A 71,105-nucleotide genomic window follows, 5' to 3' on the forward strand; every position below is an offset into this window, starting at 1 on the left:
TGGCCAAGCCACCAAGCCCTTGGCTCATATAATAAAACAAAACCTGTTAAAGCTCCGTGCTACTCGAAAAGGACAAAAAGAAAAATGTATATAGAACAGGGCCCAGGCTGACCTCAGTTCCCACGGGAGATAGCAACATGTTCCCAAGCAAAGCAGCAGGCATTGGCCACAGGAGACAGCCTGAGCTTGGAAGGCTGTAGGGGAGGCCCTGGCTCCTGCTCTATCTACCTGTGTGTCTTGGATTCCAAATATCTGCTATAGAAATTCCAAATATCACTCAATCTCAGAACCTCCATGTCTCCATGTCTGAGTCTTAAAAACTGGGTTAAAGACACCTTCCTTGGTATAAGAATTGAGGAAAAAATGACTGTAGATTTGTAAAGAGTAGGGTTTTCATGGAAATCGTTACTTTGCAGGGGCATTTCTGCAACATGCCAGCCTCACAATACACACTAACAGAAGTTTCTACATTATCCTCAGAGGTTACCCCAGGACATTTTGCATCACTGAGCACTGTGAGAAATTTTCTCACCCTGTGTTTTATTCAGTGATGTTGAGAACTGAGTTTTTGTGTCTCCCCCAAATTCCTATGTTTAAGCCCTAAAGCCCTAGCCTGTAGTGGTGATTGTATTTGGAGGAGACTTGGGGAGGTAATTAGGGTGAGACGAGGTCTGAGTGCAGGCCCTCACAATGGGATTAGAGCTTTTATAAAAAGAGATACCACACCTTTCTCTCTCCACCACGTGAGGACCCAGTGAGAAGGTGGCTGTCTGCAAGCCAGCAAGAGAGCCCTCATCAAACCCAACCGTGCTGGAACCTGGTCTCACACTCCCACCTTCCAGAACTATGAGAAAATAAATTTCTGTCACCCAGTTTGTGGGATTTTGTTATGGCAGCCTGAAAAGAATAATCTGAGTAAAAACCTATTTGTTATTCTTACTCATTAAGAATTCATTGACTTTCTTATAACGTTCAAATGCGATGAAAAACATTAAGAAAAAAATAATTCTCTTTAAAGAATATCTAGGAGAGAAAAACAAAGCAGTTATTTTATATTTTATAGCTGAGCTGTCTAATATGGTAGCCAACTACCACATGTGGCTACTGAGCACTTGAAATGTGGCCAGTCCTAATCGAGATGTGCTGCACATGCAAATTACACAATGGGTTCCAGACTTACAACAAAAACATAATATAAAACTCATAATTTTTATATTGATTACATGTTAAAATACTGATGTTTTGGATCCATTAAGTTAAATAGCACATACGATTGAACTTAATGTTATCTGGTTTTCTCTTTTTCAATGTGGCTATGAGAAAATACATGACACATTTGGCTCATATTTGTGGCTTGCCTTCTATTTCTATTGGACAGCACTGGTCTAGAGTCTGAAGCAGTAGACAAAGCATGGGCTTTTGAGTCAAGAAGCTCTGCATTCCCATCCAAACTCTGTCATGACCAGCTTTGTCAACACGGGCAAATGACTTCACCTCTGTGACCCTCAGCTTTCCTGTAAATGAAATGGGGAAAAGAACGTATTTCACAGTGTCACAATGAAGACTACCAGTGGTGGTGGAATCAAGTATGTAGAAAGCCTCGCAGGAGTTTGCTACCTAGTAAAAACTCAATAAATGTTTGTTTCCAATCCCCTAGTTAGTAGGAAGAGAAAACCATGCTGTCAATGCTCTCCTAATCAGCACCAGCTGCAAGGCTAGTGGCTTTGTAAAGATGGAGCTCTGAGCAGCACAGACAGTGAGAAGAAGTCAAGGAACACCGAGAAAGTTGTCAATATTATTCTGTGAAAAGTTTACTTTTGGGGGAACATCTTTTCAATGTACCTGCTTGTATTTCTTTAAGGCTTCCTCTGCAATATGGTTTATGTCCTTAATCAGTAGGGAATTGTGATGGGTCAATAATGATGCAATGCTGTGTGTTTTGTAAACAAGTCCCAGCTGCACAGAGCTTATTCCACTCCCATCCTTCCCATCGCTCACATATACCTTGGAAGCTCCTCGTGGATCTTCACACCTCCCAGTTCACAAGCATCATTATGCCTGGCAACAACCCCAGGAACTGCATGTGATGTCATGATCACAGAGATTTGTTGGAGTTGATTGGTCTATTCAGTGCCAGTCTTCTAAGTAAAATTGAGATAAAATACAATCGGAAGAAGTTGAATATGAAGAGAAGACTAGTGTCTTGACTTAGTAGCCCAGATATTCATATTAAAGACCTGGGAGTAGTCACTGAGTGCAAACTGGGTCTGAGAGCATGGTGGGCTGTGGCTGTCCACACCGCTCAAGGCTAGAGCGTGATGGAGGCACAGGGTATCCACAGCATGGGTACCAGTAGCTCCCATGGGGTGCTGGGGATTGGACTGAAGACTCGTGTAGTTTTCCACCTACATTCTATGGGGGAAAGGGACTCATCCTAGGAAGAGTGAGCAGGTAGGATCCAGGTCACATGGAAACAAGTGAAGGAAGAGAAGTGTTTAATCTGGAAAGAAGACAGACAGTTGGGACATCTAAACATTGCACTCATTGCATGCAAAGAAAGTTCTCACCTCACTCCTTTGGGTGGAAGAATGGACAGTGGGTGGGCTCTCTGGGAGACAGATAGGTTGTTCCCATAAGAAAGAGGATAATTATTTACCTAGGTCATTCTTTATTCCTAAAAAGATTCAAAGTAAGTGAAAAGAACAAAGTGATCCACAAATGCAACAGATTGTTTTGCTAGGCTGTGATCTGTGACTCTAGTAGTGGCCAAGTAGTTGTCACCTGTGCTCCAGCACGGAAGTCTTTGTTGAGGGTGGACCTCCAAACCTGGGCATGGAAGTGCAGCCACAATTCTTGTATGACAACACTGGGACCTTCCCATGAAGCTTAGCTACACAGGCAAGTCTGTGAGGTTGCAAAGTTGGTTTGGAACTTTCCTTTCTCCTGAAAAATGTGTCCACCTCTAGTAAAGTTCACTTTCCAGCCCTTGACTAAACCCTGGTGACCACAGGCTCCTGGCCTCACCATCAGGCATGTGGACTCCTAGACCAGCCCTCTCTCCAGTGCTCACATACAAAGGAAAATTAAAGCCAACAGCAGAATATGCAGCAACTAAAGTGGAGGGATGAAGCAGGAGGCAGGTTGGAAGAAGAGTCTGATGCCCCCAGGGGGCTCCCAGTCTGGGGAGCAGGCATCCTTCCCAAAGCAGCTTGTGCCTATCCCTGGCAGAGATGCTGTTGCTTTTGCCAGCTCTGCCTAAGCCCTGGACTAAGTAATCCCCCCAGGATAGGGTCTGTTTGGGCAGGGCAGGAGGTGTTTTTAGTGTTGTTCAGTTGCAGTTGCCTTTGGGGAATGGGAAAAAGTGAGTCAGACACCATCCTTTGAATCTGGGAGCCCCTGCTGAACTTTGAAGAGACAAACTTTGAAGAGACAGGAAGGAACCCTCATTAGTCACTGTTTCTGTGGGGCCACACTGGGGAACAAAGGCTGCTCACGTGTGTTGGCGTGACAGGCTTTCCATGGGCCGTGACCAGCATGCTCAGGGGCAACAGCTTCCAGTGGAATTGTTTAAGCCTAAGGAAGCACCCCCAGCCCAGAATGCTCTTCAAGGCCCTTGCAGACCACTGCTGCCCATAGCCCTCACTGAGAGAGGAGCACAGAGGGGAAGTGGAGAGGGGAGGAGGAGGCTAGTAATAGAGCTCATAGTCAAATTCAGACCAATCTGCTGGTCTTGGACAAGGAGTTTCGTGAGCAGAGAACTCATGCTGCTCTTCCTGGGCACATGGAAATTGGAATCCTAAGGTTGGCCTCTCCCTTAGGAAACCAAAAACTTAAACGTGTACATACTCCACTCTGAGAATGACCCTAAGGAATTGATCCTGGGTTTTCAAAAAATACAGGAAAATGATGACTTCAGTATTATTCATAACAGCCAAAGCTTACAATAGACTAGTTAACCAAAAATAGAGGACTGGCCAATTAACCTACTGCATGTCCTCAGCCACAATCTGTAGGAAAAATGTGTAAGCACACGGGAATATGTTTATGCATCCAGTAAAAAATATAAAATCAATATATGAAAGAGTACAATTCCATTCACAATAACAAAGACATGAAATCAACCTAAATGCTTATCAACAGTGGACTAAATAAAGAAAATGTGGTACACGTGCACCATAAAATACTATGCAGCCATAAAAAAAGCACAAGATCATATCCTTTACAGCAACATGGATGCAGCTGGAGGCCATTATCCTAAGTGAATTAACACAGGAACAGAAAACAAAATACCACACGTTCTCACTTATAAATAGAAGCTAAACATTGAGTACATGTGGACACAAAGTTGGAAACAACAGACACAGAGGCCTACTTGAGGGTGGAGGTTGGGAGAGGGGTGAGGATCAAAAAACTACTTACCAGGTACTATGCTCACTAGCTGGGTAATGAAATTATTTGTACAGCAACCCCCAGCAACATGTAATTTACCCACGTAACAAACCTGCACATGTACCCCCTCAACCTAAAATAAAAGTTGAAAAAGAGAAAAGAGTGTGTAATTGTATAGTCACAGCTATGTAAAAGGACAAAAACATCCACAGGAAAAGTCAAGAATGGAACAGCATCAAAATGGGAGTTAACTTTGTGTGATGGAAAAGAGAATTATATTTTCTTTTCTATTTGGCATTTCCCAAACTGTCACCGATGAATGGATGTGTTTGATCATTACTTTTTTGCTTTACAAAATAACTTCGGGCGGAAACCAAGTCAACAGCCCTTCCATGAGTCTGTATGTGGCTCATGGGAGGTCACAGAAGAAGCCTCTCCCTGCAAAGGCTCACATGTTGATGGGACTCAATGGAATTTAAAGACTTATAATCCACAGAAAGTTGCCTGGGGGTGGAGGTGCTGGCTCCACAATGCAGCTGTTGGTCAGAGCTTCATCTTGCCCTGCCCATAGGAGTCCTCACAAAGCCCCAGAGAAATCTGGCCATTCTCCAGGGGACAGAGCATCCTCCATGATGCTGCATAGGAGGCGATGTCTATCCTTGGGGTGTCCCATGACAAAGCTCATGGATTGAGGACCCAGAGAGTTGACTGTGTGTTCTCAGCCCCAGGTGGTCAGCATTGAAGGAGCATCACTGACCAGAAGAGGAGGCAGATGGTCACCCGGTCAGGTGTCAGGTCTCCTTGTGTCCTCTCCCTCTCACCTCCATCTCTTCTCTCATTGACCGTCACAAGATAAATGATTTTCTCACTCTTCCCAAGAGTCCAGCCCCATGACAGAGAAACACAATTGCCACATGTGTCCCATTTTCTGATCACAGAGACACTGGCAATCCTGTGTCAGGATGATGAGATGATTTGCACCTGGCAGGACTTGGCACACATCTCATCTCTGTGTTTCTCCATCACCACTACTATTTTTCTGCTATTCCCACCAAAGGAAGATGTTTTTGACCATGGGTATGCTTCCAGACCCCACCGACTTGTGCCAAAACAGTGTCATGGTCCCAGAAAGAATGTCTGTCTCTTAAGGGATTAAAAGCCATCAGCAAAGTAATTAGCTGCAGAATCTTCCACTGGGCCAACCTGAAGACAGATATATGAGCTCAGTGTTCCAAACACATCTGAAGACTTGGAAAGCATACCAGAGATCACAGGAGCTGTGCACATGAGGAGTGTGCTTGCTGTTTATTTGCCCTTCTTACAGATGAGAAAACTAAGCTCAGAGAGGGAGGAAGTGGCTGGCCCAAATTCCTGGCAGAACCAGGACAATATCTAAGATGCATCATACCATTGGAACACTTGTGACATAAAGCTCACGTCTCACATTCATGCAGCTAAGCAGAAAAATGACCCAGGGAACATGCATATTTGGAACCTCATGTATCACTTCTTCTGGATGGCAAGGTCTTTTTGGAATCTCTTGACTCTCAAGATTTCAAGGAACTCCTGTTCTCTACCTGAAAGCTCTGTTATCAGTTGCCACCCAGTGGGCAACCCACCCACCCCCACACCATGATACATGAAGGAAAGGGCTCCTTGCTCCCTCTCTCCTGCCCCCATGGTGCTCAGACCTATGGGCTCCTGCTTGTGCATGGAAAAAAGCCCAGCTTTGCCGGAAATCTCTTGATGGCCCCCAGCGTTCAGATAGTAGGTCTGAAATCTGCTTCCACCCCTGAGCAACAGGACAGAGCAGTGGGAGAGACTTTGCTTAGGAAAAATTCTCACTGGACTCTCCCTACTTCAGACACTCACTTGGATCCTATTGCCAAAATTGCCACGTATAAGAAATCTCTCCATGATAGTGTTGAGACTGCCAGTTTGTGCATTTCCTTAGGGAAAGAAAAATAGTATAGAGTGAACACCTACTATATGCCTTGTGGAACTGGGTAGAAGCAGTATGAACACCTCCATTTTACTACCGAGGAAACTGAGGCTCACAAAGGGTGAGCGACTTGCTCAAACTCACCTAGGAAGTATGCAGTGGAGCCGGGATCCAAGCTAGGTGTGTTTGCCTTCTCATCTTGTCCTGTCTCCTCCACACCTGGCTGTGGTCCTGAGTTCATTTCACCATAGTGCCATTAACCCCCACATTAAGGAGAAGAAAATGGAGGCCCAGCAAGATAGCATGGTGTCGTCTTCAAGCAAATATAGCACATAAAAGTGGCATTGTGTCCACTTATTCCTCAAAATTCCAGTAAAATGGCTAAATGGAATTAAAATCCATAAATCTATAAAGGAGAAAAGAAAAAGAGAGATGGCAGTGGATAAGAGGTATCAAAATTTGGAGAAGTTAGAAAGGTGAAAGCTAAGCCTACAGCAAGGAAGACAGTAAGAAGCCTGTGATCTGGCTCAGTAACACCTTGTACTCCAGTAACACCTCTGGAATTGGAGGTTCCAGGAACGATAAAGGTGGGAATGAGATGTGGAGCTAAAAAGAGAGGTTTTGTGGAACTCTGAACAAGAAAGAATGCATTCTCCCATCCTCTCCATACCCAGCAGAGCCAGGCGAGTTTCTTCCCAGAGCCCTCAGAACACTCACAGTATCCATCCCTGGGAACCTGGAGAGAAGATGCTCTGGATTCAGGAATGTGAGTAACTGCTAAGGACTTGTGTAAGTGCCTTACTCCAAAAGGGATGAAGCGAACTTCCAGATGAGCCTTCACATCCTCCGCCCTTTCCCTCCTCCACTCCCTCAAGCCTGGCAACTACATTGCCCCTCCCCTGAGAGGAGATAGAAGCTCCAGAACTGTCCAGGAGAAAATGAACTGACATTTGGGGTCCCTCAATGGATGACCAGGTCCCTCATAATCACACTACTGGGAAGGCTCTCAGTAAACCAGCCCCAGCCCTCACTCACACACATGCCTGGGACTCAAAGTGTCCAATCAGCTTTTTGTGCCTTGGTCTGAATTTTAGTTTTATATTTTATTTTGTTTGAATTTCAAATAGACAGGTTTGAATTCATTAAACTTCTCAGCTCAGCACACACTCTTACCATTGGCCCATGCGAGGTTCTCTATTGTTTTAGTCTGTTTCCCCTTTATCCTCAAGCCACAATACTGTCTCCCCATAAGCAGTCATTATGATGTACTTAATACAATTTCTTAAAATATATATTGTTGTATTGTACATGTGTGAATTTCTAATTTACATATATGGTATTGAGATATTTCATTCTGTTTCTTACCTTCTTCGCTCAATGCTAAGTGCACTCTTTGTGGTGTATGGTTCTATGGACTTTGACAAAGGCATAGAGTCAAGTGTTTACGACTGAGTAGCATGCAGAACATTCCATCCCCCTAAACACTCTCTGTTGAGGCCCTCTTGTGGTCAAACCTTCTTCCCTCCCCCAGCTCCTGGCAACTATTGATGTTTCCCATTCTATAATTTTGCTTTTTTTAGAATGTCACATCGGCGGCATCTTTTGGGTCTAACTTCTTTTACTTAGATACATGTATTTGAAATGTATCCTTATTGTTATTAAGTAAGTAGTTTATTCCTTTCTATTTCTGAGTTTTATTCCACCGTATGGCTGTACCACAGTTCGTTGATCCATTTACCTGTTAAAGGGTATCTTCATTATTCCCAGCTTTTGTTCATTATGAGTAACACCATGACAAGCAATTGCAAGTTTTTGTGTGGAAGGAAGTTTTCAGTTCACTTGAGTAAATACCTAGGTGTGGGAATGCTGTGTCATCAGGCAAGTGGAGTTTTATAAGAAACACCAAAGTGTTTTCCAAAGTGTCTATACCGTCTTGCATTCCTATCAATTACTGAGAATTCCTATTGCTCCACATCTTAACCAACATGTGATATTGTCAGTAATTTTTTTTCAATTTTAGACATTCTGATAGAGGAAGAGTGCTGTCTCATTGTGATTTTAATTTGCATTTCCTTAATGACTAATTCTGTTGAGCATTTTATCATATGCTATTGGCCATCTCTGTAACTTCATCGGTAAATCATCTGATCAGATCTTTTGCTAGTTTTTAATTGGGTTGATTTTTTTTTATTGTTGACTTTTAAGAGTTTTTAATATTTTCTCAACACAAATTATGAGATACTCAATTGACAAATATTTTCTCCCAATCTCTTATTTTCTATCTCCTATTTTTCTTCTAGAAGTTTTTTTCTAGAAAGTTTATATTTTTGGTTTTACCTGTAAGTCAATGATGCCTTTTAAGTTTATTTTTGTTATATACATGATGAGAATGAGGTGTGGATCAAAGATTTGTTGTGCATATGGATGTACAATTGCTCCATCATCCTTTGCTCAAAATACTATCATTTCTTCACTGAATTGTCTTAGTACCATTTTCAAAATCAGTTGGCTATGTATATGTGAGTCCATTTCTGGGCTCTTTACTTTGTTCCATAGTCTATTTGTCTATCTTGACACAAATACTGCATTGTTTTGATTACTGCAGTTCTGTAAGTTTTGAAATTGGTAAATGTTAGTTTTCCAAACTTGTTCTTTTTCAGGGTTTTGGTTATTCCAGGTCCTTTCGATTTCCATATGAATTTTAGAATTGTTTATCAGTCTTACAAAAAATCCTTTTAGATTTTTATTGGCATAGCATTGAATCTGTAAATCAATTTGAGGAAAATTAACATCTTAATATTAAGTTTTCTGATCTGTGAATACAGTGTTCCTCACCATTTGTTTAGATCTTTAATTTCTCTCAACAATGACCTAGAATCGTCAGTATCCTAGTCTTTCTTTATCAGGTGTGTCCCTAGATGTTTCACATTTTTTGATCCTATTATAAATGGGGCTGTTTTCCAATTTTAATTTCTGATTTTTTGATTTGGTAGACATACAATTTTTTATGTTAAGCTTGTTTTGCACAACTTTGTTACACTCGTATGTCAGTTCTAAGGATTTTAAATTTATTTTTAGTTGACAAATATTATATATATTTATGATGTGCAACATGTTGCTTTGAAATATGTATACATTGTGGAATGGCTAAGTGAGCTAATTAACATACGCCTTATTTCACATACTTATCTTTTTGTGATGAGACACTTAAAATCTACTCTGTGCAATTTTCAAGATTTTCAAAATTTTCAAAATTTACTGTGTGCAAATTTCATTGATTATGTACTATTAACTATAATCATCATGTTGTACAGTAAGATCTCTTGATCTTATTCCTCCTATCTAACCCTACTAGCTTTTTAATAGATGCTCTTCTTTTTCAAAGTGTGCTAGTTATTCGTACACTTTAATTCTTCCATATAATTTTATAGCCATTTTGTTAAGTTCACTTAAAAAAACCTTCCAGAATTTTAATTGGAGTTGCATTGGATTCATAGATTAAATTTGAGAGAACTAAAATGAATACAATGTTAATTCTTTCCATATATGAATCAGTTCTTATCTTAGACATTTTAATGAGGCATTCATGTTGTCACCAAGAAGGCTGTGATGGTTAACTTGATATGTTAACTTGACTTGGCTAAGGGGTGTCCAGACAGCTGGTAAAGTATCATTGCTGAGTGTTTCTGTGAGGGTAATTCCAGAAAAGATCCACATTTGAATGGAGGAACTGAGTAAAGCAGATGGCCCTTCCCAGTGTGGGTGGGCATCATCCAATCCCTCAAGGTCCTGATTAGAATAAACAGGCAGAGGAAGGGAGAGCCATTCTCTCTGTTTGAGTTGGTACATCCATATTCTCCTGCCTTCAGACTTTGGTGGTCCTGGTTCTCGGCTTTTGGGCTCAATCTGGGACTTAGATCAATAGCACCCTGAACCTCAAGCCTGATTTACGCCAGTGTCTTTCCTGGGTCTCTAGCTTGCAGATGGCAGATCATGGGACTTTTTGGCCTCTATAAATGTGTGAGCCAATTCTCATAATAAATCTATTCTGTTATGTATATCTGTATATAGCCTATTGGTTCAGTTCCTCTGGAGAACCCTGACTAATACAAAAGAATTTCTATTATTTGTTAGCATAATTCCTGGGTCCTTCACTGTGAATGACATCTGATCTTCTACTATTTTTCTAGTTAGATATCATTTCTATAAGCTTTCTGGCTTTTGGGAAATGTATCTAGCCACATTACTGAACTTTCTTGTGACTTCTCATAGATTTTGTCTTGTTTGTTTTGTTTCATTCTTGGGTTCCTAGTGACTGTCTCTTCAATGTGAATGAATGGCAAAGGATCCTTGGGCATTTGAGGAAAGTCTGCAGCATGACAGACAGATGCCAAATAAAACAGAGGTGATGGAGGAGGCAACAGAAGCAAAAGAAGACCTCCAATAGGCTTGCATTAAGATTCTCGGAGAGGCCAGAGAAAAAAATTGCATAAAAGAAGAACAAGAAGGTATAAGAATTAAACTGGCAATAAAAAAGAATTATTAGAAATAAAAATATATAATAACTAAAATATTTTAAACAACAAAGACATTTGGAGATAAAAGTTTTAAAAATTTGCCAGAAACTAGAACTGCAACAAAAAAAGATTGGCATTTTTTCGTATATTTGCTGACCACATGTATGTCTTCTTTTGAGAAGTGTCTGTTCATATCCTTTGCCCATTTTTAAACGAGATTCTTTGTTTTTTGCTTATTGAATTGTTGAAGTTTCTTATAGATTCTGGATATTTGACCTTTGTTGGATGTGTTGTTTGTGAGTATTTTCTCCCCTTCTATAGGTTGTCTGCTTACTCTGTTGATAGTTTATTTTTCTGTGCAGAAGCTGTTTAATTTAATTAGGTCCCACTTGTTAATTTTTGTTTTTGTTGCAATTTCTATTTTTTCCTTTTTCTTTTCTTTTTTCTTTTTTTTTCTTTTTTTTTTTTTTTTTTTTTTTTTTTTTTTTTTTTGATGGAATTTCGCTCTTGTCACCTAGGCTGGAGTGCAGTGGTACCATCTCAGCTCATTGCAACCTCTACCTCCTGGGTTCAAGTGATTCTTCTGCTTCAGCCTCCCAAGTTGCTGGGATTACAGCACCTGCCATCATGCCTGGCTAATTTTTTGTATTTTTAGTAGAGATAGGGTTTTGCCATGTTGGACTGGCTGGTCTCTAACTCCTGACCTCAGGTCATCCACCTGCCTCGGCCTCCCAAAGTGCTGGGATTACAGAAGTGAGCCACTGTGCCAGGCCTTTTTGCAATTTCTTCTGGAGACTTAGTAATAAATTATTTGCCAAGGGCAGTATCGAGAATGGTATTTCCTAGATTTTCTTCTAAGATTCTTATAGTTTGGAATCTTACATTTACATCTTTAACCCATTTTGAGCTAATTTTTGTATACAGTGAAAGGCAGGGGTTCAGTTTTATTCTTCTGCATGTGACATAGGGAGTCCTTTCCCCATTGCTTGTTATTATAGACTTTGTCAAAGATCAGATGGTTGTAGGTGTGTAGCTTTATTTCTCGGCTCTCTATTCTATTCCATTGGTTTTTGTGTCTGCTTTTGTAGTAATGCCATGCTGTTTTGGTTACTATATCCTTGTGATATAGTTTGAAGTTGGATAGTTTGATGCTTCTGGCTTCGTTCTTTTTGCTTAGGATTGCTTTGGCTATTTGGGCCCTTTTTTGGTTCCGTATGAATTTTATAATAGTTTTTTTCTAATTATTTGAAGCAACATTGGTACTTTGATAGGAATAACAATGAATCTGTAGATTGGCTTCAGGCAGTATAGCCATTTTAACAATATTGATTCTTCTGATCCATGAGCATGGGATATTTTTCCATTTGTTTGTATCATCTATGATTTCTTCCAGCTGTGTTTTGTAGTTCGCCTTATAGAGATCTTTCACCTCCTTGGTTAAATGTATTCCTAGGGTGTGTGTGTGTGTGTGTGTGTATTGTAAATAGGATTGCTTTCTTCATTTGGCTCTCAACTTGAACATTATTGGTGTACAGAAATACTACTGATGTTTGCACATTGATTTTGATTCCTGAGACTTTACTGAAGTGGTTTATTAGACTAGGAGCCTTATGGCAGAGTCGTTAGAGTTTTCTAGGTCTAGAATCACATCATCAGCAAAGAGAGATAATTTGATGTCTTATTTTCCTATTTGAATACCTTCTATTTCTTTCTCTTCCCTGATTGTTCTGGCTAGGACTCCCATTACTATGGTAAATAGGAGAGGTGAGAATGAGCATCCTTGTATTGTTCTAGTTTTTAAGTGCAAGGCTTCCAGCTTTTGCCCATTCAGTGTGATGTTGGCTGTGGGTTTGTCATAGGCAGCTCTTAATGTTTTGAGAAATAAAAACCACAATAAAATACCATCTCACCACAGTCAGAATGGCTATTACTAAAAAGTCAATAAATAACAGATGTTGGATAGGTTGTAGAGAAAGGGAATGCTTATACACTGTGGGTGGGGATTCAAATTAGTTCAGCTACTATGGAAATTAGTTTGGAGATTTTTCAAAGTACTTAAAACAGAACGACCATTTGACCCAGTAATCACATTACCAGGTGCATATCAAAAGGAAAATAAATTGTTCTACCAAAAAGCATATGCACTTGTATATTCATCACAGCACTATTTACAATAGCAAAGACATGGAATCAATCTATACACTGTGGAATACTATGCAACCATTAAAAATAATTTCCTCTGCAGCAACATGGATGCAGCTGGTGGTCAATATCTTAAGCAAGTTAACACAGAAACAGGAAAGCAAGCACCATACGTTCTCATTTATAAATGGGAGATAAACATTGAGTACACATGGACAAAAAGATTAGAACAATAGCCTCTGGGAACTACAAGAAGTGGAAGGGTAAAAGTGGAGTTAGGGTGGGAAAACTACCTATCAGGTATGACTGTCACTACCTTGATAATGGGATCATTCATACCCCAAACCTCAGCAACACACAATTTACCCATGTAACAAACCTTCATATGTACCCCCTGGATGTAAAATAAATGTTGAACAAATAAATAAATATTTAAAGAGAGAGAGAGATTAGAAACAGGGGAAGTAATTAGAAAATTTCTTAGATTGGAAGGACATGTGTTTCTACACAGAAAGAGTCTACACAGTGTCCAGCACAATGTATAGCAGAAACACCCATGAAGGTGCATCAGCATGAAGATTGAGAATACAGGGAATCAAAAGAAGATCCTAAAACTTCCAGAGGGAAAAACTGGAGAAGAAAGGTTACACAGAAAGAAATAGAAATAAAGGACATTGAACTTCTCAGTAGGCATTCTGGAAGCTAGGCTAGTTCCAGAGTGTAACAGTGATCCATGCCTTGAGGGAAAAGCCCAAGAAGAAATGTATCAAACTCGGATGTTAAGGACGGTCAGAGAGGAGACAAGATTCCCAAAGCATAGCTAGGCGGGACAGCAACGGATGGAGTCCAGGCCTGCCTAAACATTGCTAAGATGGAAATTACCTTTTGCAGGGGAAGATTTGACTTGGGAGAATGGCACTGGATAAGATAAATGTGGACAATGGATGCACCCCAGAAGACTGGAACTTACTAAACTCCACATCTTTATTTAAGTGGGATTTCCCAGGACAAAAGTCTACAGAAAGATACTAGGAAAGGAAAAACAACAACAAAAGAATAGGAAAGAAGTTTTGCCGAACAGACCCAATAAACAACATTTACTTTCTTTCCTTCAGCTATCACCGGATCTCTGCTTTAGATTTTGACAACAGTAACCTCAATGTGGCTTTCACTAAATACAAAAAGCTGAAAACATTGCTTTGCCTGCATTAACTGCCCTAATAGCTGAGGATTTGCCTCTGTTTTCTAAATTCAATGGGTCCCAGAATGGTGCTATAATTAGAAGTTCAGAGTTTGGTAGACCCTTGGGATTAGGTTGTACTGTTCCCTTCTGTCTCACTTTAGAGTCTTCCATGGGGAGAAGCTAAATTGCTCACCAGGGATGCCAGGTGCATGAATAAAGGGGAGTTGATCCTGGGGAGCAGTGGCCTCATGGCAGCAGCTGGACAGTCCTCTGGCTGCTGACTCCTCCTTCAGGACAGACTTGCCTCAGTTGACCACAGGCTAAACCAAGAGGAGTTCAGAGACGAAATGAACAACCCAGAGCTCTCATCCTTGCAAATGCATTGGAAAGAGCAGCTATAGCCTCGTGTCTCCTCAGTCTCCCCAGGGCGCAGGAGGGCTTCCTGACTGGTGATTCTGGGATGGGCACTGAGGACAGCAACAAGCCTCTTCTCTCTGGATGAGCTTGCCCTTGTGCCTTGTCACCTCCTCCTGCCCCACTGCCCTTCATGTGAGCAATCAGGACACAGGACCCTCATGGACAGTGGTGGTAAGTCCCCAAGCCTCAGCAGCTTCACTGTCATTGCAGGCTCACTATGTAATCTTCCTCAAATGGGAGATTAGGGATCCAGTAGCTCCCACTTTGTTCTTCTGCCATCTTAGAGGGCTCAGGAGGTGGGAAATGTGGAGGACCTCACACCCTACACACTGCCTTGGACAGGAAGTAATAATTGACTTCTGCTCATATTTTCATTGGCAAGAGCTAGCCACACGGCCTCCACCAATTGCAAGGAAGGCTGGAAAATACAGAAGAAGGGTACAGACACTTGGCAGGAGAGCGTCAGCCATCCCTACCACCCTCTGACTGCACAAGACAAGCTCCACTGTCCTTGCCTTGGGTTCTCCAGCTTTCCATGGCTTCCACCCAGAGCCCTATGACCTACCTGGGCCCCACCCGGATGCCCCTCCCGCATCTACTCCTCCTCTCTGAGCCCTCCTCATTAGTTGCCCATATCCATCCTTCTCTGAAGCCCCAAGATCCTGCTATAGGTCAGGTCCCTGACACTTCCTGCCTGGGACACTGTGACAGCCTCCTTCCTCAACCCCTGCCTCGGCTCCTCGCTTCCCTGGTTCCCCTGCCTGAGTCCCCACTGAGTTCTCTCTAAACATAAGCCTGACTGTGTTCCTCTCAGACTTTTAACTCTTGTGACTCTCAACAACCCAAGGCTACAAGGTTGAGTCCAAACTCCACAGAGTCTTCTCAAGCCCCACTCCTGCCTCTTCGGCATCCCTCTCATGACAGTCCAGGAGTTATCCCTACAGAGCTTCCAGCAATTCCCAACACATTTATGCATTTCCTAATTCCAGGACTTGGAATCCTCTTCCCTGCTGCCTGCCTGGTGAACATCCTCTGCTTGCAGGAAGCAGGACTATCTCTCCCTCTGTGAGGGTGCCCATCATGAAGCTGACCACAGAATTAATCATCCAGATCAGGGCACTTCTGAGAATGACAGAGGTCACTAGGTGTGAGTGGGGATGGTCCCAAGCAAACCCTGTCCATGAGCACCCAGGCAGAGCTGATCTCTCTAGGCTGTGTGCAGCCGACTATGTCCCCACCTCCCCTAATGATTACCTGGCTCACACGACTGTGAGCCCTGCAAGTGCTGCAGTGCCAATTAAAGAGAAATGCAGACTCCTCACCAAAGACAAGAGGACCCAGGCCTGGCCCTGCCACCTCCTGCGTCTCCCTGGCTCTGGTCTGCAGCCTGCACCATGAACATCCCAAACTCACTGCTAAGTGGTCCCCTCGCCTGCCCTTTGATGGTTGGCAACTAAGCTTCATCGGGTCTCTGCAGGCCTTTCCTCCCCAGGTGAACCCAACCACCTGCCACTGTCACATCCTCCCAGCTGGCCCTGCCTCCTGTCTTTCCTGGAGCCACCCTGCCAGAAACCATCTTGTGACTGACTACATTGTCTACTTAGGGTTTATTGTCACCTTGCCCACTGGAATACAAACTGCACAGAGAGAGGGGTAGGGGGGTGGCTGGTCCTGCAGCTTGTCCTCTGAGTTTCCAGGATCTGGAGCTGGCCCTGGCAGAGTTGGAGGAGCACTCCCAGAACTCCCCCAGGCTGGGAGGCCTCCCTGCCCCACTTCCTCCACCTCTTGGTCCTGGCTCAGCCCTGCCCTTTCATGAACAAATGGAAATGAATACCTCAGGAGGGGCAAGGCTTAGCCAGAATGACCTGGACCCCTGTTCTGTGACTGGGCCTCGGAGCACGGTCCCCAGGGTGACCCCGCCAGTCTCTGCTCTCAGGCAGGCCCGGCCAGGAACACAGACGCCACAGCCACATGCACGCCTTGTCAGACGCAGATCCTCCCGGCTGCACCATAAAACCCTAACTAGGCACATAAAAGCTGCCTGCCAGCCTGCCAGGTGCCTCTGTAGGCTCCAGAGAGGCGCTGACGGGCCCCCAAGGTGGCGAGGGTCCAGGAAACAATGGCACCACAGCTGCACAGGGACCCGGACACCTGGCTCCTGGACATAAGAGGTGTCTCAGCGAGGCTGTGGGTGGTCCGCTTAAAAAACACCAGCCAGCTGCCCCGTCACTCTGAGGGGTAGGAGACCTAGCATCATGGAGGGTGATTTAAAGAATGATGTTTAAACCTCAAGATGCACTGTCAAGGCACATGTTACACAGGCACTATGCTTGTGGAGTCAAAGGTCATTCAAGGTCATGCAGCCACAGCCGGCTTCTCCTCCACCCTTTGCTGTCTGGTCAGGACAGCCACTCTCCCTGTCTGCTGCCTTCCATAGACCTCCTCCAGGTCTGGAGAGAACCTCCTTCAGGTCTGTCTGAAGCCAGGTACCACCCCCGTGAGAACAAAGGGCTGTCGCCTCCTGAATCCAGCTCCAGCTAGGGTGGCAGCTTGAGGAGGCGGAAGATGACCGGACTCCAAGCTTTGTCTCATGCACCACCTTGTTCAGTGCCCAGCCTCAGCAAGGACCGAGCCCTATGCCTCTGCCCATGACAGTCCCTGGGCCTCTGAGCTGCCTGTAAGGCCACTCTGCTCCAGCAGCTAGCAGACGCCGCTGCCTCCTCCTCTCCAGGGTCCTGACGCCGTCATCCTGCTGTCTGTGATTGCCTGAATGCCTCCGAAGTCCAGGGGTATCCTGACCTCCCACTTTAGCCAGACACTTGCAGTTCCTGGGAAGCTCATGGCTGCTCCCCTCTCTGCCTGCATTTCTTTGAGCCCTGCCTGCAAAGCCTGTCCTTCTTTGCCTGTGCTGCTTCCTTCCCAGCTCAGTCACCACCTCCAGGAAGCCTTTTGGGCCTCTCCACTCAGGCCCCGTTAGGGTCCCCCAGTGAGAGCCCTGCCATTGCTGCCACCTCCCACCCGCCCCTCTGTCCTCACCTTGTGCCCTGACCTTACTCTCAGTCCCCAGAAGCTGCCACCCCCTGACCAGCTTTGGACACCCCTGCTCTTAGTTTCTGCAAACCCAGAACTACCTGCCCCAGTGCTCAGCTCATGGAAGTTCCTCAGGAAGCATCTCCACATGGATGTTGAAGAGAAAAAAAAAATCTCCAAGTCCCACAGGGTGCAGTGGGAGTCCAAAATCGGGACTCCAAAAGGCCTGTGAGCCTGGCTTGGGGAGGCAGGGCTGGCGTCTCCCTAGTTGCACCCAAGGGGCATTCCAGCACCTGCTCCAGCCTTCTGTCATCAGCAGGTGACACAAAGCTCATCCTTCCCGCCAGACATAATCTGACAGAGTGGTTACTCAAGATGGGGGAATAGCCTTGCTGCTCAGCAGGTCTTATGGAGTCCTGGGGTTAGGCCAGGGTTCTGGGGTGCAGAGATGACAGCAGAGCCACCTGGGGGGAGGCCTCCTCTGCCACACCATGTAGGGGTCACCCGCCCACCCATTCCGTGGAGCCCCACAGCATCTCACACTTCCTAACACCCCAAACAGAAGCCCTTCCAGCCATCAGAAAGAATGCATAGAAGCTGACGGGTTCAGAGAAGGAGCATGGCTGAGGAGCCCAGGTTATTCTTAATTATTTTCATGCCCCAGGTGAGTCATAAGCCAGCCATTCAAGCCCATGTGCCTCACAGGGTGGGCCAAAAGAAATCCCACCCAAACCAAATAGTTAGCTGTAACAACATACAATAATAACAATTAAATGCAATAACTTAAGCTATGCAGGAAGAAACTATAACTGAATATTTAACCTAGGGAGAGAGATGTCACAAGGCTTAGAAATATCAATGACATGAAGAAGAATTATACTTGCCTTTATAAAAGTGTAAAACTTGATACATAAAAAATAAGCTTAGTAATATCACTATTTTGGGGATAGCAGTTTTAAATATGTACAAAAGCTCTGCAAATATTTGTACTCTTTGAGCAAATAATTTCACTTCTGCAAATCTGTTCTTTGGTACTATTTAGCAAATTATTTGCAAAAGCCAAAATAATTATAAATATGAAAAAAGGTATTTAGGCACAAAGATGTTCTTTTTGATATTGTTTATAATATGAGAAAACTGGAATAAACAGCAAGGGAAGATTGGTTAACTGAACCATGGCAAAGCTAACGAATGAAATACACAGTCAATTGGCTGAACGTAGTGGCTCATACTTGCAGTCCCAGCACTTTGGGAGGCTGAGACTGGCAGATCACTTGAGGCTAGGAGTTCAAGTCCAGGTTGGTCAACATGGTGAAACCCTGTCTCTACTAAAACTACAAAACAAAACAAAAAAAAGTTAACCAGGCGTGGTGGTGCACACCTCTGTATTCCCAACAAATTGGGAGGCTGAAGCATGAGCATTGCTTGAACCCAGAAGGTGGAGATTTGCAGTGAACTAAGATTGTGCCACTGCACTCCAGCCTGGGCAACAGAGTGAGACTGTGTCTCCAAAAAAAAAAAAAAGAAAGAAAAAAGAAAGAAAGAAATATACAGTCAGTTAAAATATGTTTTAATATAGATTTAGAGGGTACAAATCCAGTTTTCTTACATGGATAAATTACATAGTCTGGGCTTTTACTATAACCATCACCCAAATAGTATATACTAAACCTTTTATGTAATCTCTCACCCCTCCCACCTTCCCACCCTTCCAAGTCTCTAATGCCTATTATTCCACACTCTGTGGTGTATGTTTTTGAAAGTTTATTTGTGATATTAAACAAATGCTTATGTTCTAACACTTAGTGACAAAAAGAAAATCCACATCTATTGACTACAGACAGATCAACTGTATGAAAAATAAGACATTCACAGAGAAAGGATGGAAGAGACTTGAACCACCTGGTAATGGTAAGTCTGGGTGGTACAAAAATAGAGAATTCTTTCTATCGCTGCTTTGGAGATGTTCCATGTATTGTCCAATGAGTTGTATGCACATTTATAATAAGAAAGCATCTATTCAGCCCCCTGCGAGTTGGTATTTTTGCCTGACAGCTCTGATGTGGGGGTGCAGGTGCTAATATAGCATCATGGGTGAGGCTTTCTTGGGGTCCCTGGTCACAGAGGGCACCCCTGAAAGTGGGGACAGACACCAAAAGCTGTACTGTGTACCAAAATGGGCAGAAGGAAACAGCAAGCCCCGCAGAGGAATGCATATTGAGAAGCACTCTGTCTGATGAGTTTTACCTAAAGTAGAAATATGTAATAAACACTATAGTGCTAGACTGGGTAACAACAAATGCTCACAAGGAGGAAAATCAGGGGAAATCTAATAGAATTCCAACTGCTTCATTTAGGGCTGAAATCATCTCATGCAATGTGTTCATTTGGTTAATTTGAACCTGAAGCAAGGACATCACTGGGCAAAGTGGCACTAGAAGAATCCATTCCAAGTCTAGTTGGCTTTGGAGGGCATTGGCTTTAACTGTCAGGCTGGCCCTGACAGCAGGAACGGTGCAGAGGCTCAGGAGCTCCCGTTCCGTGGAGCCAGCAGCAGCTGCAGCGTGACACGGGCACTGTGGACACAGGAGGAGAGGAGGTCTCCCCGACAAGTCCTTCCCAGAAAGCAGAAGACTCTGGTGGCAGCCCCTCACTACCTCCCTCCTGGGAATCTCCCCAGCCCATCTTCCAAGCCCCTCTCGATGCAGCCCCCTCCCTGCTGACTGCCCTCCCAATGGCCCCCATGTCCATAGAAGGTGCCGACCTAACCATCTAGTTTCCTTTGCAGTCTGTTTCACCCTGTGCTCACCATGTCCAGCCCACTATGCAGTTTACTCCTCCCTGAAAACAGCTAAATGCCAGAGAAGGGCATCAATGCATATTATCATGAACAGAGGGAGTCCCAGGAGGCAGCACCTGGCATCGGAGGAGGATGGAGGGGTGTGGACAGAGCTTGGCCAGGCAGGGGGTCATCATATGCATGTGTATGGGGCCCGGTCGGCACAGCAGGATGTGGAAGGGAGCAGAGGGGTGGCTGGGGGCTGGCGATCCAACAACCCTGAGTGAGCAGCAGCATGAGCTTGGAGGAGTCAGGAGCCAGGTTTCGTGGGCAGCAGGGCACTGCCACAACTCCCCGCCCCGCCACCAGAGGACCTGGCTTCTCCTAGGATGGCCTGAGAGGGAAGGAACCAAGGCTGAGGCCGGCACACACAGGTGGAGGCCAGAGTGTGGATTGATCTCTGGGTTCTTCACCCAGCAGGCCGAGGAGCTGTTCACACGATGGCCTTGGATCGTCTCCACGCTGGAAATGGAGGTGTAGGAGGACATTGTCCCTGTGCAGGCCACGGTGGGACAGGAAGAAACCAGCAATGCCAGCCCCGGTGGCACTTCCTGTAGCTTTCCTCGGCCCAGGACTGAGGGTTTCCTGAAATGCGGGATGTTCAGTGCTAAAACCAGGAGGATTCAGGGTAGATGAAGATGATCACCCTAGCCCGGCGATGAGCCGAGAGCTGCATGTGCTTTCCACAAACCTTTTGCTCTTCACAGCACCCCGAGGAACGTTCATCATTATCTGCATTTTTCAGCAGAGGAGCCTGCCAAAGCCTTGTACCGGTAGCAAGAAGCTGGCCCCAGAGAGGCTGACCCCAGAGGTGAGCCGGGCACAGCAGCCCTAGCAGCCAGGAAGGAGGCAGTGCTGAGGCAATGTGCAGGAGCCCCAGGGTCTCCAAGGTGCGAGGGGCTCAGCCACCAGCCTGAATCCACAGCTCTGCTTGCTAGGTCCACCTGCACGGGGCGGGTTAGGTCCACGGGAGGGGATCAGGGCTCTACCCACAGATGTAGAGGCACACAGATCACAGCATTGCTTTAGCTGTGATGGTATCCAGCTGGATGTAAGCCCGCCAATGCCTCCCAGAGTCTGACCTACTGGAGACAGGAGGTGGCACGTGGAGAAGGGCCATGGCGACAGGGGAAATGTTAGCAAGAAACCAAGAAGGTCCCGGGAGGCCAATATTGTGAGTCCTCTGGACTGAAGAACACCGGTTGGGAGATAATCTGTAACCTGGAGCACATTCACAACGGTGGGAAGGAGTCAGGAAACACACTGAACTTCTGTGTAAACAATAAATGATGGGACAGAGTAAGTGAAAACAATCTACCTGTTAAAAAATCATGCCACCATAATAAGTAAGTCTGGTTTCATAAAAGCTGGGCTCTGCTCAAGGGATATAGAATGTACTGGACATTCATCATTTTGCATGTCCCAAACAGCTCACCCTTCATCAAATAGCAAATCCCTCCACCACCAAAAGCCACATACCTCCTTCCACAATTGATCCAGACTTGGGCACCTGCCTCATGCCAGGCCAATCAGTCCACCTCTGGCATCCCCAACCTGGGCTGTCAGGGAGTCATGCCTTTCCTCCTTGGTCATAAACCATGGCAGAGAGGGCTCAGAGATGCTGGACTCATGACCTCCATACATTCACCCCCTCCACTAATCTGTCATAGGAGAGGATGATGCTGATACCTGAGACCAGAAGAAAATGTTTATGGCAGTAGTTGGCAAACTACAGCCCACAGGCGAAATCCAGGCCACCATCATTTTTTTATTTTTATTTTTTATTTTTACTTTTATTTTTGAGACAGAGTCTCGGTCTGTTGCCAAGGCTGGAGTGCAGTGGCGCTATCTTGGCTCAGTGCAACCTCCTCCTCCCGGGTTCAAGCAACTCTCTGCCCCAGCCTCCCAAGTAGCTGGGATTATAGGCACCTGCCACCATGCCCGGCTAATTTTTTGTGGTTTTGGTAAAGATGGGGTTTCACCATCTTGGCCAGGCAGGTCTTGAACTCTTGACCTTGTGATCCACCCGCCTTGGCCTCCCAAAGTGCTGGGATTACAGGCCTGAGCCACCGCACCTGGCCCATCATTTTTGTATATAAAGTTTTATTGGCACACAGCCATGCCCATGCATTGACATATTGTATATAGTTGCATTCACAGGCACAGTTAAAACCATATGGCCCACAAAGTCTGTAATATTGACTGCCCGGCCCCGAGAGCAAACATTTGCTGCCTGTGGGTCCACATGGCAGTCGGAATGTTGATAGGGCTACCTTACACATCACTCTCACTTTACGGTAGCCAAGCAGTAATTACGTCGTCAATTAACACCAAAGCTGTTTTCATTCTGAAGAGGGAGAGAGGGGAGAAGAAAAGAAGGGAGGGAGAGAGGGAAGAGGAGGAAGGGAGAGAAGAAGAAGGAGGAGGAGGGAGGGAGCAAGGAGGAGGAGGGAAGGGGACAGGGAGCAAGAAAGGAGGAGGGAAGGGGCAGGAGGGAGGAAGGAAGAGGAGAGAAGGGGACAGGAGGAAGGAAGGGAAGGGAGGGAAGGGGAGGGAGGACAGGGAGGGAGGCTGACAATGTGGAAGTCCCTACTTTGAGTTTTCCAGAAGGCTAGCTCACCCCTTCCTCTAGGCAGTTTCGTTATCTCAGCCAATTAATCCTTCATTCTCAGTTGTTCCGGTTTAGCTTTGGCTTCTATCGTCAATGATGTCTGAGTAAATCATGGAGGAGTAGCAAATCCTGCTAGAATCATAGGAAACTGACAATTGTTCAGAGCTGGGCATTTCCCGCTGTGAACTTTTCCACCCTCCTGCCTCATGATTGGTGCTCAGAAGGGAGGCCAGAGGAAAGAAGGGGGTGGAGGGGCTTCACGCCATCGAGGGCATCAGCCCCCTGTGTCATGGTTCCCTTCCTCCCCTCCCATGGTCCTGCAGCAAATTCCCTAACTCCCCAGGCACCTTCCATGGGAGAGACTCTCATCAGCCACTGTCCCCCCATGAGCCTGAGGCAGAGGACAGCCACCTGCAGGACAGCTTTACAAAGGGCTGCCTGGAGCAAGTCCCATTCCAAGGGGGAAGGAAAGGGCTGTGGAGGCAGTGGGGGATTCTGAGAGGGCTCCCCGGGGAGACAAACTTGACCCTGGGACTTGCAGGTGGAGAAGATTCAAGGGTAGGTCTGGGGGATGACATGTCAGGCTGAGAGAATGGCTGAGGAGGCCTGTGTTTGGGAGGAAGGAGTATGTGGGCAGGAAATGAGAAGACATGCAGGTGCCTAGAAGAGAGGTGTGGAGAGGGATAGGGACCATGTGTGGGCATCTGACACAAGCGTCATGCCACGGAAAGGAGACAGGTGGGGTCCCACAAGCAGGAATGTGGCAGGGGCACCTCTGTCATGAGGAAGATTGCCCTGTGGTCTTGAGGAAGGAGCCTGAAGAAGTGGGTCTGCCATAGGGACCAGCAGCAAGAGAGCATCAAGACCTGGATAAGAAAGTGTGCATGTGCAGAGCAGGCAGAGAGGAGTCCAGGAGCTTCACAGGACCGGCAGCTGGCTGGGGATGAGGGGAAAAGAGGGAGGAGCCAGCCATGAACCTTCAGCTCCACAGCACCATCACAGTATGGGAGCAGGCACAGAAGGAGCAGCAGAAGATCCCTGGAAGCAAACTTGGTATCCCAGAGCCACTGGGGAATGCCAGCCTGAGGTCTGGGTGGAGATGCCGGATTGGGAAGTGGATGGAGACGTTCTGAAAGAAAAGGCACAGAATAAACAGAGAATCCTGAGTTCAGAACTTAGCAAGAAATGGAGCTGTCAGCCCAAGAGACCAGAACTGAACCATGTCCATAGCCTCGAGGGCTTTTAAGCAGGTGCAAGATGAGGGAGATTTCAGCCTGCACCTTGACTACAGCCTTGAGAAAGACCCTGAGCTCAATCACAGCTGAATCGCTAACCTACAGAAGCTGTGAGATAGAACTCGTGTGTTGTTTTGAGCCATAATAAGTTAGCGGATAATTTGTAACTAAAACACATTCCCTCTTCTCTCATCTTCATCTCTTCTCCTCCTCTTCCTTCTCCTTTTTTTCTCTTCCTCCTCCTCTTCCTCCTTTTCTTTCCCCTCCCTCCTCCTCCTCCTTCTCTTCTTCCTGCTCCTCTGCCTCCTCCTCCTCTCCTCTGCTGCCTCAGTTCCCTTCAGTTAGAGACAGGTGTCTCTGTATTACAGGGACCTTGGCAGCACCAGCCAGGTCTGGCCACCTGACATTACTCCACCTCAGCAAATTGAAGAGCAGGGCTCTCACCACCAAGTCTGCTTAGGAGAATCCTATAGAACAATGATAAACCCAACTTAGGATTTATCCTGGGATTCACTGTGGCTGGGGGAAGGTGTTAGGACCGGCAAGGTCATAAACCAACCCCCTGGCATGGCAGTTAGGCAGCCTCTCAGACAGGCAGCTCCAACGAGCCTCATGTGCGGTTTGGGGAAAGTCTTCTTCCACAGAAAGGAGAGAGCTGTTTCAAAAAGAAAGAAGGCAGGAAGCCATGCAGGCAGACAAAACAGCGAGTGAGGGGTGGAGTGGCAAGGTGGAGGGTGGGGTAGGGGAGACTGGGGCGAGGGGCCAGGCCATCAGAGTGCCCAAGACAGAACTCCAGGGTGAAGGGCTGCCCGGGGCAGAGGGGTGAGCCGCTGTGTCCCAGAGACAGAGGGTGGGTGAGAAGAGGAAGGGTACATTCTACCTGCTGCTCAGACCCCATGGGGAGGCGGCAGTGTGGGGAGATCCATTGACAGCTGAAGTCACCAAAGAAAAAGGAGATTGTGATGCCTTCCAGGTCACGGAGTGGGCACTGCGCTGGCCAGCACCGAAAGCATGGTTGAGGAGGCCAGGCTCAGAGGGGTTCCCAGACATGCTCCACCTTAAGTGACCCTGAGCAGTGCCCGGCCTGTTTGTTGTCTGCACCATGTGAGGTAAGGGGCAATTCAATGGCAGCAGCAGCTGCCAACCCTTCCCTGCACTGGCAGCCTCATCTCCCCAGGTAGAAAGTGCCCGTGAATCTCAGGAGCCGGTGGGCGGGATGCCCTGCAGGCTTGCACACTCGCTCGGCCAATGTCTGCCAGGCTGCCGTGCCAGTTTCCTAACACTGCATAACACACGTCCACAAGTTTAGCAGCTTAAAACAGCACACTTGTGTTATCTCACAACTTCCATGGACCCGGAGTCTGGGCACAGCTTGGCTGGGGCCTCCAGTCAGGTTCCCACATGGCTGCCATCCAGGTGTTCTCCAGGCTGCAGACCTTTCCAGAGCCCAAGTCCTCCCTCTCCCAAGCCCCTAGCAGCTATAGTACAAGGGCCCCGCTTTCCTGTGGGCTGTCATCAGCGACGGCTCCAGCTCCTAGAGACCCATGACAGGACCCTTTCTCAGGACACGGCCAGCATGGGAGCCCTCTCTTCATAAAGGGCCTAGGCCTCCATTCAAGGGCTGTCACCGGATTAAGGCAGGCCCACCCAGGATAATCTTCCTTTTCATTCCATCAGAATCAGCTGGTTTGGGGCCTTAAATTACATACATACAAAATCTCATCACCTCTGCCATATAACACAAGCGAATCCCAGGAGTGACATGCATCATATTCAAAGGCCCCACCCCAACTCAGGATGGAATTGCCATGGGCAAATGCACCAGGGGCAGAATTCTGGGGGCCACTTTAAAATCCTGCCCTGTGTCTCGGCCCACATGGGGTCCTGAGCAACAACAGGGAGTAAGAAAGATTCAGCGCTCGAGACCCTTGCTGGCCTGATGCAGATGAGACGTGGAGAAAGATTATTCCACACAGTGGGACATATCTTACGAGAAGACAAGACTATCTCTGAAACGCAGGGGCCAGTGCCTTGGCAAAGAATGGAGTCTTGGGGCTGGTTTTTGCAGGGCGCTTATTCACCTGACTCAGAGGGGCTCCCAGGCAGGAGAAATTGCTGGTGTAGGCATTGCCCAGGTCGCCATCCTTCAGTGAACCACCTTCACCGTGCCTGCCATCGCTATCATTTACTTAGCTGTTTTTTTAAAAACCCACTCACTCTGTTTTACTTAAATTTATTTTAAACAGAATCTTTAAATCTCAAGTATAAATGGAAAACCAGCATTCCTTGTTATAAATAGAAGTTAACCATAAAAATAAATAAAAGAAGCATGGGCTCATGAATTTCTTATGAACCTGCCAGCTGCTCTTCCTGTGAACAAGGGAAATCAGGAAGTGTGAGAGAGATGTTAGAGAAATACCAGAAGAAGAATGGTATTTTTCAGAAAGGTGGAAAGGGAATGAGGAAGTAAGCAGTTGTCATGTTGAGACACACGGCCACTCTAGGTGCCCGAGTCCTGCCATCTCACGTGCGGCGCCCCGGAACCAGACTCAGGGTAGAAAAATGAACATGGTGGGTTGATGAGGGCAGAACCTGGGAACATCGCCACCAAGAAGGGGTGAGAGAGGCTGCTGGACAGAGGGGGAAGTTGACTAGGATGCAACTACAATGGGGGCTGTGGCTGTTCCCACAGGCAGCTCTGGGGCTGGGATGGCCCCTCAGTGTTGTCCCAAATTGAGACTAGGGAGCCCAGGCTTTTGTACTGCCATGTGGTCCCAGCTGGGAGATGCAGCTGCCCCGGGGAAAAGCAGGCATGGCCGCGGGCAGGGCAGCTCCTTTAAGCTGCAGAGGACAATTCCTGGGGAGGGTTTCAGCCAGGAGCCATCAGCAGGCACCACCCCTGAAAGCTGGGAAATGGGGGCCTCAACCTTGAAGGGCAGAGCTGGGCAGCTCCATAACATCCTCTACAGGCGTCCCTCTCCACAGCTGCATCCATTTGTTTTGTAGAGTCCCGTTCTACCTGGGAACAGCTCCCCCAGGACGCTGCCTTGTCTCTTTTTTCCCGGGAATACTTACAAGAGGAAGAAGTGAAAGGGGTGATCACAGTGCCTGTGCTGCAGCTGGGCTCAGGACCACGGGTACTCACCACCTCCCTCCTCTGCCACCCATTCTAGGTTCTCCAGGTTCTCCTCCACCTTGGCTAGTGCCTCTGCTGCTCTAGGGGCTCACATGGTGGGTGGCGCCGACTCTCGCCCCAGAGAGTTGTCATGCCCTTCTCAAGCTGTGGCTCCTGGCCTTGTCCATTTGTCAACATAATTGGGCAGGGAGGTACCAGGAAATGATCCAGTAGATCACCTGGATGCTAAACACATCCTCTCTGCCCCAGTGTGTGACAGCACAGGTTTGATGACCTGTGCAGGATGGAGACTCCCCTACTCCCCACCAGTCTCTAGACATAGGAGCTGGGAGGCTTGACAGCACCTGTCACTGAACATGAAAAGGGAATTTGCCATGTCCCCTGGAGGAAGCATTCCTCCTCCGGGCACCAGGACCTTTACACCCCCTATGCTGAGCACTCAGGGAGCACAGAGTCCCCGGGTGGGCCGCTAAGTGTTACGATGAACAATGCCACTCCTGTTTCTGTGCCTTGGTTCCTGGACCCATGATTTCTACTGACTGAGACACAGCAACACACATTGGCCGTTGGTCTGGGGTAAGTATTGTGTTGTGGAGGATGGCCTCCCACCCTCTCAGTGCATCCTCTCCAGATGGTGCTTCAGCTGCACTTTCCAATGCTCTATCACGGGGATGTGCCAGAACTGGTGAGTCCCATCGGCCTGTGTTCACTGTGGTGCCTCCTTTGCTGCGAGGTGAGTCCCTTGGTCCCAGGCTCTGTCACACAGGATCCTGAAGGAGGATATCAAATGCTTTCTGAGTTTTGTGATGCTGACTGAGGCTCTGACGGCAATGTCCATTTGATCCCTCATGACAGAAGTGGTATAGTTAACATGGCCCTAGGACAAGAAATACACATACTAGTAAATGTATACTGGGACCTGCCCCATGGGGATGAAAACCGCTTCTGTGTTCTTGAATGGGATGAAGAATACATTCACCAGGTCAGAGGTGACATACCAGATTCCTGAAGCCATGTCAATCTGCTCTAGCCAAGATCCCACATCTGGCACAGATGCTGTGGTAAGGGCTATTCACACATCGCTTGGTGAATTTGCAGTCATCACTGTCGTTCTCTAGCATACGTCTGGTTTCCTGTAGGGGCCAGACTGGTGAATTAAATGAGGAGAGTGTGTAACCATAACAGCTGCATCCTTTAGGTTTTTAAGGATGGCACTAATCACTACCATTTCCCTTGGGACATGACACTGATTTTGATTTATTAATTTGGCCAGGACAGGGATGAGGGAATGGTTCCAGACACTTCTCCTTGGACTCCTCTACTATGGTAACTCTTACCCCACAAGTTTCAACGTGCCTTCCCCACTCTTCTAACTCTTGCCCTGTAAGCCAAGGAACCCATGTAAAGTTCTGCCAGCTACCAAGGATGTTTGTTGTAATTCTGTATTTGAGGAGTAGGGAAACCGCTGTGGATGAGTCCACAAGCCCAGTGAGCTGGGCTGCACCAGGATTCATTGAACATCTGGTTTCCACAAAATCCACTCTAGCAGGGGAGTGATAATGAGGCCTTGGGTCCTTGGTATCAATGTCAACCTGGACCATGTGTCCATTTATTCTTGACGTGTCTGGATGTTTCCCTTCCCTCAGGTTCAGTGGTTGCCTGAGTAAATGGTGATAGGTCCCTTTGGAGAAGGATAGGAAATCACCACCATCTATCCTTGCTATGGTGTTTGCAGGCGCCTTCCTCCTGAGGTCCCAGCCTCTCCCTCACTCAAAGTGTTCAGGTGTAGAAACTGACTCAAGCCCATCAAGGGATTGTGACTGTTTTTGGAGTGGCTGCCCTCGGCCTCATTTATCCATCCTTGATTTGTCTCAGTTTGTACAAATTGAATGGTGCTCTTGTGGGCTGCCCATCAATATGACTCCCAGCAACTGCAGGTTTGATTAAGCATCTTCATAGCTCCCCAGGAGTTGGGAACCCTGGCTGAAATTGACCGCACCTCTCATTTTGATAACTGCATCTACTTTGATTTGGACAGCAAAGTACTCCATTATTTTGGGATCCTTTCATCCTCATTTCTGCTAGGGAGCCCAGATGAGTAACAATACCCTCTACCCTCAGGCCCAGCCTACAGATAGAAGCCATCCCTGAGCTTTGCATGTTGCTGTTGCCCCTTTCACCATTGGATTTCTTATCACTTTGGTAAATGGAGAGTCCTCTGAGTCCTTCCATGGAACATATAGGCTGGTGGCTTTCCAGCCTGTGTACCATTTCTAATCCAGCATGTCTGCTCTCTGAGCCTTCAGTCCATTCTTCTATCACTTACCACAGCTATTTCAGCATTGACATGTCACTTAGGGCACGCCATTGCTTTTTCCAAGTGTCCAAGGGCCAACCTATAAACATATCAGCCCCACACCCTAGGGCCCTTGCCACGGTGGAAAACCGGTATCATGGAATCGTGCTCCTGGATTGACGAACTCTCCCTTATTCACTTCCATATCCATTCCCCCTTGATTCAGCACCCTTGGGGCCCATCCCAATCATACTCCCTCAGGTCCTGCTTATACCCGGTGACTCCGCAGATCCTCCAGTCTACAGTATTCTTCCCCGTGGTGGGCCCGGTGTGTCCAGAGTTGGTTCCGCCCATGGGTTCCCGGTCTCGCTGACTTCAAGAATGAAGTTACTGACCTTCGCAGTGAGTGTTACAGCTCTTAAAGATGGGACGAACCCAGAGAGTGAGCAGTGGCAAGGTTTATTGTGAAGAGCAAAAGGACAAAGCTTCCACAGCATGGAAGAGGACCCGAGTGCCACTGCTGGCTGGGGTGGCCAACTTTTATTCCCTAATTGGTCCCCTACCATGTTCCATTTCTGACCTATCAGAATGCCCCTTTTTAATCCTCCCTGTGATTGGCTACTCTTAGGATCCTCCTGATTGGTGTGTTTTACAGAGCGCTAATTAGCGTTTTACAGTGCACTGATTGGTGCATTTTGCAGAGCACTGATTGGTGCATTTTACGTAGCACTGATTGGTGCATTTTACAAACCTCTTGTAAGACAGGAAAGTTCCTGATGGGTGCGCTTTACAATCCTTTGGTAAGACAGGAAAGTTTCCCAAGTGCCCCCTTGACCCAGGAAATCCAGCTGGCCTCACCTCTCACCAGGACTTCCCTGGCTGAGCGAGGTGGTGACATAAGCCCAGGTTTCATCTGGAGGTGGTGACATAAGCCCAGGTTTCATCTGGCAGCCAGGGGACAGGTAAGGGTAGATTATGAGAGGAGTGCATGCTACATCTTTATCATCTTCAAGCAAAGTGGGCACTCCCCAGGCCCAGAGTGTTCAAGGATGTATAGGGTTTTAAGACTCTTGAGTACATCCACCAAGATGCCCCCTCTCCAAGTCTCAGGGCCCGACCCCTGACTTTAGCATAACAGAAGTGCTGAGGTTAAGAAGGGCCTGAATTTGGCATAACAGAAGTGTTGGGGTTAAGAATCAAACCATTCCTGGAGCTCTGCTATCTTCATATGTAAGTCCTGAGCCCCATCCTCAGCAGGACTGCCTGTAAGAATTGAGGGTTTCTTTATATGGTGCCACAATCCTCCAGTTCTCACTCTGCCTTAAATTAGTGTTTCATTGCTCTCAACCTTTTATTGTCTATCTCCAATGCATCCATGGCACTTGACAATCCCACTGTCTTCAGAATTATTCCTTCCCCTGAACCTCTCTAACCCCTAAGAAAGTGACCCCTCCAGCTCACCACCACAGCATCAGGCTATGGGTACTCCGGTTACAGCAGCCACAGAGCCCTCGTTGCCACTAAATGTCAGATGATGAGGGCCTCAGATACCACCTTACAGTCCACTTCCTTAGATCACTCTTGGCATGAACTATCTCAGGTTGGGTAACTCAGGGTAGGGACTCTGAGATAGAAATTTGAGTGCAGAAGTGTATGGGAGAGTGCTAGGGGGACCACACCAATAAGGGAGTGGAGGGACCAGGATAACCAGAGGGAGAAGCTAAATGACACAGTGGTATAGACAGCCTTGGAGCCAGGTGGCCCTACGGTGCTTTCCAGGCCCCTGCACCTAGTCACTGGGTTTGGCTGTCCCTGAAGTGTGAGATAACTTGAGTGAGGCTGCTCCTGTCGACCTTCCTGAGGAAGGGCTCCACTGTGAGCCCTCAGCAGACAGAAGTCTTGGCAGCTGAGGCCACGAATGCCTGGGTGCTGGCGACAGGGGAATTAGCTACAGCCACCTTAAAGCCATGGGGAGGGGCCTGGGATGAGAACTCAAGGAATGAAGCTGCTGTAAATTCTGGGACAGGAGAGGATGCATAGGAACAGAGGCTGGGGAAAGACTCCACCAGGACAGAGAGGCCAGATGGTTAGGGCTTAAATGCCGGGACAAGGACAGAAGGCTTTATCCATCCCGTGAAGGACAGGAGTCAAAGGTTTTGAGCAAGATTATTTGGGAGTGATAAGGAGACTGTGAAGCTACAAAGGGGTCCTAATTTTCAAAGTATCCCCTTGGCTGCCTCTCCCATAGACTCCTCTTAACTGGCTGGCTCTCTCTCTCTCTCTCTCTCTCTCTCACACACACACACACACACACACACACACCACTGCCCTCCTCCCCCAAATCGGTTCCCTTCAAATTGTCACTCCCCACAGTGCTGCATTCATGCGTCAGTTCTAAATAGCCCCACTGTTCAGCTTTAACGAGAAGTAATACCAATTCCCATGTTTGCTCAGAGAGCACCATATTTCATCAAACCAGAGCCCATGCCGGCTCAGATTACTGACCGAGACAATGTTCTGTAATCCTAGTTTATTCACATGTCACGGGTATTTTAGCAAAACAGAAATGAATGGCCCCCACCACCCTAGGAAGTAACGGGAGAGTTGGGTCCCCGCCCAGGGGAAGTCATGCTTTCTCTTGCCACGGTTCTCAGAGGAGCTGACTTTGATTCTCTGAGCTTTTCCCAACTTTAAGAAAGAGAATATGGGCTGAGGAGGAGTCACAAAATGGGTAGTTATTTCCCTATAAAATGTTAACTCCACGGATGGATTTTGCCAGAGCAAAAATAAAATCTGTCATTGATTATAAAGTCCTTTGTGCTTGTTATTTCACAGATTTATTACGCTCTGGCCCGGCGGCCTGGGGAGGCCCTGGGGTTCCTGTCTCTAGCGCCCCACAGCTCATACCCCAACGGGAACAGGGACTCACTTGCATTTCTTTTGTCCTTAAGAGCCAGGAGCTTTGAAAATCTAGATGAAGAGCTGTGAATCATCCTCCCAATCTTTGGACAAGAATCCGTAGACACAGACAATAACAGCATAACAGTTCCTTAGTAGAGGTCTATGACTTCCTCATCAAGGAAACATTCCCTTTCCTTTTTTTTTTTTTTCTTTTCTTTTTTTTTAGTTGTTGGCACTGTGCACTAAGAAACGAATTTCCTCTGCAGAGTAAATTCTCTGCAGAGAACAGCCAGGCTTGAACCTCTCACCAAATCTGCCAGTCTGGGTCCACTTTAAATGTGCTACAACTTCTTTCAAACACACAGCAAATGAAAAGAACGATCCCAATGATCAATGCAATTTAGTTAGTATCATCTCACTTTAAAATCTGGCCAAGAATCCTCATACTAGCCTGCTCTTGTCCCCATCTTAGAGTCGAAAAAACTGACATCCAGAGAAGGCAAATAACTTGCTTAACATCACACAGCTAAGTAGCAGCGAAAACAGGGACGTGAATCTAGTCCCAATTGACTCCACAGGGTCATGGGAACCCCCTCACTTCCAAGAATGTGTTAACATGGGGCCACAGAACCAGGAGGAGAGTACAGGAGCTGCAGCAGAGCCTGGAGGCCAGACTTCTCACTTAAAGAAGAGGCTCCCAGGATTCCAGAGAGGCAATGGGGCTGCCCCAGGGTTACAGAGCTAGTTAGAATCACACACTAGCTCTGCTACAAATTAACTGGACAATATCATTAAACAATCACTTGGGAACATTTATTTGGGGACAGATTCTTGATGAAACCAAACAAGCTTGCTTTTCAAAACTACCCAGGGTTTGTTTTACTTCCTTACTTGGGTGCAGAGCTTCATAACTACGGAGTCTCTTCACTCCTTGCTCACGACTTTCTGAGCTGAAGAAAACCCTGCTATCCCAGAGTGCACAGCAAGGAGACCTAGAGAACTAAGGGCCCCCTCTTATCTGTCTGGAGAGAACACTGTTCACTCCAATCAGCAAGTTCAAGACTTCAGCACCCCTGGTAATTGCAGTGTACGGAACTCCCAGAACCATGATAATTTTGCAGGAAGCTGTCAGAAATCACAGATCTGAGGACTTGTCTCCACAATCTGCCATCTCAACTCTTATTTTGAGCTGTGGCCTGAGCTATTAAAAACAAAACATTCTCGTGGGCAAGCTCCACAATTAGCCTCATTTCCACACTAGAAAAACTGTTCTGCATGAGCTGAAATTGCACAGAGATTGTTTCTTGTCACAGTGATGCTGTTTCAAGGGCCGTGCTGAGAGCCAGCGAGGATGTGACCCAGTGGTAATCTGAATTGCTTCACCAAACACATTTTTATCCCATCATCTCGGCTACATGAAAGGGGGCCACAGTGCTCGTGTTCAAGACTTTACAGTCCCGCTGTTCAGCAATAAAATGAGGCAAGAAATATTAGCCGTCCCTGGCTGATGCCTTAATTCTTTCCCAACAATGTCAGAGAATCTGTACCCTACAGGTTTTAGTGCTGGCTAAAGCCTGACCCTCAGGCTGGCTTGAATGGAGCGGGAATGAGTTAAGGAGAGCCAGAAGGCTTTAATGGACACGGATTCCGAATAGCCCAGCTTGTGCGGGCCTCCTGCGGACTCACCCTCCTTTTCACAGGCCTCGATTGTGTATGGCCCCAGCAGAGACAAAACTACCCATGAGGAGAGGTTACCCCCAGCCGGTGCAGGTCAGAGGCATTCTGGGGGGGAAGGGGAGAGGGGGACAGAGGGGAAGTGAGGGGCACATGGAGAAGGAGGGAAGTAGGGGTGGGAGTGGGGGAAGGGACTACTGAAAGATGGTCTGATCATTTATAAGGAGAGATTCACTAAGTCCCAGGCTGAGACCCGATCATCTCACCTCCAGGCAAACCATTTTTGAAAACTGGTTCAGAACAAATGGGAGCTATCCTAATGGGAAGGTGAACACACTGTGATGTAGTTTTCAAAATAAATAAAATGCTTTTCTCTGGTTTTTTAAAAGCTACAAGTCTGAGGTTCAGAAGCTCTTAATAGGATGGCCTCTCATTTGACACTGCAAGATTTTAAAAAATTACAAATGGGTCGTGTTTTACACACCAACAGCAGCTTTTTCCAGCAATTTTTCAATTATTGCATTGTGAGCCCTCCAAGAAAAGTAACTATTTTGGCTCACAGAGCCCAAAGTTACCAAGTAGAGGGAACAGCCTGTTCACAAGTTTGCAAATAGTCCTTTGAAATGTAGCATAGACTGTATCTGGGAGCTTTCTGGAAGAACATGGGCTTGACGTGGTCCTTTCCTTCCCTCTCAAGGGTCCTTAAACTTTTTAGGTGGGTCTTGGGCCCCTTTCTAAGTCTAGGGAAGCCAGTGAACCCCTTCTTAAAAGAATATTTTTAAATACATACAATATGCGGAGTTACAAAGGAAGAAATTACATTAGAATATAGTTATCAAAAATATTTAAAAACAATTTTGCAACATAGTAACTATATTCCTTTTTGTTGACTAACTAGCAGTAGGCCTAACTGAAATCATAATGAGCAAACATGATACTTTGATAAATCTGCAACCACTTTCAAGTGATATGAAAATATCTGTGGATGGTGCCTATTGGTAAAAAAGTCACTAATACCGCTGTGGTTGGTTGCTTGCATTTATAACATTAGTTAATGCTAAGTTTCAGTTAGAGTTAATGAAAATAAACATGTATTTTTTTTCACCATCAAGTTCATAGGAGCCCTTGAATTCTATCAATGGAGAAGAAATCCTGCTAGAGGCAAGACAAAGATCAGGACCTTCTGCCCCAGGGTTAAGCTGAGGGGCAGTGGGCCAGGGACTCACTACACCCTCACTTCACTGGGAACCCTTTTTAAGAAAGCCACTGCTTCCTCTCCTCCTGCTCTGATGCTTTGGAAAAGATTTTAAAGGCAAATTGAAAGCACGTCTTACCCCTGCAATCCTGAAGGCTACATGTCCAAAGATTAATAAAGACCTTTGATGTGTTTCTTCAACAACTGGAATTACTGTTGCCAAATAAAGGGCTGGTTAATCAGCTAATTCTGAATTTTAATCAGGATCTTGTTCCATTTCCCTTGGGTGGCATGAGCTTTGGGGTGAGGGCTTTTCTTTACGGAGTCAGTCCAGAGAGGATATCTGTTCCTTACACTCTCACATTTTGGACATATGCTGACTCCGAGGCAACTGGGCGCACATGTATCCCCTCTCTGGTCCTCACAGGGGAGCTGTCATCTTGCAATCACATAGCCATCGCATGCCATTGCAGGGGCAACCCAGCAGCCAGGCCCCCCTCCAACTGCCGCCCAGCCCCCCTCGCAGCCAGGCCAGGCTGCGGCGCCGACACACAGGAGCCGGCTGCGGGGCTGGGTCTCGGGCTCTCGGCAGGGGAGCGGGGAGCGCGCTCGCCCACGCCCACGCCCCCCACACTCGCGGGCGCACACCCCGGCGCGCGCACGCTGCCACACACGGGCGCACGCACACCGCAGCCGGGCAGGGGACGGCAGGGTCTGCGGCAGCCCCAGAGGTCCGGGGCGCGCAGCCGGGTCCCCTCGAGGGCGCCGCCGGCCGCCCCGCCCCGTCCCGCCCCTCGAACCCGCCGGGCCGGGTGCGCAGTGGGCTGCAAACTTTCGCGGCGCGAGTCCGCCGAGGCAGCGCGCCGACTCGGGCTCGGTTTGGCTCTGCGCTGCTCCTGACGGCCGTGACCGCTGTCCGGGGCTCGGGCCGCCGGTACCCACGGACCACGCGCCCGGCTGCCTGCTCCGCTAAGCCCCTCGCCCCGCGCGGAACCCGGTATCCAGCGCCCTGCTGCCAGGGCTCTCCCCGCGCGCCCTACTGCCGCGAGGTCAGTCCGCAACCTCCGGTGCGCCCGCGCTCGCCTTCCTCCTCCTGGACTTTGGCCCTTTGGTGCCCTCACCACGCCATGGCTCGTGTCCCCACTCGGACCAGCCAGGGCCCCGGACCCCAACTGCTGCCGCTGCTGCCGCTGTTTCTGCTGCTGCTCCGGGACGCGGCCGGCAGCCACAGGGCTCCCGCCTGGTCCGCATTGCCCGCGGCCACCGACGGCCTGCAGGGGGACAGGGATCCCCAGCGGGCCCCTGGGGACGCGGCCACCACGCTGGGCCCCGGCGCCCAGGACATGGTCGCTGTCCACATGCACAGGCTCTATGAGAAGTACAGCCGGCGGGGCGCGCGGCCGGGAGGGGGCAACACGGTCCGCAGCTTCAGGGCCAGGTTGGGTAAGTACAGGGTGCCCCAGGACCCCTTCTCCTAATTCTCCACCTTCCTCACTTTTCTGTCTCCTCACCCGTGCACCTCTACTTTTCCTCTTCTAGCCAACGGGTGGGTGGTTCATTCATTCTTTCACTAATAAGTCACTGATCTCTCCATGCCAGGCCCTGAACCTCCAGTGGGGCACCAAGAGTGGCACAGGGTGGCACAGAGGTCCTGCCCCTGGGTTGCTCCCACATTGCTGGACACCGACTACCCCATATACAAGGCTCTAAGCACAGAGTGGAAGAGGAGACATGGGCCAGGGGAGTATCCCTGTGATAGGGTCAATTATGTGGGCACTTTACAAATGAGGAGGGCACAGCCGGTGAACATAGGCAGCCCTGACAGAAGTTCCAGGCACTGGGCCCTGTTAGGAAGCAGGAGCCACTAGCTGGTAGCGGCCTTGGTTCCTGTGTCCAGGGAAGCAGAGTGGACTGAGAAGGGCCTTGGCTGCCGGGGATTGAGGACTCCCACGCACTGGCATGAAGCGTTCAGACCACAGGGGTTTAAGGAAGAGCCCAGGGACTTAGGCAGTGGGAACACTCTGCCTGTCTCCGGCCTTTGTCCCACCTTTCCACTTCCTCAGCCCCTTGGCTGGAGCTGGGCAGAGGGCACTTGCAGAGGCCCGTGCTGCCCTGCTCTGAGAGCGCTTCCAGGCTCCTGCCTCAGCAACCTGCCAACCTTTGCAGGCCCTGGGTAGAGAGGGGCCGCAGAGGTGGTGAGAAGACCCTGGTTGTCATGGTGATTACTCCTGGTTGCAGAATAATGTTCCAGAAAATGTGGATGGGGGTCTCCTGGAGCTCTGTAGAGGATGAGGCCATTTAACAGGAGAAAAATCTGCAGTCTACAGGCTCCCCTCCTGAGAGAGAGGGAAACAAGCCCAGCTGTGGGGCTAGACAACCTGAGGTCAGATCTGTCACTGGCTGTGTGACTCAAGGTAACATCCATGATCTCTCATAACCATGGACTGGGGAGCACCTGCCACAAAGAGGCCCCATGCCCTCCTCCTCTACTTAGCCGACTCACCAGGTCAGTGGCCCTGGGCTTCGGGCCAATTGGATCTAACTCCATCCTCACTCATAACTTTCTTGCACTATGTGGGGTCCATTTCTGGAGGAACATTATTAAATTTAGCCACTTAAGAATCATCTGGCATGAATATGACCTTGGGTAAATCACTAAAGCTATATGGACTGGAGTGTATTCATCGATAAAACAGACAAGGCTTGCCAGTATCTCTCCTGTGGGGTTGAAGGAAAGATGAAATGAGGTCATATGTATAAGCTCAGAGCCCAGCACAGGTCAGATTAACTGTTGATGTATGGGATTCCCCTGGGAGCACAAAGAATCGTGCTAAGTATTATGTGTATTCCTGTGGGTTTAAACTTGACCTTGCTTCTCTATTAACTCAATCCTTGAAGCCTTGTAGTTGAGGAAGCAAGGCCAGCAGGGTCACTGCTGCAACACGAGTGAACCTGCCCACTCAACCCACCCACTTGCTGCAGCCAGGCATGGAGATGCCCGCTGTGTCATTCTGTTTTCACAGAAAGGGGGTAGTACAAGTAGCAGTGGAGTTCAGGATATTAATCTCAAAAAGGACCTGAAGACAGTGTCTCAAATCCAGCATTCCCACGTTACAGATAAGGAAACTGAGACTCAGGGGTTGTTCACAGTGGCAGAGGTTGGCACCTCCCATCTGCCAAGCCATTGCTATTCTCACCATCACTCCCCACACCCTGTCATCTCCATCAGAGCTATGACCAGGGTCTGGGAGGGGTAGGGTGAAGCAGACAAGCCTGGGAAATCAGGATTCTGGTAGTCTGGAGTGTCTGACAAATCCCTCTTCTTTGGAAGCCTGAGGCACATTTGGGTGTGAATCCCAGCTGTACCAGCTACCAGCTGTGTGCTGTGGCACAGGTTAGTTTACCTCTCTGAGCATCAGTTTCCTGTAAAGTGAAGTGAAGAAGTGAGGATTAAATGGGTTAAGTAGGTTTTATGCCTTGCATACAGTGGAGGCCCAGGCAGGTTGCTTGATCCTCCCCTCCCTTGATTCATCTAAGTGTTTCATGCCGAGCCCCTTGCCTGCCCTCAGATGCACCTGCTTCCTGATCCAGTGACCTGTCTGAGGAGGTATGAGTTTGGGCAGGGACCCTTCTCTCATGGATGATGCCACCCATGTGGGAGGCTTCAGCTCTGGTCTGAGAACATGCCAGTCTCAGCCTGCTCCCCAGTGGTGGGTCTCTGCTGCCTCAGTGGGGCAGCACCTCTTCCTGAACAACAAATGCCTCCATCCCCACAGCCTGTGGTACGTAACTATACCTCCCCTGGCACCGGACAGCGTAGCTCAGCTGCCAAGTGCTGGCTGTGAGCTGGCCTGCTGGGGTCCAAATCCCAATTCTGCGATGTGGGCAAAGGACTGAACTTGTCCATGACTCAGTTTTTTCACTTCTAAAATGGAGCTAATAATGCTCCCCTCCTTATATATATATTTTTTAATGGAAACTGAGATATGTCAAGCGCTTACACCATTCCTGACACATGTAAGTGTCAATGGTGTATTAACTCTTGCTGTTATTACACCAGCCACCCCTTCATTCCCTCCCTCATTGCTCCCTGAAGTGCATTTTGTTCCTCATTAAATCTGCATCGGTGGAGAAAGCCTATGAGCCTGACCCTAAGGGTTAAGGTTAGACCACCCCTAATTCCCACTGAATGCCCTGTGTTTAAATGTAAGCTTTGTCACCTAACAATGTGATACTGAGTTGGTTTTCTTCAACTCTAAAATGAGAATAATACTACATACTCACCTGTCAAAAATGCCAAAATTCAAGTTTATTTCAGTTACCTAAGTATTTCCTAAACACTTGGTTTGGTGGCAGATGCTATAAGCTCAGGGAACACCAAAGATGCCCAGAAAAGCTCGTAAACTAGCAGGGCAGATCAAAGTAAGCAGCAGAATAGGGCAGCGGGTCTGGGGAGTGCCATACAGGAAGGAAGGCAGGGGTGCTGCAGGAGCCCAAGGGCGCACTGACCTGGCAGGGACAGGGCCTCTGGGTGGGGCCAGGAAAGCCTTCCCAGAGCAAGCCAGGCCCCAGCCACTTTGAAGGGCAGGTGGGGCTTAGCCAGGTACAGAAGTGAAGCTGTCCACTGCGTTCAGAGACTGCCAGGAGTTTGGTTTTAATGATAACGCAAGGAGAGAAAGGCAGGAGATGGAGGCAGACAAATAGGTTGCAAGCAGGCTGTGGAGAGCCATGAGTATTATGAATTTGTTCCTCCATAGGCAATGGGGCAATATACAATGTGCATGCATGAGGGAGAGAAGGAAGGAGCCAGGGAGAGAGAGAAGAAGAGAGGGGAGAGAGAAAAGAGAGAGGGAGAGAGAGGGAGGAAGAAAAGGGACTGCAGGGGAAAAGAGAGATAAAAGAGAAAAAGTGAGAGATTATAAATAAATGCATGCTTATTGGGGAAAACCTGGAAATTATAGAAGATCACAGTAAAGAACATAAGTCATCCCTAATCACAGCCAGATATAACCAGAATTGTTAGTATGATATTTTGGTAGAATCATTCCAGCCATGTCTGTCTGTCTATCTATCTATCTCTCCACTATCTATCTATATCTCCATTGTTTTGCCCTTGTATGTAAGATATATATGGATGTATGAATATATTTGAGATATATATGTGAGATATATATATGTGAGATATATGTGGATGTATCTTTTATGTATTATATTGTCAGCATGCAGGTAAAACTTGCAGGTATTTCCATTTGAAATTACTTTTTTTCATTACTGGTCATCTTGAGCTTTTCCCCATGCCTGCTGGTCATTTGCAATTTTTCCTGTGGAAACTGCCTCCTTGTATGGGAGTCCTTCCTTTCTCCTACTGATATGCAAAGGTTCTTTACATAGTAAGGATCTTAACCTTTCACCTTTAATAGACAATTTGCTTTTGAGGCATGAGTGTGATGCAAGAGGCAACAAAGTTCTGGGACCACTGTTGTGGTTGAGCTGGAGCCCTGAACGCAGGGTGGAAAGATGCTGTGTTCAGGATGGTTGTGTAGAAACAGGAAGCAGAGCAAACAGGGCCTGGAGATTGGTTAAAAGCAGAAGGGGGAGAGGCGAAAGAGTTCTCAGGTTCCTGCTGGAGGGGCTGGAAGGGAAGTGAGGCCTCCCACTGGGCAGGAGGTCAGGGAGCAAGGATGTGGTGCCCTGAGGGTGGCAGTAGCTCCTGAGGCCACAACTGTTCTGAGCCCCTGCTGGGTGCCAGGCACAGTGCTGTTAGTGCGCTCTGCAGAGATGATCTCACAATAACTTTTGGAGGTGCAAATACTCTCTCCAGAGAGAGGTGCAAATACTCTCTCCTCAACCCTATAGCCTGCATGGAAACGGGCACTAAATACTAAATCCGTGTTAGTTCCCTGCTCTTCTCTGCAGCACCGTCTGGCCCACCGCCCCTTCCTCCAGCTTCTGTTGGTGCGGGCATCGAAGCCCAGCGTTCTCACTGATTGCCCTGGTGGCTGTTTGAGGGGCAATGGGTGAAGGGACAGATGTCCAAAGTGTCTTGGAATCATTTTATATAGGGCAGAGCATCTGAGGGGCTGCTCTTGGCCTGAGAGTTGACCAGCAGTGGGGCTGGACAGACCTTTGGGTGAGAAGGTCCCTTCCCCCAGTACCATCCCCACTGCCCTCAGGAAGGAGGCTGAGTGCCCAGCAAAGTGGACCTGGTCACACTTCTGAGAATTCCCAAGAGCCACTGAGAGATCAGCTTGTCTAAATAAAGTCGGTCTTTCCCTTCTTAGGGAGCCAGAACTCAAAACTACCAAAATAATGACCTCTGTTTGCAAAACATGCTGCAGTTCACAGCACGTGATCTTTGTCCATTAGCGCTTAGGCAGATCATGAACATATCCAGAACACATGGAGGAGCAAAAGGCATGAGCTTGGGGTCACACAGAGCTGGGTACAAGCCCTGACTCCACCCCTGGCCAGCTGTGTGACTTTAGGCAAATTACATACCCTCTCTGAAGCTTCAGCTCTTTGTCCACAGAATCAATGACCCCTCCCTACTCTCCTCATGGTGAAAATGATGAATCAAGCATGCAGAGCACTCCACATAGGGCCAAGCACATACACTTGGAGCTCAGAATGTCATAATTAATAAACAATTTTGTTCCAATTTAAAGATGAGAACAATGAGGCTCAAGGGGAAGTCTGGCTAAAGACCTGGCTACCCGCTGTCTCCATTTGGATTTGCATCATCAGCTGCATCTTTGTAAAGAATGAGGATTTCTTGATTTCTTAAGACTGTGGTTACTGCACTGTAGGGCAGCATGCCAGGAACCCCCAGTGTTAACTGAAGTTAACACACTTTTCTCTTGTCCCCACTTGGGCAGGATTTGCACAGACAATCTCATTCAACAGGCATCTCTGAGCTCCAACTGTCACCTAAGCCTTATGCTGAGGTCTAGTGGTGCAGTAGTGAATAAAACTGGCAGTGTCCCTGTCCTGTTAGAGTTTATGTTTTAGGAAGATAAGAGCAATAAATCAGTACACAGCAGGATGCCAGGAAGTGCTCTGAAGGCCAGTGAAGCAGGGGCAGACAGAGTGATGGGGTTGTTGTCCAGCCACGGGAGCCCAGGGGACCCATTGCGGGAGGTTCCATTTAAGCAGATACCTGAAGAGGTTGAGTGGTACTGGTGGATGGGGAGCCATGAAGGTGGAAGGAAGCGTGAGGCACAGTCCTGAGATGAAAGCCACATGTTGGAAGGACAAGAAGGCCAGTGTGACAGGGGCAGAAGGGAGGGATTGGGCTGGGGATAGGAGATAAAGTTGCAGAGGTAGGCAGGCCAGATCAAGTAAGGCTTTGGTAAAGGGTTTTTATTTGAGGGCAATGGAGGGCTCCGAGCTTGGGGGTGACCTGTGATGGAATGCACCCAGCACACCAGGGGCCTTGATTGGACAGTGCTCTATAAAACTGTGACATGAGGAGACACTGAAGATGGGCGTCTTTGTCATTACCAGTCTGTCTCCCCTCTAGGCTGAATTCCTCATGCGCAACTTTGTTATGACCCTGGTCAGCCCAACTTAGCCCAGAGCAGGAGTTTTGCAAATGTTTATTAGGAAAACAAAGAGAAGAAGAGGAAGAAAGAAAGGAAAAGAGGGTGGATAGAAAAGGGGAAAGAGGGGAAGGAAACAGAGATGGGAGGAAGGCAGAGAAGAAAGAGAGAGAAAAGACATGAATCACAGGGCACCAGCACACATCAGAGGAAATAACGACTTTGTCTTCGGAGCTTCTTTGGCACGGCCTGGGCTCGGCTAAACAGAGATTTCAGGTTGAGGTCCCTTCTCTGAGCCACAGCCTGGAGCCCCCTGCACTGGGTACATGCAGGCACATCCAGAGAGAGGACCAGCCTGTGGCCCCTCATGCACTGGTGCTGGGGGTGACCTGTCTTGTCCCCAGCAGTCCCCAGCAGGGAGAGTCTTCATGGAGCAGACTGCTCAGTGAGAGGTGAGCTCCCTGTGGCAGGAGGCATTCAAGTCACATGGAGGTAGGGCTTATACCCTTTTGCACAACCTTAAAGGTTCCTCCCCACTGTGAAGCTGCTAGCAGAGCAATGGAGGAGTTGAGACTTGAACTAGATCAAAGAAAAGCAAGGTGCTGTGTTGGCTGGGTTGCAGCTCGGATATTTGGATCAGTGAATGCAAGGTACCCCAGTTGATGGAGGGGAGCTTGCTCTGCCAGCCTTGGTCCTTCAGACTCAAGTGGCAGAAAGCACATTTGGGGGCACCTCCTTTGTGCCTGGCACTTCACTAGGCTGTTTCTGTGATCTTCCAGACAATCCTCTATGTGAGATAGAGGCTGTTGTCCCTGTGAGGCAGATGGGGAAAGCAAGGTTCAGGGCGTGGCCCCACTGAGTCCTGGGAGCTTGGTTCCTAGGGCATTTTCTAGCTTGGGGGTGGGGTTGCAGCATTATTGGTGAACTTTCACCCCATCCATAGGTCAACCCCAGATGCTGCAGATACACAGCCACTAGCACCAGAGTGAGCTGTCAGCTGCCACTGACTTCCCAAACTTCCCTGATGGCCAGAGCCCCCTGGAGTGCTGATTAAAATGTGGAAGTCATTGTCATGCAGTCAAGGCTACATGCTTGGGGAAGCGAGGTTCAAATGTGCATATAGACCCTGGGCTGCTGCTTGTGTGTGGAGCATGTTGAGGGGCTGCGACACTGTCCTGGCAGGTTTATTGTGAGGATTAAATAAGGTAATGGCTTCAGTGTCACCTGAGCCTTTACTGGCATTTATTTATCAGGCCCTCCATAGATGTGCTTCTGTTTCTTCCCGCTCATAGTCCCTTAAGAGTATGTGAACAATCCCAGTTGAATTATGCCTTCTTCCCAACAGAAACAAAGAAGAGAAAGCGGAATATTTCTGCTAAAAAAAAAAAAAAAAAAAAAAAAAATCCCTGCAGATCCTGTAGGTACAGGGGTCAGAAAGGTGTGTCCCTGATCCATGCCCCTGGAGAGCCCAGTGTCCCACACACACACTTCCCGGGCTTGGGAGCTCTGCTCCTCTCCAGATATTCCCCAGCAGAAGGACACTTGGTTGTCAGGAAATGAAGCAGCGGGAAGGAGAAAGCCGGCCGGACCTCTCTGGTGTCCTGTTAGTGTGCAGCATCCTAGGGAGGCACCAGGAAAGACTCGCCACTCTTCAGAAGCCTATATCCGACTTGGCCATTTGAGAACGCTCACTGGTATATAATAATGTTTAGACAATTCAAACCTGACACGATACTCATGCTGCTGCCAAGGTTGGGCAGCTTCCTGGGACTGCTGACGCGGCTATGCTGCTCTGGTGCCCTGGGGAACACCTGGTTCCGCTAGACAAATAGGAAGGAGTGGCCGGCAGCCCCAGGAAAGGCTGAGCTGCAGCATTCTTGAACCAAGTTGCAGATGTAATGGTTGAGACCTCCCGGTCTTCACCTGGACCTTGGAGATTTAGTCAAGTTGCCTTGTGTAATCCTGATATTGCTCTTTTCTTTTTAAAACAATCTTAAAAGTCCTCAGGCAGAACAAAGAGCAGATGCCTCAATGGCTGTATTTTTGATCCCAGTTTCCCTTAGGAGGTGCTCAAAAAGCATGAGTGTTTATTTCATCTCTTTTGGAAGAATGTTTGGGTTTAATGTGATGTGTATTTAATGATTGCATTTAAAAACTGATTGCATAAATAGAGGGCTGTGCAAATACAGGAGGGGCTGCCTTGATGCAGGGCTTGGACCCAACCCAAGCCATCCTGAGCACTTAATGAAGGTGTCAGTGACATTTGTTCATTTGTGCATGCAGAGACAGTAGAGGCCAAGGGGAGCGAACAGGAGCTTTGGAGTCCAGCAGGCCTGAGTGCCTCCCTGTCTGCTCCTGTTTCTTTGTTGTTCCTTCTTTTTGTTGTTGTTTGCTATGGTATATTGACAATCTCAACCTTAATTCCTCACCTGTGCACTGAGGATTGCAAAGGGCGCCCTCATCAGTTTAATATGAGGATTACACGAAATGAGGGAGGCAAAGTGTGGGAGGAGGACGGTCCTGAAAGTGTGGATCTGTGGGCGTTGCTCCTCCAGCCCTGGGTGGGAGATCCTCAGGAGCACGAGCGAGAACTTCACAGCCTGTGGTCTCTCCTTCCCTCACAGAAGTGGTCGACCAGAAGGCCGTGTATTTCTTCAACCTGACTTCCATGCAGGACTCGGAAACGATCCTTATGGCCACTTTCCACTTCTACTCAGAGCCTCCTCGGTGGCCCCGAGCGCTCGAGGTGCTATGCAAGCCGCGGGCCAAGAACGCTTCAGGGCGCTCGCTGCCCCTGGGCCCGCCCGCACGCCAGCACCTGCTCTTCCGCAGCCTCTCGCAGAACACGGCCACACAGGGGCTACTCCGCGGGGCCATGGCCCTGTCGCCCCCGCCGCGCGGCCTGTGGCAGGCCAAGGACATCTCCCCCATCGTCAAGGCGGCCCGCCGGGATGGCGAGCTGCTCCTCTCCGCCCAGCTGGATTCTGAGGAGAGGAACCCGGGGGTGCCCCGGCCCAGCCCCTATGCGCCCTACATCCTAGTGTACGCCAACGACCTGGCCATCTCGGAGCCCAATAGCGTGGCGGTGACGCTGCAGAGATACGACCCCTTCCCTGCCGGAGACCCCGAGACCCACGCAGCCCCCAACAGCTCCGCGGACCCCCGCGTGCGCCGAGCCGCGCAGGCCACCGGGCCCCTCCAGGACAACGAGCTGCCAGGGCTGGATGAGAGGCCGCCGCGCGCCCACGCGCAGCACTTCCACAAGCACCAGCTGTGGCCCAGCCCCTTCCGGGCGCTGAAACCCCGGCCAGGGCGCAAAGACCGCAGGAAGAAGGGCCAGGAGGTGTTCATGGCCTCCTCGCAGGTGCTGGACTTCGACGAGAAGACGATGCAGAAGGCCCGGAGGAAGCAGTGGGACGAGCCGAGGGTGTGCTCCCGGAGGTACCTGAAGGTGGACTTCGCAGACATCGGCTGGAATGAGTGGATAATCTCACCGAAATCTTTCGATGCCTACTACTGCGCGGGAGCATGTGAGTTCCCCATGCCTAAGGTAGGGTTTTTTCCGCCTTTTGTCAGATTCTAAGGCTCAGCTCTGCCGCTACCGTCAAGCCCCTCAGCCTGCAGGACTTCTGTTTCCCCATCTGCGAAATGGGAATAACAGTACCTCCTGTCTATTCCAGGCAGGAAATAGGTAGACATACGTCACCAAGTGGCAGCCCGTAGGGTAGTTGCCGCCCACATATGTGTGAGTTTGGCTGTGTTTTTTGAAGTATTGACTTGGTTGAGTTGGGACTTTAAAATCAGAACATTCTTTTGAAAAGCAGGAGAATCCATGTCTTTAGAAACGCATCTCCACATAGCAGCTATCTGCAGAGGTTGAGTAGATGCTGCTTCCTGTACACAGGGCAGGTCCCAGAAGCTCCATCCTCACCAAGGCTCTCATTTCTGTTCCCAGCCTGGACCCCAGGGTGTGGTGATCTGTGACCAGCACAGTGCAAGCCTCAGCGGCTCTCCCACTGTGGACTCCCTCCTCCTTGCAGCTCAGGGCAGGAATCCACAGGGAATAGGCCTTCACTATGCACAGGGTCTGCAGGACACACAGCACTGGGCTGTTCTGTCTGTTGCACCAACCTAAGGCTTTCCAATTCTCACCTTCGCTCCAGCCTGGGCTGTGACTGAGTCCATCCCTGTTCCTGCAGCCTGCCCTGCAGCAGCCTGGCTGTCTGTGATGTCAGCCCTGGGCACTCAGCACATAGTTTCTTCCTGATTAGTGACTCTGCCCAGGGCACGTCATGCCTTTCCCTCCAAAAAAAGAAAGTCAGTGCATAAATCCAATTTGAACTTAAATAAATCAGTCAGCTGGGGAAGTCCAGACCCAAATAAATCAGTCAGCTGGGGAAGTCCAGACCCAGACATGGGGCAGCAGTAATGTGTTTGGGAATTAAGTGGCTTCTCCTCAAAACCGTGCATGTGCAAGAGGGAGGGAGGTGCCTGACAGAGAGACAGAACCTGCTTAAAGGGTCTAGCAAAGGCCCAGGCAGATGCAAGCCTGGAACCCTGAAGGCTTGCAGCTGGTCAGCCATGTGCTTAGCTTATCACCTGGCTTGCTGCCTCCCCACCTTCCAGGACACCAGCCAGAACGTTGCAAATGCAGGTGTCCCTACCCTGCTCCCCTCCCACTACCCCGACACAGGAGGGCTTCCTCCTCAACTGCACTACATATAAAAATCTCTGTTTGGCTGGTGATGCACTGAAGTGGATGACCTGGTTGGTTCATCTTGTCAGAGGTGGGCACAGTTTTCCAAGCCAGCTCACTTTCTAACTGGGGGCCTTGATCAAGGTACTCAGTCATTTTAAGCCTCGGTGTCTTCCCAGTAAAGTCCAGGGAATACTCACCCCATAAAATTGCTAAGCTGACAAAAAAAGGGGTGATGCAGGGGAGAGCAGCCCCTAGGAAATGTGAGTGTCCAGCCTGTCACACTGCCACGCACATGCCAGGCTTTCCCTTCAGTGACAAGAGCACGACCTCATGGGAAGCATGCTTGCCCTCCTCAGACTGCAAGATCAGGGCCGTGCTGGCATCTCGCTGTGTTTTCCCTCTAGGCAGCTTCTGCCTGCTTCCTGGTGCTCTGCGGGGATGTGTGACACTCAGGCGCCCCCATGTGGTCCTGCCGTGTTGGGGACACAGCATGCCTCAGGGAAGCCAATGGGCAGGAAGGCCTGGGGCCTCTTGGAGACCTCAGCCTGGCACTCAGCATACATCTGATTTTAGAGGAATCGTGTACCCCGCCTTGGGATCTCATCCATTCCTCTAGGTGGATGCCTCTTCTGTGGCCTCAGCCGGGGAACAACAGCAGAGCAGTATGGCCTGGGACTGTGAGGACAGCATGGGTGGGTGGATGGGTAAGGGCAGAGCTGAGGTAACCCTACTCCTTTCCTGCCTTGTAGATCGTTCGTCCATCCAACCATGCCACCATCCAGAGCATTGTCAGGGCTGTGGGCATAGTCCCTGGCATCCCAGAGCCCTGCTGTGTTCCCGATAAGATGAACTCCCTCGGGGTCCTCTTCCTGGATGAGAACCGGAATGTGGTTCTGAAGGTGTACCCAAACATGTCCGTGGACACCTGTGCCTGCCGGTGAGACTACTCCAGGATGGAAAGAAGCTACGCCCAGCAGAGCCGCCTTCTCGGAGCCTTCTGCAGCCAGGACTTAACTTGTGGTGCAGCTGCAGACACAGAGCAGAGCTCATGGGCAACATTACTGGGGCCCAGAGAGAGCTGTCCGCCAGTGCATCATTTGGGGGTCTTTCATTGCTAGTGACTAGCCCCTTAAATGCCAGTCTGAGTCCCTGAAGGAATCTGGGAATTAGCCCTGGCCTGAAAGTGGCCCATCATTCATACCCACTGTTCTGAAGGCTTGAAAAGAAAACGTGTCCACAACATTGGCTGATGTGATCATCATCTCATGACTGAGCAAGAAGACTATGCAAAGCTTAGAGCGCTCCCTCCCTGCCCACGGAAAGAACTCTGTTTAAATGCTCAGTTCAGAACACTTTGGGCCACATAGTCATTTTGGAAGACAGGATAATCGTGGTGTAAATGGGTGTTTCCTTTCAAATTTCACTGCAGAGCTTTTATTCATACGGTATGCACATGTAACCAATGTTGGTTTCTTTTTCTTAATATATATATTTTATTTTAAAACAACAAAAAAGGAGGGCGTTGACACCATTCCCCAGAGAGATAGTCACGCTGAGTGTGGGTTGTTTAAACATGCATATTGAAATAACACATATAGTAACGTGGGAATACTAAAAAATAACCAAGATTTTATATTTTTGTAAATTATACTTTCTATACTGTAGATTGTGTATGTTATGTGTTTTTATGGAGCTAATAAATTAAAGGTACAGTGGTATCTTGAAAAACTTAATGTCACCCATTTCAAAATCTCACTGACTCCCCATCTGTAAGTACACCGTCTGGTGGTTGCTGGGGACTCACCCTCTTTTAGGGTCGCTGGAGTCCCCTAGGCCATCTGCATACTCTCTGGTGTCCGTCCAGGCTCCAGAAACCCAGACTTTCCCATGCCTTCCAGGGGCCTGTCCCACCACTGGTTCCTGCAAACCCAACCTAGGCTGATGTCGAGAATGGACATGGCCCCAGACAGAGACAGTGGCCTCTCGGGGTTTCCCCTCGTCCCCTAGCCTCAGGGACATTGATTGATTGGGAGGTACCTGGGATGTTTAAAGGAGCATCTATGGTTGCCTGGTCAGAGATCTTTTACTGCTGATAATTCATGGAGCAAGAGATTCAATATAAGTAGGGGTCTCTCCTGAGGTCCAAGGACTCATGAGGAAGTGGATGGGCCATGTGGTCTTCTGCACCTGCTTCTCCTTAGCTTGTGTGTAGAAGGGTCACCCAGCAGCCCTGTTCCCAAATAGCCACCCCGAATTGTGACCTTATGCCCTTCATTTATATTGCCTTACGATGGAGTGCCTGAAGCTGCTTAACCAGCATTTCTAAAAGAGAATCTGGGTCCAATTTGAGACAGGTGTATATATAGCAGTCCCATCAGTTGGGACCTACAGATGACACGGGCCCCAGTCTTAGAGGAGGCTGCAAAGCCACAGTGGTTTTCTAAGAGGGGATGTCCAAGGAAAGAAGCAGCCCTGGTGTCTGTCGTGGGCCTTAAGCTGGACTCTGGACACCAGGATTCCTGTGCGAGGGACGTATGGGGGAAGTGCTCCCAGGAGACGTGGGCAAGGGTGGGGTGAAGCAGAAAAGCAGGCTAGGAGCAATCCTGTGGGGAGCTTTGGAGCTTACTTACTCCTCAGGGCAGTGTGGCCTCGAGCAAGGCAGCTGGGTGTTCAGGGCCTCTTGGCTTCCGGCCGCCCTGGGAAGGGAGATGTAAAGTTCCAGTTCCCTGGCCTTCTGCACAGGCAGCCACAGTGATTCCAGGAGCCTAGGTAGCATCCAAAGAGTGGCAACTCCTGGAGGCCAAGTCACTGAAACTGGAGAATGATTAGCCAGAACTGATAGGTGGGGGGATGTGAGGGTGCCAGAGTGGAGTCCTGCAGCTTCTGCTCAGCATCTCCTATGAGGTGCTTCAAGTGGCTCTGGGACACGTGCCTGAGCAGCTGCCGTGGGGACCCCCGCCTGCTGGGCACATGGCCCTGACGGCTGACAGAGGTCAGGGGAGGGCTGGGATGGTCCTCCACACTCACCACCTTATTCTGTTACTCCCACAGGAATTGGACATGGGACCAAATTGTTCCCCTCAAGCTGCTGTAGGTTGCTGGGCTGGCGCAAACTGGCCTGCACTTAGTGCTTGGTTTGCAATGTCTAATTCTTTTTGGAACATGACAAGATATAAGTTAATAGCAAAATAAGTAAAATATTGGGGCTTGATAAAACTCCAAGTCCCTTCCTTCCAAATATTCCATCCCTCATTTTCTTCTCATTCAACTGCCCCCTTTCTATTTTTGCTAAACATGGGCTGTCCCATAGTAATTTTATCTTACTCTTTCTAGCACTTGCAGTTTCTGGGAGACCTTCTGGATTCCCCCCAAATACCTGCAATGCCTCTGAGTCCTCATGTCTGGCTTGCTGGGGTTGGGGAGGGCAGGCTGGGACACTCCCCTGGGTCCAGCCGTAGGCATGGGCTCCAGGGCTGTGCCTGGATGGAAGGTGCTCAGTAGTTGCCATCTTTCCTAGGCATGCGCTGAAGACCTTGGAATGTGAAATAGGGCAGGTCCCAAGTGGAGACATGACATATCCCAACTCTATGGTAGGAGAAACTGGTATCATTAGTGACCCCTCCCATGTATAGAAGAAGTTATAGGATCTTACTTAGCCTCACAATAACCTTGCAACTTACTGCCCAATTGGAGCTGCAGAAAAACAAGCTCAGAAAGTATAAGTAACATGTCTACTGATGTCTTGCCAAGACCACAGAGAACATTAAGTTTGATGCTCAAGGCGGCCTGATTCAAGGCCTACATGACTGGCACTGACCCTGAACTTCCTGGCCAGTGATCCCCAGTTTACTAGGGTTGTCCCAACAACACTGAGGTTGGGACACAGTAAAGTGAGGTTAAAAAGAAATGTGTTTATGAAATAACTTGTTTTTCCCTTAAAACAAAAAATGTCAACATTACGTTGTCATAAGAGCCCATCATACAGTCTAGACAAGGTTTGCTGATGTCACTCAACTGGGCCTGTTTCATTCTGGATGGAGCAGGGTGGTGGCCTGCAGCTGGGCCCCATCTCTGAACTTACACATCCTCTAGAAGGGCAGGGCCTCTGATAGATTAGTTCACGTGACAAACATAAACAGTACCACTGACAGCTAGAAACTTGAGGAAACTTCAGAAGGCTTCCGATACAACCTTTATACTTGAGAAATGGGGAGACTTGAGTCCTGGTACTACCGGGTGTTTGGCCTGGGGTGTCCCAATAGGTGCCTCTCTATGACTTCATAAAATGTCATCAGAGCAGAAGCTTATAACTCATGCTTTTTCTGTGGCCAGGATGGAGACAAAACTGTGCCTGAGGAACTTATGGATGTCTGAGGTGGGCAGGGGAGGGTGAGAAGAGGAGACTCTGCAGGAGGAGGAGGAATGGAGATGACTCCACAGAGAGGCTGACTTTGAGACCAAGCAGGACGAAAGAGCTGGGCTTGGCTAGTGGAATAAGGACATCACAAAGAGCGCCTGCAGCAGCACATGCCAGGGAGGGCTAAAAGGTAGTTTCAGTGAGAAACCAGGAAGGCAGGCCAGCTGGCCAGCTCTGGCTATGACTTGTGCGCTAAAACACTGACATTAGAGTTCAAAACTATTTCCCTTTACCAAAACCTGGAAACATAAGATCCTTAACAGGCGCTTCTGGGATTTCCATTCCCCTTCTCTCTGCTCCCTGAGATAGTGATGTCCATGCATCCTCTATCTACCCTGCCTCCAGTCCGCCTCACTCACGCTCAGCCCAACCCCAAGCCACACTCATTCAGCATCTCCCAGCAGGCTTGTTTGTATGAATTGGGGATAGGTGGGTTGGATGTAGAAGATACATGTTTATCCAATTACATAGCATTTACTATGTGCCAAATACCATGCTAGGCAATGTATTCATGTGTTTTCTCTTGGAAGGGTCTTATGAGTTCCCTCCTTTGTCAAAACCACTGTGCAAAATGCCTATCAGAGTTGCCTGGAGAACTTGACATAGTTGGGCCCCCTAGCATTGTCTCTGATTCAGGTTGAGGCTTTATTTCCATCCAGTTCCCAGGCACTGCTACTGCTGGCTCCAGGGCCACGCTTTGAGAACAGGATTTTTAGTGATGTCTCCTGGAAGGGAAGGGGTCCCTGATGCTCTGGAGTCATGGTATAACAGAAACTCAGGTGAATCCTTTCTCCCTCCATGAAGGAACGCTGAAGTCAATGTCACCTTTTTGGAGGAATGGGCTTCAAGGATGCTTGAAATAAATGGATGAGTCAAATTTACTTCTCTTGTTCATTGAATTGTGCTTCTTCCATAGCAATTGCAGTGATGCCATGATTTCTGTAATCCAAAAGTCCTGAGATTTGTGACCCTATGGAGGTTTTGGTTAAAAATAACAACAGCACAGTCATGTGAAACTGTCTGGGTATTGAGAAGAGACAGGAGGACAGGGCCGAGGTGGTAGAACCGGCACCTGACCAGCACCCACCACAGAGCACGCCGAGGTGTTCAAAGACATATGCAGAGACAAGCATGGGAGGCCTGCCCCGGAGGAGCCTTGGCTGGCTGTGAAGGCCAGGCAGACTCGCTGGGCTGTCAAATTGCTGACCACAGAGGAGCAGCCCTGGGGCCCTTTAGTGGTTGTTAGATGAATCCAACTGTTTCTTAGAACACAGAGGTTGTGTGGTGTGGGATTCCTAGGCAGGTACTAAAGGGCAGTCAGAACTGACCCTGGTGGAGGACAGTGGGGAGGGACATGAAGTAGTCCTGGTGGAAGAGCACAGCTCACTCTACAGCTCCACGGAAAGGAAGGGCAGAGCTGTCCCAGGGGTGAGGGAGAGAGAAACAGTCACAGAAAGATCATATACTGACAGGAGCAATACTAATGACTAGTTATTACATGCTTATCCTGGGCCATATTCCTGTGGAACACCCAGGAATCTGTGGTGCCCTCTGGCCCTCTCCCTAGACTTACAGCACAGTAACAAATGTGATTCTTGAGTATGGCCCTGGACCAGCACCGGTGAGACCTGGCCACTGCTATAACTCCTTGGAGCCTGAAGCCCAGATCCTGTGGTTTGTCTCCTGAAAAAGTAGGGGAAAATATAGTCCAGCCTACGTAGCAATGCAAACTAGCATTTTTGTTGCTGCTGTTCATTAATTTGCCAAGGATTAGAAAGAAGTATTGGTAACAGTGTGGTAAGATGAGTTCTTAGGCTCAGCTGAGAGTGAATATTTAAAAAGCATTTCTGGAAAGCCGCTTAGCAATGCTTACCAAGAGCTTTGCAAATGTTACGTGTTCCTTGACCTAGATATTCCACTTCCAGTGACCTGTCCTATAAAATAATACAAAATATACACTATAACAATGTAAGATAATGTGTCTTGCAACATTATCTTAGTAGTCTTGATTGTCCTACCATCGGAAAATATTTGAATAAATTAAGATATGTCCATACAATTGGAAAATGTTTAGTCATTAAAAATGAAGTTCATGGGCTGGACACAGTGGCTCACGCCTGTAATCCCAGCACTTTGTGTAGTGGATGCTGGCAGATCACTTGAGTCCAGGAGTTTGAGACCAAACTGAACAACATGACGGAACCCCGTCTCTACAAAAAATATAAAAATTAGGCTGGCGTGGTGGCTCATGCCTGTGGTCCCAGCTACTCAGGAGGCTGAGGTGGAAGGATCACCTGGGACCAGAGAGATCGAGGCTACAGTGAGCCATGATCACGCCACTGCACTCCAGCCTGGGTGACAGAGTGAGATGTTATCTCAAAAACAAAAACAAAAAATGAAGTTCATGAAAAGTTTTTCATGACGTGGGAAGGTATTTATACAGTCCTTCCCCAGTACCTCCTCCTAGTGCCCGGATCTAGACCCTTCTGGGGTTCATGCCAACCTGACTCTCTCCTTGTGCTGTCTGCGCCACTTCCATCCCAGGGTCCTAAGCCAATCAGGACATTCAGGACATTGCGTTCCCCCAGCCACAGTGATTGGCTGGAGTGTTTGCAGATTATCCTATCAGGGTCAGAGACACACCATGAGACTCCCTAGGACTTCCCGGAAAAGAGGCTTTTGCTCCTCTTTGACCCCACCCAGCCCCCCATGTGAAAGGGTTACAGGCCGGCTGCAGTGCCTGGCCACCTCGCCAAGACACAGAGAGATGGAGCATGAAGCCAACACAGTGGAAGGCAGGACTGAGAGAGGAGAAAGCATGGCTGGAACTTTGCCTGTCCTGTAGCTCAAGCCATGCTAAAGCCAAACCGTTGCCAACCCAGAAGTTTTCATTAGTCAGGTGCAATCCACTTTGCTTAGGCCTGTTTGGATTCTGCTTTTCTGCAGCCGGTGACAAAAGGAATCCAAATGACAACATTTAAAATTTTTTTAATTAAAAAAATTTTTTTCAAAGAGAAGCAAACCTATACATATCAAACCTTGTATACCTCAAGTGGCTTCGAAAGTAAACCTAAGGCAGAGATTGAAGACACTTTAGTGTACATTTTCTTAAATTTTATGCCAGCCTTTGCTTTATTTAGGTATAGACACATAAGACTACCATAATTCAGATCTTTAGTCTTTGAATAATCATGTGGATAGACCTCCCTGGGAAGTCGGTGAAGAATTAGAAAGTACACAATTTGAAGGAGGAGGGGGCAAACGAGAGATAAATAAGACCTTCTGTGGTTCAAGTGAGGCAGCTCCTTCCTGAGACCCCAACAATGCAAAGCTGGTGATAGCAGAGGGAGGGGTCCTTCTTCCAGAGGGAACACCCGGGGTCTGTTTCCTCCTGGGAAAATCAGAACAAGTTTGAGACTTGTTCCCTAAGACTCAGAGTTAGGGGGATTTTCTCAGATGGACCAAGGTCCGTTTGTATGAAAAGGTAACCAAGTCCCTGAAATCACCACCTGATGAAAGTGGGAGTCCCTCTGGTGACCTAGGCCACCCATAAGAGCCTAGAAATTTGAGAAAGGGCAGGTTAGAATTGGTGTGTGACCATAGCTGGCCTCTTCTCTCCACCCAGCCACTGGCCACAGAGGCATGCATGCCGGAGGTGGGTAAGCCCGGCATATGTCTAAGAACACTGTTACCTTGTTGCCTCATGGGGCGCACCCCACAGACCTGGGCTAGAGGACGTCCCAGCAGCTAATAACAAGCAGCCGTTTAGACATGTAGGACCAGTGCCCAACAGCAAAGCCAGTGTTGTTGAGAAGCAACAGCAGGTGGGACCCCTCTCTCCCTCCCGCTTCCCAGCGTGAAGAAGCTGGACTAACACCTTCCCACACCATCTCCTTTGGACTTAATTGACACATGGGGCACTTGGACTATTCAGGAAAGGAGAAGACCAGACTTCCTGATGATATGGATCAGGAAACCTCAAGCAATCCATTTAAAACAATAAAAGAGATGTGAACATATTGATCCCTTGAGTTTGTGAGGCAAATCATTTCAGATATACACCAGCATGTTGCGTTGCACAGCTCCAGGGAAAGCCATCCATGTCAGAGTCTGTGTGACCAGCACCCACAGGCAGCTGTGATGACCCTGGATATAGTCAGGTCCATAGTCCTTCATCTGAGACCCCCAAATAAAAAACCATCTAAGAACCTAAAGTTTCTTTTAATTCCTTTTCTGGGAAAACTTGACCTGAATGGACATTTGTGTCTTTATTTGTTTCACTGCAGAAATATTCATGTGTGTCATTATAAGGTGTCGTCTCTGACCCCTTTGGGAATGTTATTGCATATACACAATACAAAATCCCCCAAATCTGAAACTATCGAAGTCGCAACACACTCTTGGCCACAAGGGTTTCAGATATAGGATTGTGGAGCGGATGTGTCTCAAAATGCTAACCATGAGCATCACTGGATGATTCAACTGTAGGTTATTTATTTTCTCTTTAATAATGTTTTCCATTTCCCAAGTTTTCTGCACTATAGACTACTGTTATAACCGGAAAAAAATGTCACATTTGAAAAATAACATCAGGTAGCAGCACCTTGCTCCTACCAGAGCACATCCAGGCCCCTAGGCTATCCCTCTGCTCAGCCTCTCATGTGTGAAAAGCTCCTGGTCAGACCACGATGCAGGCGTCTGCCCTGTCCTCACTCCTCGCGGACCACACCCCACTCTGCATTTGCAGCTCCATTTCTTGGGCATGGCACCCATTTATTCATCTTTTCTCTGCCCCATGGAATTCTTGCGCTGAGCTGGATCAAAGCCCAGCGCACTTCCAGTCCTCTTCCCAAGCAGCATTTCTGAAGCAGCACGCTTCCCGTCTTCCCCTGGCCCATGTCATCAAAGGACAGAGATAGCAAGTTCTGTCCAGGCCCAGCCATTCAGGGGCTCCTGATTTCACCCATCCTCCTCTGCAATCTGACCACAGCATGCTGTGGCCCCTCCTGCACCCCACTAAACCTGCTCAGCTCTCTGCAACCTCTCCCCGACAGCCTCACCAGCATGGAGCATCTTCCCCAGAGTAAACCACCAGGCACAGCATACCCTGGAGTATTTCTAACCATGCTCCTTCTTTGCTGTACTCAAAGCCACACATGATGGAAATGGACAGAGTCTAAGTGTGGACACACTGCTCTTAACACAGTCCCTAGGGCCCTTTCCTGGGCCACAGCTTGTCAGCCTCCAAAGGCCAGGGGATCATCTTCTTGGCATGTACCAGTCTCAGAACAACTCACCAACTCCCCTGTCTACCAGATTGCGTGGTTCTCCCTGCTGATGAGTGTGGGCCAGGTGGCTGCCAAGTCAATGTGAGCTAAGACCACCCCACAACAGGCCAGTGACAGAGCTGGTATGCAGGGATGTGGGGAGCTCCCTGCAGGCTGCAGTGTGTTGTGGAGCTCTGACAGAGCAGGCTGGGGGAACCCGGGGCTCCAGCTCAATCAGGTGTGGGCTGGAGAAGGGGCATCCAGAATGCTGCCACCAAGCCAGCCTGGGGCACAGCATCCTCTTAACCCCTACAACTATCTTCTGAATGGGAGGCTCCAAGAGCGCAGTGACTTGTTCCAGGCAGGGAATTGGTGAGGGAGCTGAGATCCCAGCCTCTGTCTAGTCTGACTTATCACCACACTAAATTGCACGAGAGCCATATTCACTCGTGATCTCTAATGCTCAGCAATGCATCCCACCAACAGAGCAGGGAGCCTTGCTCGCAGGTTCCGACTCTGCAAGGAGCAGGCCTCTTCTGAGCCTTGATGTGGTCCCCACACTCTCCCCATCTCCCCAGCCCCCACAGTTCACTGTGCTCTTGCGCTGTCCTTTCTATATTTGGAGGACTTCTTGGTCTTGTTTCCTGGATTCTTCACTACTGTGGCCCAGGAGATGGAGCATATGTCACCCTGCCTGGAGATTCTTCTGAAGAGCCCTGGCAAGGAAATGAGAAAGGATCCTAATTAGGGGGCAATAACCCCCTGGAGAAGCACAGATTCCTTACAGTAGGCCGTGTCCTTCCCACATGCCCTGTGTGTTTGTCAGATGTTTATAGAGCCTTCATTAACGGAAGGCTCCCTCAGATAAGACGTCGGAGCGCGGCATCGAGGACCAGATAAGCACAAGTGGAGGACAATCCAGCCCGGCAGCGGGCGAAAGTGGGCGCTGGCCAGGACGGTTCCTTCAGAGCAAACAGCAGGGAGATGCCGGCCCGCTCCTTCCCGGCTCCTCCCCGTGCCCGCTAACACAGTACGGCCGCCTGCAGTCTCCTCTCTGGGTGATTGCGTGGGCCCAAGATGTGTCCTGGGGCACTATGGGTGGCCCTGCCCCTGCTGTCCCTGCTGGCCGGCTCCCTGCAGGGGAAGCCACTGCAGAGCTGGGGGCGAGGGTCTGCTGGGGGAAACGCCCACAACCCACTGGGGGTGCCTGGAGGTGAGCTGCCAGAGCACACTTTCAACCTGAAGATGTTTCTGGAGAACATGAAGGTGGATTTCTTGCGCAGCCTTAACCTGAGCGGGGTCCCTTCGCAGGACAAAACCAGGGTGGAGCCACCGCAGTACATGATCGATCTGTACAACAGGTACACGTCTGATAAGTCGACTACGCCAGCGTCCAACATCGTGCGGAGCTTCAGCATGGAAGGTAGGGTCTCCGCTTGCACCAGACGCGCTGGGGTAGGACTCACAGGTCCACAGCTGCTTTCACCAGGGTGGAGGCCGCTGGTCATAGGAGGCTCTTCAAGCTTCCATTTAAATTAGTTACAATGAAATAAAATTAAAACTTAGTTCTTTAGCCTCACCAGCTTCCTTTCAAATGTGTGGCTAATGGCTTCCCTATCAGGCAGTGCAGACTGCAGAACATTTCCATGGTCACTGAGAGTTCTACTCGGCGCTTCTGCTCTGAAGGATTCACCTTCCCCAGGCTGTGTGCCACATTTCACACAGCAGGTGCACAGGGATGCCAGCTCCCTTTTTTCCACCCCTTCTCTTTACTCTCCTCTTCTTTCCGTCTCTCCTCTCTGATTCACTTCTCTTCCTTTTCCCCTTCCCTTCCTGTCCCCTTCCTACTTCAAAACAGAACAGACAACCTATTTCACCTCCAGCTAACTGGTATATTTTTAAACTTTGAAAGCACAGTTATTCCTTTCTTGTGAAAGGGTTTTAAAAATCAGATGAAATTCTTTGACAGAGAAGTGTTGAAAGAGAACCTAATTGTTTTTAAATAGAAATGTATCTGATTTAGAAGGACTAGAAGATAACAAACACGGACCTAGGACCTATGTCCTAACTCAGTCAAGCTCGCATGATGCAGGGGGAAATAAGTTTCTGAACAGTGAAACTGTTCAGTCAAAACTTGCAGCCACCAAGGGTTCCCACCCATGTCACCTAGGAAGTGTTAAGCCGCTGGATTCTGACCCAGGCCTGTCCGTCTGCACAGCCGGCTTTTCCTGCTGCTGCCGTCTCCCTCTGAATGTCCAGGAGCACAGAGCCTCTCCCCTCCTGGGTCTGAGACTTGCAAATGGCTTAGGGGCCTGGCTCCATACCACATCCAGGCCAGAGCTAACCAGTCTGCAGAGGCAGGACTGGCACTTCAAAACCTGCCAGCTAGGTTTCCCTATAGCACCAGGTCTCCACACATGTGGGCGCATAGCAAGTGCCCAGAAAATGCAACCTCTTTTCCCTGTCTGTGAACCAGCCGTGGTATAGCAGGAGTGTGCTAATGACAAAGTGTCAGCCCAGGATAAATGGGATATTGAGTTAACTATGCGGCTAAAAGGCAAGCCCCATTTTTGCTTGACATGACAAAGCAATTGAAACTAATAGATTTTTTTCCTGAAACACTAAAACCAATTAATCACTTACGCTTTGTTCAGAAATTACAATTTCAAATGATGCATACACTGTTTAGAGGCTGAGATTTTTGATATTGTCTTAATACTGGGATTTCACTGTCCCCACCCAGGATCTTGCCTTTAAATTCATGTACTCAGGATCTTCACTCAGGATCTGACAGTGAGTTTTGCTGTTTTCTTTATGTACTCACTAGCTGTGTGCTAGTAAGTCCCAGGATACTTAACTAGCTGCGTGCATTTTGGCAATTACCTGCCTTGAATCCCAGTCTCCACATCTGCAAATGTGGAATAATAATTAGATCCTCCTAGGGTGAGTGCGAGGATTAAGGTGAAATTTACACTGCAAAGCTCCCAGTGTAATGCCTGGCACACAGTAGATGCTCAATAAACAGTAGGAACTGTCAATCCCAATTAGAGGCATCTCCTGCCTTTGCTTTTCTTTGGAAGATCTTAAGTGTACCTTTGAAAATACTCTTATACCTTAAGGGCTTGGGTGAAACCAAATAGAGATAATACAGACCAAAACTGTTATCCCAGATGCTCTTCTGTCTAAACCCTGAGACTCAGCTTCAGTATCATGGAAACAGACCCTTCGGCAGATGCCCACCAGGTGTGTTTGCATTTCAGATGCCATCTCCATAACTGCCATGGAGGACTTCCCCTTCCAGAAGCACATCTTGCTCTTCAACATCTCCATTCCCAGGCACGAGCAGATCACCAGAGCTGAGCTCCGACTCTATGTCTCCTGTCAAAATCACATGGACCATTCTCACGACCTGAAAGGAAGCATGGTCATTTACGACGTTCTGGATGGAACAGATGCCTGGGATAGTGCTGCGGAGACCAAGACCTTCCTGGTGTCCCAGGACATTCGGGATGAGGGCTGGGAGACCTTGGAAGTGTCCAGCGCTGTGAAGCGCTGGGTCCGGTCCGACTCCACCAAGAGCAAAAATAAGCTGGAAGTGACTGTGCAGAGCCACAGGAAGGGCTGTGACAAGCTGGACATCAGTGTCCCCCCAGGTTCCAGAAACCTGCCCTTCTTTGTCGTCTTCTCCAATGACCACAGCAGTGGGACCAAGGAGACCAGGCTGGAGCTGAGGGAGATGATCAGCCATGAGCAAGAGAGCGTGCTCAAGAAGCTGTCCAAGGAGGGCTCCACAGGGGCAGGTGAGAGCAGCCACGAGGAGGACGCAGATGGCCACGTGGCTGTGGGGTCGACTTTAGCCAGGCGGAAAAGGAGCACCGGGGCTGGCAGCCACTGTCAGAAGACCTCCCTGAGGGTAAACTTCGAGGACATCGGCTGGAACAGCTGGATCATTGCGCCCAAGGAGTACGAAGCCTACGAGTGTAAGGGTGGCTGCTTCTTCCCCTTGGCTGACGATGTGACGCCGACGAAACACGCTATCGTGCAGACCCTGGTGCATCTCAAGTTCCCCACAAAGGTGGGCAAAGCCTGCTGTGTGCCCACCAAACTGAGCCCCATCTCCATCCTCTACAAGGATGACATGGGAGTGCCCACCCTCAAGTACCACTACGAGGGCATGAGCGTGGCAGAGTGTGGGTGCAGGTAGTACCTGCCTGCAGGGCTGGGGAGGCAGGCCAAAGGGGCTCCACATGAGAGGTCCTGCATCCCCCTGGGCACAACAAGGACTGATTCTATCTGCATGCCAGCCTGGAGGAGGAAAGGGAGCCTGCTCTCCCTCCCCACCCCCCAACCAAAGCATACACCACTGAGCTCAACTGCCAGGGAAGGCTAAGGAAATGGGGATTTGAGCACAACGGGAAAGCCTGGGAGGGTTGTTGGGGTGCGAGGAGGTGATGAAAAGGAGACAAGGGGAAAAGTAATCCAGAGTCAACAGAAAACAACAGCAGTGAGCCAGAGGAGCACAGGCGGGCAGGTGACTGCAGAGATTGATGGAGATTAGAAAGGTGGAGGAGGCTGGCTTATTCCAAAACCCTTGGGGAGTAGAGGGAAGGAGCAGGCTGCGCGCCACACCCATCACTGCATGTTATTTCCTACAATCCAGTTAGAGGGGCATGGCTTCCAATTTAGAGACAGAGAGACAGAAACACAGGCAGATCAAGTAGCATTGGTCAATGGCATCGTTCCAACCCAGAGTTGTGGGACACCAAAGCCCAGGATCTTTCCAAGTGCCCCGCTGCAGTTAAGCAGGTCCTCTCCAGCTAAAGAGCAGTGAGACATTGGGAGCCCAGGAGTGTTGAGGCCGGGCCCGGCTGAGCCCCATCAGTCACAAGTGTGACTGGGCTACTTGTCACATACAGGGCGTGGTCTGGCCACTGTTGCCAGTGCTCACTCAGCGGCCAAATGCTTTTTAATATCACCCCTGAGGCACTGAAAAACTAACCCCAGGCCAACTGCAGGACAGAGAAAGAGGTCAGGACAGCAGCCCTGTGGGCTGCATGATACACTGTGGCCAGAGCTATTGTGACCCCCTGGTGCAGTGCTCCCACGGTCAATGGTGCACACAGGGCCACTCACTGTCCATGGACTGATACCATGTGACCGTTTGAGAGGGCTGGGCACACTTTCTCCTGAGGGAGGAGGTAGCCTGTGGCCAGCACTTCTGCAGTTACTCAGCATAGCCAGACCACCAGGATGTGGTGCCCAGGGTGCCCCCCGGCGACAACCCAGGGGAGACGGGCCTGGATTTGAATTTGTTGGAATTAAATGTGCTCTTGCTTTGGTCTTTGAAATATACCTATTTTTAATCCTTGGTGACATGTCCTCAAGTGACAAGACTCCAGCCTTCCTGGGCGAGGCCTCCCCAGCCTCGGAAGAGCTGCAGTCCTTATCGGCGATCACTGGCTCTGCCTGCATTTGCCGGCTCTCTTGAGTCACGTGCATCCCAGCGCCCCGCCTGGGCTCGGATTGTGGGACCAGATTCAGCCTCCCCGAACCCAAGGGATGATAAGGCTTCCATTTGCTCTGTGTTTCACCCTCTCCTCTGACTCTCCTGGCCACACATGGAACGGGGCAGTGTGAGGAAGAGTCTGAAAGTGATGAAGAGTGCACCTATGGCCCTCTGACCTCCAGCCAGAGCAGGGCCTAGGGGAGGCTTAGAGAAGCCAGTGCCTCTCCCCATGGTTGAAGCTCCCGTTTATTTAAAAAAAAAAAAAAAAAAAGTGCGGGGTGGGGAAAGCGTTATGTTAAATGTTTACATGGAACCAATGAACAACTTTAACACAAATATACAACACAACATTCTTGTTTAATTACTGGTGTTAGAGAAAATATGAATTCCTGCTACATGCCGGGCAGTGTGGTGTTACAATGCTATTCCATGTTGGGTGTTGAGCATCTTCTTTCAGTCCTGGTACTGTGCTTCTGTGCCTGCTTGAAAGTTTCACTTGGAAATAAAGTCAAATGTCTAATTTGCAGCCCCTCCGAATGTGAGACCCGATCTTGAGGACCCTGTACACTCACACCCTGCCTACCCCACCCTCTGACCCCACTGGGATGGGCCTCCTTTTCCTAAGGAGGCAGAGGGGAGGGGACAGGCAGCCGCTTCAGGGCTGGGTGGATGCAGGTGGGTGGTGTCTGCAAACTGGGTGAGTGATGTGGTGCGTGCACACTAGGGTGAGCGATGCAGTGTGTGCACACTGGGGTGAGTGATGTGGTGCGTGCACACTGGGGAGAGTGATGTGTGTGCACACTGGGGTGAGCGATGCAGTGTGTGCACACTGGGGTGAGTGATGTGCTGCGTGCACACTGGGGTGAGTGATGTGTGTGCACACTGGGGTGAGTGATGTGCTGCGTGCACACTGGGGTGAGTGATGTGTGTGCACATTGGGGTGAGTGATGTGTGTGCACACTGGGGTGAGTGATGTGTGTGCACATTGGGGTGAGTGATGTGTGTGCACACTGGGGTGAGTGATGTGCTGCGTGCACACTGGGGTGAGTGATGTGTGTGCACATTGGGGTGAGTGATGTGTGTGCACACTGGGGTGAGTGATGTGGTGTCTGCACACTGGGGTGAGTGATGTGTGTGCACTCTGGGGTGAGTGATGTGTGTACACACTGGGGTGAGGGATGTGTGTGCACAATGGGGTGAGTGATGTGGTGAGTGCACACTGGGGTGAGCGATGAGGTGCGTGCACACTGGGATGAACGATGCAGTGTGTGCACACTGGAATGAGTGATGTGGTGCATGCACTCTGGGGTGAGTGATGTGTGTGCACTTTGAGGTGAGTGATGTGGTGTGTGCACATGGGGTGAGTGATGAGTGTGCACACTGGGGTGAGTGATGTGTGTGCACTCTGGGGTGAGTGATGTGGTGTGTGCACAATGGGATGAGTGATGTGTGTGCACTCTGGGATGAGTGATGTGTGTACACACTGGGGTGAGTGATGTGGTGTGTTCACACTGGGGTGAGTGATGTGCATACACACTGGGGTGAGTGATGTGCGTGCACTCTGGGGTGAGTCATGTGGTGTGTGCACACTGGGGTGAGTGATGTGTGTGCACTCTGGGGTGAGTGATGTGATATGTGCACACTGGGGTGAGTGATGTGTGTGCACACTGGGGTGAGTGATATGTGTGCACACTGGGGTGAGTGATGTGCACACTGGGGTGAGTGACATGTGTGCACTCTTGGATGAGTGATGTGTGTGCACCCTGGGGTGAGTGATGTGTGTGCACTCTGGGGTGAGTGATGTGTGTGCACTCTTGGGTGAGTGATTTGTGCGCACACTGGGGTGAGTGATGTGTGTGCACTCTGGGGTGAGTGATGTGTGTACATACTGGGGTGAGTGATGTGTGTGCCCTCTGGCGTGAGTGATGTGTGTGCACACTGGGGTGAGTGATGTGCGTGCACAATAGGGTGAGTGATGCGTGTGCACTCTGGGATGAGTGATGTGTGTGCACTCTGAGGTGAGTGATGTGGTGTGTGCACTCTTGGGTGAGTGATGTGTGTGCACCCTGGGGTGAGTGATGTGTGTGCACTCTGGGGTGAGTGATGTGGTGTACGCACAATGGGGTGAGTGGAGTGCTCATGTATGGGCTTCTGTGTGTAGCGGGGTTTGGGACGTCTGTGTGTAGCGGTTTGCAAGTCAAAGATGCCACTTACTTCCCTGCCTTCCTCTACCTCCCCACATGTCAGGAAAAAGGGGCCCTGAATTGCCCTGAAAAACAATCCTTAAGTCCTCCCCTCCTCTCCAGCCTAACACCACCTTCTTGTTCTCTCCATGCCAACGGGGCTGCCCTGCTGGCCCCACTCCCAGCCCCATAGCTCCAGGCAATCTTCTGGGTGGCCCGTCTCTAGTGCCACCACCCCAACCCCCTCCTAATGCTCCTGATAGACCACTCTGGCTTTGAGGAGGGCCACAATGTTCCTCCTACAAGGTCATCATTAGCCTGGCTCTGAGAGCTGCTGACATCTTGTCTTGAGTCCCCTGGGGAAAAGGCCTGTGTGCTTCTCACCTTGGTCACTCCTGGAGGGCCATCATGATTGGAACAGATGTGCAGTGACAGGATGTGCAAGGAAACACCCGAAGCATGTTCCCTGGCCTCCGTGTCACTGGGTGATTCTTTTGATCACATTTCCTCTGCCTGATGACTGCCATGTTCCAGGCTGCATTTATAATGTTTCCTGAAGTATTTCCCTTGCATTCCATCAGGATGGTGATCTTATCAATGTCACATGGATGAAGAAGTGGAAGTCCAGCAAATCCAGGGGCCTGTCCCCAGCCATACACTGAGTTGGCAGGATGGCCAGGCTGTCCTCTGCCCCTCATTGTGACCTGACCTCTGTACCACAGCAAGTGGAGAGAGGCTGGGGAATGCCATGTAGAAAGCAACAGCGAGACACATGGAGAGACAGAGGCAGTGAGACAATGGGGATGCAGAGAGGCTGCCAGGAGCACCTCTGAGCACCAGCCATGGCCCAGCACTGCCTCCAGTGCCTCTAAATAACCAGCAGATGAGCAGGAGTCTTTATCCTACCTTTTGCAAACACATAGGAGACAGAAGCACTTGGAGCCCTCACACTTTGCTAGAGCCATAAGCCAGCAACTGCTGGAGCCAGAATTTGAGCTCCAGTTTGTGACACCAAGCCCAGATTCTCTCTACTGTATGGACTACTGTCCTGGTGCTTTCCTCAGTGTCAAGGTTCAAGTCACACTCCAAGGAAAAATCAAAACGAGGGCATAAAAAAGATAAAACAAACACAATCTATGCTCTCCCGGGCAAATGCTGCCCTACCAGGGTGCTGCCCCGTCTTGGGCTCTGCCCACCCTGGGCTCTGCCCTCTCTGGGATCATTCCTCCCTGGGCATTGCTGTCCCTGGGCACTACCCTTCCTGAGTTCTCTCTGCCCTTGATTCTTCCCTCCCTGGACTCTCCCCTCCCTGGGCTCTTCCCTACCTGGGGACCACGCTCCCTAGGCATTGCCTTTCTTTCCCCGCCAGTGTGAGAATCTCTGGTCAGCCTGGCACCTGTAGGGCACTACTCACTTAAGAAGGAGAAGTGCTGTTAGCAGGGTCACTAAACACTAGGGCTGTCCCGCTTTCAGAATTCTACCAGAATTGGAAGAGAAGAATCCCTGGTCAGTACTTTTGGGAGCGTGCAGCCTTCTGTTTTTCAAGCCTGGCTTAACTCCACAGCGCAGGTGGAAGTGGGAGGCCCCGCCCAACTGAACTCAGAAGCTCTTTTTCCGTGTGGAGCACCAAGGCTTTTGTTCCATATTTGGTTCTTCTGATCTGCTCTCTCTGCCCTGGACATCAGCTCCTCCTCAGAATCTTCCTTAGATTGCTGCCATGCCTACCCCTGGGGCCTCTTATTCTGGGCCCCTAAGATAAGCCCACTTGGACCTGGAAGGCTCCACATCATCATCTCCGGTGGTCCTCACAGCAGCCCTCAGAGAGGTGGGTTTGCTCCTCTGCAGATGAGGAAGGGAGGTGGAGGAGGCAGTGCTGGGCACACAGCAGCGGAGCCCGGACCGCTGTCACCTCTGGAGGTGCACTCCCTTCCCTGACAGCCCTGCAGCAGGCCTGGCCTCCAGCTGTGATGGTGCAGAGATGGAGGAGAGGCCAGTAGGACCATGCTGGCCTTTCACCCACAAGGGGCCTGGCTCCGAGAACGCTACAGTGCTCGCAGGCTCGGGTGTGTGGCCCACTAGGCGCCCAGGCTCTGTGCTTGGTTTCATGGTCTGCTGTTGCTATCTTGAAATGTGTAATTAGTTTAGAAGAAGGGGCCCACGTTTTCATTCTGCACTCAGCTCCACCAACGATACAGCCGATTCTAAATGCATGTAGGGGGTGGCATCTTGGTTTCTCAAGTCCCAGACATACTTGGGAGATGTTTCAGGCCTCAGGAGTGACTTGGTCCTGGGAAGACAGGAGTCTGAATGTTGCTGCTAAGAGTTTGCCCAGGAGTCCAACAGCCCTGCCTGCCTCCTCAGGAGGAGGGTGAGGAAGCCCTGAGGCTTCTCCATTGTGTCAGCCAAGGTCAGAGAAACTGCTCATCTCTCAAAGGCCAGCCTGTGACATCCGTGCAGCAGCGCCTTGGGGGAGGGGTCGGAACTGCTGCCACTTCTTCCCTGGCCTTCTCCCGAAGCACCAAGGAAACCATGCCCAAGGCAGGCCACATCTCAAGCCAGCGGGGAACACAAGTGGTTTATGCAGGGTCATACTGAACAAATCTTTAGAACATTTTTCTTTTCCTTTACAAATCATAGAATCTGAGCCTTGGAAAAAAGCACCTACTCCAGGCAGAAACCTGAACAGCAGGGACCTCAGCTTGCCTGGAACACTTCTGGCTCAGCCGCTCACTGCTCTCCCAGAAAGCCCGGTTCATGTGAACACGCCCATTTATCTGGAGATGTTCTCGAGCTTGAGCCAAAGCCTGTCTCTCCACAGCACCCTCCCATGAGCTTCCGCTCTGACTCCACAGTCCCCTTGGTCCTAGAGAGCCGTGACATATGAGCCATCTCCCTGGAGGGTAGAGGGGGTTAGGCTTGCGCAGAAACGGACAGGGTTCTAGCCAACCAGGGACCCGGGGCTGGGTCACTTTCTGGATCAAAGTGAGAAAAATGAAGACGATGAAATATTGTTTGTAAAAGCCAAATACAGTTTTGGGAGTGTTAAAATATCTTCCTACATTTTATGAAATAATTGAGACAGTAGGTAATAGGTTCTTGGGGTTTGTTTTAATAATGTTCAGACTTGGCAAAATAAAATTGTGACAACTTTGCATTGATTTTCAAAATGATTATTTGAGACATTATTTCAAAATGATTATCTGTTGCCCAGGCTGGAGTGCAATGATCTTAGCTCACTATAACCTCTAATTCCTGGGCTCAAGCAATCCTCCCTCCTCAGCCTCCCAAGCAGCTGGGACTAGTACTACTACACATGTTCTGACCGAATCCCAGAGGTGGGAAGACGAGGTGAACACAGATGCTAGTCGCACGCACGCGTCGGCACTGGCATGCTCTGAGCCCTTAGTGAAAGGCAGCTGCTCTACTAGCCAAAGGAATGAAGATCAGATCAACAAGAAGTTTCTATTAAAGAGACCCCAATACTCACACTCGCTGAAAGAGAACTCTTGACTCCAAGTATGTATCTTCAAAATCAATATTTAATATGGAAAGATTCAGTATATTAATTTTAATTAAATTAATTTAAAAAATAAGTTTAGCTTTAATTCAGTATAATTTGATGTTAATTGAGCATTGCTTTTCGTAGTGAAAAACAGGAAACTATCTAAAATGACCCACAATAGGAGAATAATTTAATGAACTGTGGTTAGTTCCCTTCCTCTTTCTTCTTGGACCTGATTTGGGGTGAGGTTAGAGAGCATCCAGTTTTTCTCCAGAAGTCACTGGGGCACACGGCTGAGGGGCAGCAGGAGATAGAAAGATAACAAGACTGTGTGTGTCTTCAGTTTCCCCAGAGACCAGCCTCTTTTTAAGCCTCAAACAACACAGGTTTGAACTGAAGCAGAGCCTGACCAGTAATGACAGCTCCCTCACCCACACCCGCCCTAGACACATAACTGGGTACCCATGTCCACATGGACACACCACACACCACATGTGGACATGTCCACACATGGACACACCATATATGATTTAATATATTACATTATAACTTAACATATTCAATCTTTCCATATTTCATATACTTTTTAAGATAGAGGCTCTGAGTCAAGATTCCTGTTTCAAAGAGTATGAGCATTGCAAGACTCTTTAACGGAAACTTCTCATTGATTACATACACATCACCTGTGTGCACACATGGACACATCACACATTAACACATGCCTGTATGCACGTGTTTGCATGTATACACATGTGCACCACACATGTGCACACCCGCACAGGCTCACACATACAAGCAACAGGAATTTCTGATGCATTAGGGCAACTTCTGAAACTACTAAAAGGCTCAGAGGAAACACCCTCTTCTTGGGCGAACTGAGGCAGAAAGAAAGGAAGAGAAGAAGGGGTATCTGAGGATGCGCTGTGGTTTACAATCAGGGCCAAAGTCAGACGTAGAAGAGAGAATTTGCATCAAAGTGTTGTCTGTGTGTGTGCTTAGCCTTATTTATAATTATGGAAAAGCAAATGGAAATGATAGCAAGATTCCGTTCTATATTCATTAGATTTGCAAAAATGAAAGCATGTAACAATACAGCATATTGGCACCGGTAAGGGGAGGAATGAGCACTATCATCAGTGGCTGGTGGGACTGTCATGGCTTCAGTCATCCTGGAGAACAATTCGGCAGCATCAAATAGAGATGAAACACCTAGAAACTCCATTTACTTATGCCCATTCTAGAGACACGCTTGCACATGAGCAAACAGGCACTGCGGAGAGAAGACTGGAGCATTACCTGTAATCACGAAAGGCTGGCCATGGCCTCATAGTGGGTGCCGAGCACCTGCCCAGATCAGGACCCCTTCCCTTGGAATTGCCCTCAATAGCCTAGAGGGAGCAATTTGCCCAGGTCCCATTCCGTCCCTGTGGACAACCTCCATCCGAGAATGGCATGACAGGCGTGAAGGCTTGGCTCTGGCTTCAATTTGGGGTGACTTTGAAGAGACAACCCCATTTCCCTTGGAACTGGCTGAGGTCTGTGGCAGCTGCATCACTCTCAAACTTTCCTTCTCTCTGTGCAGTCCAAGGCCCTCCCCTCCTGACAAGTGCAGCTCCCTGGGGTGCCACCTTCATGCTTCCTTCCTGCAGCCAGTCCCATCTCAGTCTGTTTCACTGGAAACCAGAACTGTGACAGACCAAATATCCATCAGTCACTGAAGAGCTGACTAAAGAGTGATATATGGCTATATCATAACATAGAGCCATTAAAAATCATCCTAGTTGACGCACACCCGCATGGCTACATGTCAAAAATATAGTGCTGAGCAAAATGAGCAGGTTGTGGAGTGGCATGTGTTATCTGGCACATACATAAAAACCCACAGAGCGTCTGTGTTCCAAGGATATGCTTATATATAAAGAAGTAGTTCATAAAAGGACCAGAAAGACACACAGCAAATGGCAGGAAGGAGAAGAATGTCAAAAATTAATTGATAATGGTCTTTTTTACTTCTGTGATTTTGTAAAATCCATACATGGAAACAAGAATGGAAGTGAATGAGCTGGTGTTGAGAGTAGGTAGTTCTGGGTGATTTTGTCCCCCCATTGCACTGACACCTTCATGCCTGATGTCTCTTACTGACCTGTCAGCTCTTAGGAGAGCGTGTAGCCAGAAAGCTAGGGAAGAGAGGTCTCAAAGTCCGTCCGCACTCCCAGTCTCCTGGTGTTCTGAACTTGCACATTGACATTTTGCCTCGGTTGGTGGGGGGTGACATCCTTAGTACTAAGGGCATTAGGAGGTCTCAGCATAAGTAAAATGAAGCTGACCCTGGAAATGACTCTTGGAAGCAACAGGCTGTCCCTGGGCCACACCGGACCGGGCACTCTGAGGCTCCGCAGTGGACACAAAACAAAGAGAGATCCAGCTCAAAAGGCACAAAGCTGCAAACCTTTCTCAAATCGCCGACAATGTCTGAGGTGCGACCA

At 48.9% G+C, this 71,105-nt stretch overlaps 2 protein-coding genes across 3 annotated transcripts; both read left to right on the plus strand.

Annotated features, from left to right (window-relative positions):
- Positions 1 to 36,143: 36,143 nt before the first annotated feature.
- GDF10 (growth differentiation factor 10) lies at positions 36,144 to 49,478 on the plus strand. Of its 2 annotated transcripts, none has more exons than XM_025397121.1 (3): positions 36,144 to 36,950; positions 45,670 to 46,595; positions 48,494 to 49,478. In XM_025397121.1, the coding sequence occupies exons 1-3, from the start codon at positions 36,635 to 36,637 to the stop codon at positions 48,683 to 48,685; spliced, it is 1,434 nt and encodes a 477-aa protein (XP_025252906.1). In that variant the 5' UTR covers positions 36,144 to 36,634; the 3' UTR covers positions 48,686 to 49,478. The 2 variants fall into 2 exon arrangements, with proteins under 2 accessions (XP_025252906.1, XP_025252907.1); XM_025397122.1 differs by having other exon boundaries at positions 45,673 to 46,595.
- An 8,848-nt stretch (positions 49,479 to 58,326) lies between these two features.
- Positions 58,327 to 63,454, plus strand: GDF2 (growth differentiation factor 2). The gene is made up of 2 exons (XM_025397589.1): positions 58,327 to 58,851; positions 60,689 to 63,454. The coding sequence occupies exons 1-2, from the start codon at positions 58,506 to 58,508 to the stop codon at positions 61,630 to 61,632; spliced, it is 1,290 nt and encodes a 429-aa protein (XP_025253374.1). The 5' UTR covers positions 58,327 to 58,505; the 3' UTR covers positions 61,633 to 63,454.
- Positions 63,455 to 71,105: the final 7,651 nt, after the last annotated feature.

Source organism: Theropithecus gelada, chromosome 9, assembly GCF_003255815.1.
Source record: "Theropithecus gelada isolate Dixy chromosome 9, Tgel_1.0, whole genome shotgun sequence".
NCBI lineage: Eukaryota > Metazoa > Chordata > Mammalia > Primates > Cercopithecidae > Theropithecus > Theropithecus gelada.

Coding starts and splice junctions, on each gene's coding strand:
- GDF10 (XM_025397121.1), top strand. CDS start 36,635: ATGGCTCGTGTCCCCACTCGGACCAGCCAGGGCCCCGGACCCCAACTG. Junction 36,951..45,669: donor CAGCTTCAGGGCCAGGTTGG/GTAAGTACAGGG, acceptor CTTCCCTCACAG/AAGTGGTCGACCAGAAGGCC. Junction 46,596..48,493: donor GTGAGTTCCCCATGCCTAAG/GTAGGGTTTTTT, acceptor CCTGCCTTGTAG/ATCGTTCGTCCATCCAACCA.
- GDF2 (XM_025397589.1), top strand. CDS start 58,506: ATGTGTCCTGGGGCACTATGGGTGGCCCTGCCCCTGCTGTCCCTGCTG. Junction 58,852..60,688: donor GCGGAGCTTCAGCATGGAAG/GTAGGGTCTCCG, acceptor TTTGCATTTCAG/ATGCCATCTCCATAACTGCC.